At 41.5% G+C, this 72,089-nt stretch overlaps 2 protein-coding genes across 3 annotated transcripts; one reads left to right on the forward strand and one right to left on the reverse strand.

The window, feature by feature from the left end:
• The first annotated feature begins 4,411 nt into the window (after positions 1–4,411).
• On the forward strand, positions 4,412–6,345 carry LOC109900617 (homeobox protein Nkx-2.4-like). Its single transcript, XM_020496316.2, has 2 exons — positions 4,412–4,946; positions 5,112–6,345. The coding sequence occupies exons 1-2, from the start codon at positions 4,580–4,582 to the stop codon at positions 5,777–5,779; spliced, it is 1,035 nt and encodes a 344-aa protein (XP_020351905.1). The 5' UTR covers positions 4,412–4,579; the 3' UTR covers positions 5,780–6,345.
• Positions 6,346–7,581: 1,236 nt separating this feature from the next.
• Positions 7,582–52,431, reverse strand: LOC109900616 (5'-3' exoribonuclease 2). 2 transcript variants are annotated; one of them, XM_020496314.2, is made up of 31 exons: positions 52,153–52,431; positions 51,497–51,624; positions 51,209–51,320; positions 50,976–51,087; positions 50,768–50,826; positions 43,415–43,504; positions 43,112–43,184; positions 42,885–42,935; positions 41,551–41,708; positions 39,522–39,596; positions 38,998–39,131; positions 38,824–38,881; positions 38,430–38,537; positions 38,107–38,151; positions 35,777–35,920; positions 35,489–35,533; positions 34,784–34,872; positions 30,467–30,602; positions 27,917–28,024; positions 27,744–27,833; positions 27,462–27,534; positions 27,170–27,253; positions 25,133–25,230; positions 24,692–24,771; positions 24,528–24,584; positions 22,956–23,024; positions 19,276–19,410; positions 17,987–18,117; positions 13,113–13,176; positions 10,673–10,820; positions 7,582–7,922 (listed from the first exon to the last, which is right to left on the reverse strand). In XM_020496314.2, exons 1-31 carry the CDS (start codon positions 52,225–52,227, stop codon positions 7,860–7,862), a joined length of 2,892 nt encoding a protein of 963 aa, XP_020351903.1. In that variant the 5' UTR covers positions 52,228–52,431; the 3' UTR covers positions 7,582–7,859. The 2 variants fall into 2 exon arrangements, with proteins under 2 accessions (XP_020351903.1, XP_020351904.1); XM_020496315.2 differs by having other exon boundaries at positions 51,746–52,159.
• Between the last annotated feature and the right edge of the window lie 19,658 nt (positions 52,432–72,089).

The raw sequence follows: 72,089 nt of genomic DNA on the forward strand, positions 1-72,089 counted from the left end.
ATTAGCATTTCATTCCCTAAGAAACATGAATTGAAAGACAAAGAATACTGGAGCAGATGACAGGGTCTTGAGTAGGCTCACACTTTTATCACTTGGAAATGTGTACAATGCAGACCCACGTACCTAGACGACTGCATGCGAAAAATGTAACAGTTTGGTGCACTAACCTGCCAAAACAATCAGCAGTTAATAAAAGGGTCAATCCATAAAATACACATTGGGAAAATCAAAATACAGTAAAGCAATAAATTAAAGCCCTCCATGAGCAGAAAGCTTGAGAATAAGCTGTTATTATACTTATACTAATGTCCATATTTCGCTTTAAAGGAGTACGTATAGATGCCGCTTGAATTTCCGAATAGCACATAGTAATCGATTATGTCTAGAATACAACTTTTTCTTAAAATGATCTTTTACACGATACCCAAGTGCTTCCATTAAATCAATTAAACAAATTACAAAATATTTGTGTGGTATCTTATTAAATAGCCTGTTATCATGTTAAAACAATACTCTATTATACATAACTAAATTGAATGTCAATTATAGGTCTATCTTCTTGTGATTTTGGTGCACTGCTGTAAGTAATTCTAACTTGTTTTCTCAGGTAAAGAGGTGGTCTTTGGCGACAGGTCAGGTTACATTTGATTGCAAAGCATAAATGACTAGGCCTGACATCTCATCGTGCCATGATATTTCTCCTGAATGTCAAAATTAAGATTAGTTCAGTAGACTTGACTAATTTGACTAATTTCACAACTGTATCAAGTAAATTCCTTTTCCAATTGTTGATTTATGCATTTAGGCTACTATGCTCTTTAGACCACCAACGAGATTTTGCTCGTGCATGCCCCCAAAATCAATTTTTATAGGGCATAGACTATCTACCTACAAGAGAAGCCACCGTGTGCATGCAGTGGAACCTAATATTTTAATCTGACCTCTCCGCTTGTGAAACATATTGTCATTATTTACAAAATTGTCAGACAGTGTAGTCGGCAAACATAGCCTCTAGGCCCTCCGTTGAGCAAATACCCAGGGGGTTTGGTGTAATTCAAATGAACTAATCGTTCATAAGGGATTGACTAAACAAAGAGAGCAGACATACAGGCTCATCCCGTGCACAAGGAATGACGTCCCAACACGATTCGATAAGATTAGTAGTTTGTAGCACAGCTGTATAACTTTATATAGCTGCCCTTTGTCTTGCAAACAGGACTTCCATTTCTGTAAATGTCTCTTCTGCAGGAAAACGAATAGGCGCCAACTGTCCAGCAACATTCTGAAACCATCGAACCGTGTAGGTTACAAAATATACTTCGGTAAATCATTTCTATCCATCTTGTTTATTTCTTGTTGACCTCGACGTGACATGAAAGTTGAGATCATAGCTTTTCGTTTAGTTGAATTGGGTTAGCTAACAAGCACGGACTCAGCACAAGCTCATTTGCTTCACTTACATCTCCGGTGTATTAGCAGGAACGGTTCAGGACCCGGCCTTCACTCTAAGCGCACAAACCCTTTACTGACCTCTCCAAATCTCTCATGTTATTGAGCCAGTGATGCCGAAATGCATCAAGTGCCCCATTGATGGCAAATATGCCATCCCTCTACTGCAAGACATAGGGGTATTTTCAAATATAACCTCAAACGAATTGCATGCGTTTTTTGTTTATGATCCTAAAATATTTCATATGCACGTATAACCCCATAAATGCACGTATAACCTTTTATATTTCATATGCACGTATAACCCCATAAATGTGTAGGGTGTACTTTTATGGGGGATAGGTGATGCAAAATTATTATATAGAGGTAATATATAGCATAACAATATTTGAACACAATTCAAATATCATTTAGAATTCACAATAACATTGTTCTGCTTAGTGCTAGAGTGTCTCTTACTTTCTTTTTTTTGTGCTATATTAGTTATGATGAAACAGACTATTTACATCCAGTGTCGCTGCATCTAATCAAAAGTGAAATTGAGTTTACTGTTTTGGCCTATAACTAGTATTTACACAATTACCTAAAACAGTTTTTGCATTGTTTAATCATTTGAAATGTCTAGGAGAGTAATAGGCCTATATCGGCCATAGGTAGTCTATGGGCTATATTGTTGTAAACGATTATGTAATAATACCTTTCTATACAATTTTGACCTATTTTGGGTTTAAGCGTTTTGCTTCATAGGATGCTATTACATTATGTCAAGAATATAGCCAATTTGCTACACCATAATCAGCTCAATGTTCTATCGGTGTCTATTAATAATTGCTACACAAACGATTAGGTTACGGAACACCAATCTATCATTATAATTGCAGTCTAATTTGACCGGCTTCATTCATATTGATCAGGTATTCATGATAAAAAGTTACCAGTCAATAGAAACATGATTAAGACAAAAACAATTTACCTGCAATGCAATGGACCCGAGCTGAAAATATCATTTTTCACCTGCTGTAAGCCAGCACATGCGATAGTCTATTCGAATAATATTATGTGAATATGCATATGTATTGATAGCTATCAATGCACGTTTTAATGTAAATACCGAAGTCATTCGTTTTTTTCGTTGTCTATGGAGCCATGATAATAGGAGCGCGTACGTTGGAATGAAAGTAGTGAGCAAAATTAGTAGTGCGGTGGTCCCTAGCCATACCCTCTGCCTGAAAGGTCCACGAGGTTGAGAGGTTTGGTTATTTGCATACAGAAACACACTGCACGGTGATGAGTATCTGCGGTAATAAGGCTACTTCTGGTAGCCATCACAGCACAATTGGTTTATTATTAACTATGATACAACGGGTGCATAGCCTACACATGAAAAGTAGAAGAATTTATCCAATCTGTACATTTTAATTAAATGTATGCTACAATTGTGCGAGGCAAACCTTGACGCAGGCCTGAGCAAAATTAGGAACAATGTTATCGAAATGAAATACTCTGGGCTTATAGCCAAACAAGGGAATAAGAATAGAACAATATGCTATACAGAATAGGTCTGCATTCGACAAGACAGAGAAGAGGACATTTAAAAACGTTTTTTTAATTGGAAAATTAACAAAACTGAAACCATGAGTAAAGAGTAAACAAGAGAATGTTTCAATAGGCCAGTCAGTATCTAGCAAACGTGACTGTTCTTCAGCACTTAACCAGTCTACGGCCTTGCAATCTCTTTCTGCTACAGGGCCTTCACCGCTATGTGCACAGAATTTAGAAATCATCTATGAAGTTTTACTTCACTTTTATAAAGATTGACAAAAGAGAACATTAGGTGAAGATAACAGACGTTGTATTTAACTGAACTAAATTCACCTGTTATTAAGTCAATAGCCTGCACCAAAGACATTCCTGGTAAAAAAAAAAGAATTAGGCAGTTTTATAGTGAGTGACTTGAAAGTCACGAAATCACCATTACATTTGACCCTTTTCAAATGTTCAGATTAGCCTACTCGCATAGCCTACCTCTGAAGCATTCGATGAGTTAAAGCAGGTGAACTCGAAATCGTCTACCTGAGATAAAATTACCATTATAGATCAAAGTCTAAATGACAATGAGTTATTAACAACATTAGCATGCTACTGGTGATCCATCATTTTTGTTTGAGAAAATATAAGGCCTTAATACGCATTTAATTGTCTTAGATGAATCTTGTTTACATCAAGACTGGATTGGCATTGAATCGCTGGCATTTTTTGCGTTCTATGAGGATATTGTGCTATAAATTCTATCCGTGAGCTGTCCAAAATTAAATGTAGGCTAATTGCAAAATATAAAAGTACAAGGATGACTGGAATACAAGTCAACAAGTGGAATTTGTCCGTCTTCCAATGAGTGACTCGTTAACCGCAGTGAACACAATGTCACTGGAAAACATAGGTAGGCTGTTTTTATTTCTTCACATCTACATATTTAAACGTATTAATCCACTGTATTGTCTGAATGCAATGTAGTAAAGAATAAGCAAAAATACATAACATCTCATAAAAACGACATGGTCTAATTTGTCAACATGAGAAATCACACACATAAAAATGCAAAAGTGTCTTCATTTTTGTGCCCGATTCTCCGTCTCGTGTCTGCTCCAAGAGCTCTCGAGTTAATAAAAAGGTTGCCATTTCATTAGGCTATGGCAACAGTTTTACCTAACTTCAACAACACTATAGCTTGAGACCAAATACACTTTTAAAATACGTTTCAAATCAAGTCCATATCCGAGTTATTTGTGAAGTTGACGTGTAAAGTTCAAACCATCTAGACGGCATCTTGCTGATCTGAACTAAAAAGTAGCATTTTCCTCAATTACCCCGGTAAAATGTCAATGGCCATTGTTGGATCGTTTGGCTCGTTGCTCCGCCCCTTGTGTTTGTCGTAAACCTGGCGCCTGGCTAGAGTAAACACAAGATAAGAGCGTCCAAGGCTCCCCTCCTTCTCCAAGGCTATCAATTGGATATCTCAGACGGACCCACAAGTACTCTATTACGTAGGTGTCCTGTGAGCAGTGAGGGGACAACAGCACCACAGTCGGGCTTGTTCCGCGTTCAGCCATATTCACCTGCGGGCTAAACCATGTCCTTGAGCCCAAAGCACTCAACTCCTTTCTCAGTGACAGATATTTTAAGCCCGATCGAGGAGACCTACAGAAAGTTTGGAGGAATGGACTGTACAGGGAGCCTCGCGTCTCCGCTGGGAGCATATCGACAGACTTCGGTGTCTCAACCGGGACTGCAGCAGCACTCCATGGGCCATAACACCGGGGTGGCGAGCGCTTATCACATGCCACACAGCGTCTCCCAATTTTCCAGCGCCATGGGTGGATACTGCAACGGCAGCATCGGTAATATGGGAGACCTCCCGTCGTACCAAGACACCATGAGGAACGGCGCAGCAGCAACTGCATGGTATAGCGCAAACACCGAACCCCGCTATCCAACAAGTAAGTTGAAAAAGCTCAGTCTTGTTTCTTTTCAAATAAATGCCAAAGACAATTCGTTTTCAATAACACATTTTTTTTTTAAATGGAAACTACATTGTAATGGTGCATGATGCATAGCACCTAATATGAATTTATTTAACAGCCTATATCTGTGCGCTATTGCAGTTTCTAGATTCATGGGGGCTTCCAATGGGATGAACATGACCGGGATGGGGACGCTTGCTGGGATGGACGCCACCAAGTCCATGGTGACCCTACACTCAGCGCCCAGGAGAAAACGAAGGGTGCTCTTCTCTCAGGCCCAGGTGTACGAGCTGGAGAGGCGGTTTAAGCAGCAGAAATACCTGTCAGCACCCGAGAGGGAACACCTAGCGAGCATGATCCACCTGTCACCGACACAGGTCAAGATTTGGTTCCAGAACCACCGGTACAAAATGAAACGCCAGGCGAAGGACAAAGCCACACTGCAGATTCAACAGGAGAATGGCAATGTGTGCCCACAGCAGTCACCGAGGCGTGTTGCAGTCCCGGTTCTCGTGAAGGATGGCAAGCCCAGTCAGAACGGATCCAGCACACCGACGTCTGGGCATCAGCAGGTGCAGCAGCAGAACGTCTCTAGTGGAGCGATGACAGCTTCGGGCAGTGCGGTGGTCAATCACCATCAGAATCAGCTGGTGCATCATCCATTATCCACTGCTGAAGAACTGGAGGAAATGTCCCCCAGTCCCCCTATTTTACACAGCCAGATTAACATGGCTCAGACAGAAGCGGCTCTCCTCGAGTACACCAATAACATGGTCAGTTCAAACCTGCTTTATGGCAGAACTTGGTAGAAGGAAGAAATGTACATTTGAATTCGGGAGACAATAACGTCAAGTGGATTTTAAGCCGGAAAGACATTGGTCGTTGATGACATTGAGGACAACAGAAGCACCAGAATTTCTTGACATTTTAGAGGTGCATGGTGCACCTATTATTAATTAAAAGTCGGCCGTGCGTGTATACTTTTGATCAAGAGTATTTGATAAAAATGAGACTCCCAAGCACTCCGTAACGGTATTATTCGGGTGTAAAAGGGAGTGGAGTTATTTGTTGCGATTCAATTCTTTAAGGACACGAGGGTATCAGTCCGAAGTATTGTAATATTTCGATGAATGAACCTTAACTGTATATAGCTAACAAAAATATTTCATGTGACTATGATTTTTGTTTTTAAACGAAGTATTTGTTAAAAAATTGTTTTGGTAAATTACAAAATGTGATTGCTGCTGCATAGCGTAAATATATACAAATCACATTCCTGTTAAACTTTAACAATATATCGCTTAGCATGTAAGCATTACTGCTTATTTATGTTGATAGAATAATTATGAGGCACATTGACTGGAATGCATCGAATTTCACAGGTATAGCCCAATGATTTAAAACAGATCTAATGTAATTTAATTATTCAAATGATATTGTACTTTACATTATAGCAATGTTACAATTTGTGTTGTTTATTTCTTATTACCACCACACAATTATTGAAAGAAAACAGATTCAATAAATGTCAATTCCAATATTTTCTGCCATGACAAGCCATCATGGTTAAGTGGAGATAAACATTTAAGCACCTAGTCTATACAGCATGATAAAGTACTAAAACGCAAGACTACTTGCAGGAGATTAAATTGGACCTGTTAGGCTACTGTTTGGGCGAAAAAGGTATAATATCAGGTGATGAAAGGTTAGAATTTCCAAGCAACTGTAACTGCACTCAATTGTTTCAGATTGTCATTTCCAATAAATATACTTTTTTTTTTTGTTATTCCTGGGTTCTTTGTGACTTTGAAATACAGGCTAGCAAAAATGCTAATTAATGTGAGGCTAAATTAGCCTAGTTGATAATATGACCCAAATTAAATAAAGGAATGGGCACATAATTGAGACAAATTATTATAATAATTTTGGTGGGTGCTTAAATTTGTCCTATTTCACACATGTACAAGTGTATATTATTGCATGTGTGAATTGCATATCCGAACTCCCCATGAGACATCTTCACAGTGGGGTGAAGGCCAGGGTTTGCCATTATCAACGGCGACCCAGGAGTGATTAGGATTAAGTGCCTTGCTCAACGGCTAATAACAGATTTTTTCCCCTTGTTAGCTCGGGGATTCAAACAAGCGACCTTTTCGGTTACTGGCCTAACCACTAGACTACATGCTGCCCTGTACTGCATGATCCCAGCTTCAGCACCAAGACGCCAGCAAGCCGAAAAAGTACATTGTGCTACCTGCCCGCTAAAATACCATTCAGCCATTCATCTACCTATGAAAATGGACCGTGACGATTTAATGAAACAAGACAGGATATAAAATAGGATGCTATTGGTTAATTACATTATTTTGCCTCAAAAACAAAGGCCCGATGCAACTGCCGTCGAGTTCACCGATCTAAATTAATGACTAAAGACTTAAGTTGATAAAAAACCTAAATAAACCCATTATCTACAGTGTTTAACTGCTTAATGATTTAGGTATTTTAATTTTACAAACAAATTAGATTTTTTTTTTTCTACGAATGCTTGACAAAAAAAAAAGAGCTAGAGGTTGACAGAAATCAGCAGAAATGTGATTCTAAAAACCAAAGATGTGATGCAAAAAGTTGAATTTGGTTTTATTTCAGTAAATAGAGTAACTTGTACACTGAAATATGGAGCTAATCTTTCCAAATGAACTGACAATGACAATTGTCTTGACTGACTTGTATTTCACAAGTTTTACAGGTATTCTTAAAAATGCATTACATAAAAGAACATTTTAGGTAGAATTAAAAACAAAAACATCTTATAAGTCAACAGCCTGAAAAAGACGTGTATTGCGAAAAATAAAAAAATTAAAATCGCCTTCAGCACTACTAGGTCTGAATTTAACTCCAATTGTATTTTCCTTCTGGGGGTGGCAAGTGGTAATTCCGTCCAGAGTGGTATCCCTGTAAAACACAGAAAACAAGGGCCAAATCAGTCAGAAATTTGAGTATGAAGATCAAAGATGTCAGACATTTCAACAGTTTGCTTCATACTAGTCTTCTTCTAATGTATATTTTGAGAGGCTGAATTAGTAGTTACCCTCTGTCTCCCTGCCATATACAGTGCCTTGCAAAAGTATTCACCCCCCTTGGCATTTTTCCTATTTTGTTATATTACAACCTGTAATTTAAATTGATTTTTATTTGGATTTAATTTAATGGACATACACAAAATACTTCCAAATTGGTGAAGTGAAAAAAAAAAAATATATATAAAATATATATAAAATATATATATATATTATTTAAAAAAATGAAAAAGAAAAAAGTGGTTTGTGCATATGTATTCACCCCTTTCACTATATATATATATATATGGACAGGTGTGTATATATATATATATATCAAGCAAGCAGCACTATGAACACCAAGGAGCTCTCCAAACAGGTCAGGGACAAAGTTGTGGAGAAGTACAGATCGGGGTTGGGTTATAAAAAACCATTCAGAGACTTTGAACATCACAAAGAGCACCATTGAATCCATTATTAAAAAATGGAAAGAATATGGCACCACAACAAACCTGCCAAGAGAGGGCCACCCACCAAAACTCACAGACCAGGCAAGGAGGGCATTAATCAGAGAGGCAACAAACAGACCAAAGATAACCCTGAAGGAGCTGCAAAGCTCCACAGCGGAGATTGGAGTATCTGTCCACAGGACCACTAAGTCGTACACTCCACAGAGCTGGGCTTTACAGAAGAGTGGGCCAGAAAAAAGCCATCGCTTAAAGAAAAAAATAATAAGCAAACACGTTTGGTGTTTGCCAAAAGCCATGTGGGAGACTCCCCAAACATATGGAAGGCACTCTGGTCAAATGAGACTAAAATTGAGCTTTTAGGCCATCAAGGAAAACGCTATGTCTGGCACAAAACAAACACCTCTCATCATCCTGAGAACGCCATCCCCACAGTGAAGCATGGTGGTGGCAGCATCATGCTGTGGGGATGTTTTTCTACCGACAGGGACTGGGTAACTGGTCAGAATTGAAGGAATGATGATGGCACTAAATACAGGGAAATTATTGAGGGAAACCTGTTTCTGTCTTCCAGAGATTTGAGACTGGGACAGAGGTTCACCTTCCAGCAGGACAATGACCCTAAGCATACCGCTAAAGCAACACTTGAGTGTTTTAACAGGAAACATTAAATGTATTGGAATGGCCTAGTCAAAGCCCAGACCTCAATCCAATTGAGAATCTGTGTTATGACCTAAAGATTGCTGTACACCAGCGGAACCCATCCCACTTGAAGGAGCTGGAGCAGTTCTGCCTTGAAGAGTAGGCAAACATCCCAGTGGCTAGATGTGCCAAGCTTATAGAGACATACCCCAAGAGACTTGCAGCTGTTATTGCTGCAAAATGTGGCTCTATAAAGTATTTTTAATTCCAGGTTTTAAGGCAATAAAATAGGAAACATTCCAAGTAGGGGTAAATACTTTTGCAAGCCACTATCATACGCATGCAAAATAACTGATCACTATCCACATAAACAATGTTCTGACTTAAAGCCATAAACAAACATCAGTAAACAAACATGTGCATAGTATAGGTAAGTGCTCCTAATGCCCTGGAGGCATGCTCCTAATGCTCTGGAGGCGTTCTCCTTGTAAGGTGGACATTGTTGGCGTCAATAATAGTTACTATCCAGGAAAAGTTCCAAAAGGCCTAATTCATGGTAAACAGGAGTTAGTGCACTCAAACAGTCAAAAGTCACTTCGTGCAGGCTTTATTCCATGATCAAATGAACACAGGTAGGGCTGGGCGATATGGCCAAAATATCATATCCCGAAATAGGTCATTTCATATCCAGATAACAATACATTTCACGATATAGACATTTCCTGTAAATTCAATGAATAAATAGTATATATAAAATGACCACATGTAAAGGCCTATTTCTTATTACATTTGGAATTATACTCAACAAATAAAAGGTATTTGCATTTGGTACCTTGGGTCGAGTGTTAGTATCAACTCATGAAACCCCCGTTTCTCAACCATGTAAATTGGGGCCATGTCTTTGCAGATGTAAGTTGTAACGGCAGCGGTTATCTCCTTCCATCTTCGTGATTCTTTGCCATATGGTGTGCCGCGGGCAAAAGCCTCTTAAAGTCTTGAGTCGGGGGTTTGTTTTGAGCACTTGAGTGTACTTTTCTGGGTCTCATCCATAGACTCTCCGTACTGTTTCACATGATTCTTGCGTAGGTGATAAAAGAGGTTAGTGGTGTTCGAGTTTGTTGTCGGGACCGGCCTGCGGCATATTTTGCGGAGGTTGGTTTTCTGGTCCGTGTCAGCGTTTTGATACCCAAACCACGTCTATGCGACCGAAGTTACCCCTCTTTTAGGTACGAGCTCCCTGTCTCCGTGCCACGTTCACTATCCTCCATGTTTGTTTGTGGTGCAAATGTCCTTCCATACAACATGTGTGGAAGAATGCAAAGTGTCGTCCAATTGACAAAAAATATTGCCGTAAAGAGTGCGACTTGCGACACAACGAAATAAACGATAGAGCATAATAGGAAACGATAGATGTTTTTCTTATTATTGTCATATCGCCCAGCCCTAAACACAGGTATATTGACGTTGAGGTCACGTCTTCCTCATTATTGATGTCATATGTTAGTCCTAAATAAAGTCAGCTGAATAATGTAGTTACCGGTTGTCCTCCACGGTCTCCTCTGCGGTCTCCTCTGTGGTCGTCCTGACCACGCTGCTGATGGTAGCCGCCCTGGCCCTGCCCCCCTCCGTGGCCTCCTCTCTGAGTCGACCGGTCCCAGCCATGCCCACCACCACCATACTGCTGCCTGTGTGGGTACAAACATTGTTGTTTTGGACTTTAATGACTTACTTAATTTGTTAATTTCTGGACTGTAGGGTCTACATCACAAAACAACTCTTAACTGCCATGTCATAGAAGATGACTAAACGAAATCACCGCTAACTTGCAATAATTTAGATGTTATCAGAAAGTAAATTAGACAAACCAGAAATTAAAACAGCTAGCCAATGAACCGTTCAAGTCATCATAACAGAATATAATACAATAAAAAAAATAGTTTCATAGTTTGCCGTATTGTACATTGCTCTTCTTAGATGTATTTTTTAAATTGGCATTAGCACAGTTTACATTTATTCCGAGGGACTTACAGGAGCAATTAGGGTTAAGTGCCTTGCCAAAGGGCACAGCTTTTTCACCTGGTTGGCTCAGGATTTGAACCAGCAACCTTTCGGTTACTGACCCAACTTTAACTGCTAGGCTACCTGACGCCCTGTACTGGCATGATCCAAATTTCAGCTCCAAGACACCAGCAAACCGAATAGGTAGATTGTGCCGATTCATATCTAAATTCTGACATCTGTATGTGCCTTAGCCTTTCAGTACGTTTACATGCACAGTAATAACTCAATATTAAAATAGATGGCAGCAGGTTGAGTATGGCAGTCATGTTAACGCCTTTATCTGCTTATTTTAAATCTGCGCATGGTCATATTCGAAGTAAGCAAATGCCAATTAAAACACCTGGTTTCTGAGTAATCTTTCAAATGAGGAGTTCTAGTGGTGGTGTATTTGATCTGCGCATGTGACATCACCGGTAGTGCAAGCTTCCCTCTTATGCATGAGTGAAGTGAGATCGGAAAACTGAAAGCATGCACTTAGTCTTCATATAAACTTTATATGTCCGAATATGCTTCACAAAACAAATTGTTTGCGATTTTATCATTTATCATAGTCCCCTCGCAGCCTGATTTCAGATGTGTCCTTGTGAACAATATTAGGGAAATTGCAAAGCATGTAAACGTTTAAGTCAAACTATTATATTAATCTGACTATCCGCAATTGTTTTGTGTGCATGTTAGCGTCTCATAGACAGCTACAAACACATTAGCCATGCTGGGCAATTTAGGCTTCAGGCCCTCCCTGCTCCAGTCCTACCCATTATTCAGTCTAAATATGTCAAAGCGCCTAATCAGGAGCAAAAAAAAACCCAAACCTTTTCCAGTTCTATTGATGCAGCTTTCAATTGACCATGGTGACCTAGCAACATCCCTGCTAATTAGTATCGACCTGGAGATTTAATTCAGAAGAAAATGGCCACCCATTTCACATGAATAAAAGTATAAGAATATTAAATGTATGCCAAAGTATCTAATAAACCAGACATTTACATGTGACTTGAATCGTGAATTGCACTCATCCCTAAAATGAGGACGCCACATTGCATGTGTGTGACGCCCACACCACCAGTCCAAGACTAATGCCTCAGCAATGTGTCCATCCATAAGCCAAGCCACCATATTAAGTCTCATATTATTCACTACAATGGTTGAAGGAAGAAGGAACCGTCCTAGAAGGGCCCATCCCTCATTATTGAACCATGTCACATTCATCCCCAATGCCAGACTTAGCAGTGCACTGGAATCCGTAATCCCTCCTACAGGTTCCTTATGCATGTAATTTCAGTCCAGCTGGTATAAGTAGTTATAGAAACAGTTTTCAGTTCACCACTAATAACTAGTGACCTAAGGTGACAGAGAGACACAATGGACCTGGAAGGCCTGAAAAGTTGAACCAAAGAAGCTGATTAGTCCTTCAAGAGGTCTGGAGAAAGAATCAATGACGGGTCTGTGCGGACACTGTGGCGCCGAAATGATACTGCCAGAGCAGTATTAGTGATGCCTCATTAAGTTGGCCAAACCTCCTCAAGAGAAATTTGTTTAGCGCTCCCAAATTCTTAATTCATCTCTAAGCCCCCCCATGGTGAAGCCCAGTGGCCTCAACTAATAAAGCAAGATGTTTCATCTACCTGTACATTTAGTGGGACTCAGTGGTCCCCCACTAAAGCATTGGAACAGTTTGTACTAACCACATATTACACTAAACCCCATGTGTAGTAAAAAAACAAATGTGTATCAAGGTTAACTTAATATGCTGCAGCGAGCACCCTTAAAAAAAAAATAAAAAAAGGTACTACATCGGTTTGTAAAGTTTATATAAAATTCTACTGCATCAGTCATGAACTTAGTAGGCCCAGGATGAGGGAATACCGTGTAAATACATGCCTTTGTATAAAAAGCAGACAAAGCCGTAGACTCACCTTGGATATTGCTGTGGAGGGTTGTATGGGGGAGGTGTCCCTAGAAGACCCTGCTGCCTAGAATCTGTGGACGACAAGAGACTTTCAAAAAAGGGCGCCAACACACTACTGAGTGAACATAACGAGCGCAACTCTTAAAGAGCAATACTTTATTTATCTAAGAATTTTGTTCTGATGAGTTGCCATCAGTGTAATTTCTACACACCCACCCACATATTGCATAGATAAAATCAGCTATGAGATTTGTCTCAGTAGAGTGTAAATGTTAGAATGACAAAATGGGACACCACTTAATTTAAAAAATAATAATAAGACAATTCCTTTGAGTGAAAGTTAAAAGTCCTGCACGAAATGTTTGCCAATCAATATGGAAACTCAGATTTGGTATACAACACTGCAACAGCATGTCAAAATGTACAAGTTAATTAACCCAATTAATTTGAGCTTTAACCTCAATATCAAACCCATACATTTCAATCTTAAAACTGATCCAAGAGATAAAACAATCCCAAAGATAAAATGAAGCCCATTGAAGCACTAAATCACAATAAGATTTGAGGTGGGTGGAAAAGAGAAAAAATGCTTCATTTGCATTCCTTCCTTCAGGAAAATGAAATAAGCATTCAGTGGGCAGCATTGTGGATGGCTCAAGTACCCCTGGTTCTAGCGCAGCGAGCCCCTTTGAGAGCCGCTTCTTCTAGATCCGCTGTTGCCAAGGCAATGACCAGCTGCAAGCCTGGGACTTGTTTGTTTATAGGGGCAGGCCTGGTGAGTGGGTGAGACAGGAGGAGAGGGGGCGGGGTGAAGGGTGTGATGAAAAGAACTTCAGCAAAGAAAAGCCAGTCATTTACAAACCTGGATTGGAGGCTGGTGTTAAAAGAAATTTGATAAGAGGCGATGGGATCCCTGGGAAATAAACACGTTTGGCCTGGTGGTACAATACCTAGTGCTCAATGTTATGACATGTAGAGAGTTTAACATGGTCTGAGATGACCAAGAGAGAAGATAGACTGGTTGGTCAGTCTGACTTACGGTGGAGTAAAGTAGACCACAAGCCAACATAACTGAGCAAACTAAGGTTCAGATGTATAATTTTCAGCCACTTGAGAAACAGTTATTTTTTCTATGTATAACCGAAACATACCAACAATGCATAACTGTTTGTCCAGACGAAGTGATTAGGTTGGATCTGTAGATGAGTAAATCTTGACAGTTAATAATCTCTTGGACCAACACAACCTTATTGAGGACCACCCACTCTGGCCTGTGTCTTCTGTCCTACTCTGATGACCTGTCAGGCAGTCACTCAACGGCGGACATTACAATTACACACCTGTCAATCTCCTTAATTAACAATGATCTAAAACTCTAGAGCCCTGGGCCATGTGATACAAAAGACAATGAAGGATTACACCTAAAATCCCCCGGTACAATATACAGTCACTGTATTAACCCAAGGGATTACAACTAGCTCAAACCAACTCACATGTCCCTCAATACACATGTTCTTCCATTACTATAGTAAAACAGTTGGTGAAGTTATAGGTCTAGAACTTCTACGTTTGGAAATAGAATTCCAGGTATAAGACCGTTAAACTGCAACTTTTAAACGGTGCGACAAAAACACAATGTGACTGGACGTCAGAAGACTAATGGCGACCAGCGGTGTCTCCCCGGTGGGTCATTACACAGCAGCCATTTTGAATAGGCACAACAAAACCCCACAGCATGTTTCAGAGACAGTGCGTTGACACATCACCACATGGGGGTAGAGGTGCAGTCAAAGGGGAAGTTAACTTTGGTTTCAACCCTCCCTAGTCTACCACACATCCAATCAAATGGGATCCTCCCAGAAGGCTTTTATCAGAAGGGCCAGTGTGTCCAGAAGCACTTGACAATCTCATTACCACCCCCAGTCTCCCAGAGCAGCTAGCACCACTAATCAGCAAACGGGGACACCGGGAGGGACACAGGAGCCCCCCCAACCCAACACAAAGGACCCAGCCGGACCAGGGTGATTACTGACAACCTAGTGGATCCTCTCAGAGAGAGACAGTTAACAGCAACAAAAGCATGTCTTTGAACTCCGAGCACACTACCGTCCTAGAGTTGTTTTCTAGTCTGGTCTCAATAACTAGTCAGGCTAATTGTGCTGTTGGGACCGATAATGCCAAGTCTGCATGTATACAGTGCCTATAGAAAGTCTACACCGCACTTGAATTTCTACACATTTTGTGTTACAAAGTGGGATTAAAATGGATTTAATTGTGAATTTTGTCAATGATCTACACAACACTCTGTCAAAGTGGAAGAACAATTCTACTATATCTGAAAGACTAATGAAAAATAACACGAATATATCTTCATTAGATAAGAATTCACCCCAGAGTCAATACATGTTAGAAACACCATAGGCAGAGTCTTCTTGGGTAAGTCTCACCTGTATTGTGCTATTCTATTTACAATTATTCACGCTCTGTCAAGATGTTGGTGATCCTGGCTAGACAGCAATTTTAAAGTCTTGCCATAGATTTAAACATATTTAAGTCAAAACCGTAACTTGGCCACTCAGGAACATTTACTGTCTTCTTGGTAGGCAACTCAAGCGTAGATTTTGCTTTGTGTTGTATGTTATTGTCCTGCTGAAAGGTGAATTCCTCTCCCAGTGTCTGGTGTAAGACAGACTGAAGCAGGTTTTACTTTAGGATTTTGACTGCGCTTAGCTCCATTTCTTTTCATCCTGAAAAACTCACTAGTCTTTGCCGATGTCAAGCATACCCATAATATGATGCAGCCACCACCATGCTTGAAAATGAGGCAGTTAAGTTACTCAATTATGTCTTTGAACCCACCCCCCCAACATGAGGTTTGCATTTATGCCCAAAAGTGTATTACTTAGCTATGTTTTTTTGCAGTATTACTTTAGTGGCTGGCTGTATATTTTTATTCTATAGATTTGCACTCTTCTTTTCACTCTCATTGAAGTCATTACTGTGGAGTCACTGCACTATCATTGAAGTCATTACTGTGGAGTCACTGCAATGTTGTTAATCCAGCCTCAGTTTTCTACCATCACAGTCAATGAACTCTGTAGCTGTTTTTATAAAATCCCTAATGGTCTCATGGTGACATCCCTAAGCTATTTCCTTCCTGTCCTGCAGCTCAGTTCAGATGGACGGCTGCATCTTTGATTTGTCTGGGTGGTTTAATACATCAGCATCATTTCCATGCTTAAAGACATATTCAATGTCTGATTTATTGTTACCCATCTACCAATCACAGCAGTTTCTTTATGAGGCTTTGTGAGCTCCCTGGTCTTTGTAGACGAATCTGTGCTTGAAATTCAATACTTGACTGGGGAACCTTACAGATGTATGGGGAAAGAGGAAGGGGGTAGTCATTAAAAATAATGTCAAGCCCCATTATTTCACACAGAGTGAATTCATAACTTGTGATTTGTTAAGCCAGATTTTACTTCTGAACTATCTTAGTTTTGCCTAAACAAAAGGGGGTGAATACTAACAATTTTTTAATAAATAAAAATATATATATTTTCACTTGACATGTTAATTTTGTGTAGATCAATGACCCCAAAAAATTACATTTACATCTATTTAAATCCCACTTTGTAACACAACAAAATGTGAAAAGTTCAACGGGGTGTAGACTTTCCATAGGGAATGTGGTTATTAATCTCATTAAATATAACAATTCATAATCATGAAACCTGTACATAAATGAGTTGACCAAAATGGCTAGATCCTCTTATTACGGATAGGCATGGGAATAAATACTACAATTATTTCTACAATTATTTCATGTAAATTGCTCTTACTGACTTAATGTGTAGGCCATCTGGTTATTCAAGGAAAGTGTCAAAGGTACAGTAGTTGGTGAAATTAAGCAGTTACAATTCACATCAACTAAATGTTAATATCAAGCCGCCAGAAGTGTAGGAATAATTACATCTCTTCAGGAGGACTAGAAGAACATGAATAAAAAAATCCCACCGTCACGTAAAGTGACAATTTGAAGAGAAACAGGCCCACAATCAGATGGGCCAGAGTATTAACCCTGATTGCCTTAATCAAAATAACGCTCATATAGAAAAAGAGAGGATGAAGTTCGGTCCTACGCTGCTAATTGGCAAGTTTACCATCAGGAATAAACAGCATAGGCCAGGGGAGGCACTGGCTGCCACAATCCGAAGGAGCCAAGGCTTATTTGCATCAAGTGCCACCATAATAGTCTCGACTCCCCCACAAGCTATCAGCAGACAGATGAGATTATTCATCCATTTGCAAATTAGCACATCAAAGTCAAATTGGAGAACCGAGTCTGCTTCCCAAATGACAAACTATTCCCTATATAGTGCACTACTTTTGACTGGAGCTCTACGGGCACGATATAGGTCAAAAGTAGTGCACTATGTAGGGAATAGGGTGCTATTTGTAACACACACCTGCTGTCAGAGGAGCATGAGGCAAGGGCCCAACCAGGAGCCTCTGATTAGGGGCAGGGAAACAGAGAGAGAGAATGTCCCCCCTCCATATGTAGGTTATACCATTCTAACTTCCCAGTGTTGAACAAAGGGCCATTTAATTGTATAATATAGTTATTTGTCTTTTCAGAAGAGGTATGATATCTCAGCCAAGGAGAAAGGAAGTGAAATGTTCCCGCAAGTAAGGAATTGTGAAACAAAAGGCCTTATCGGAACGGAGATTACTGGCCGTCTGACAGCCTTTCTATTGCCCATTTTCGATAGAGAGAGTTACTACTTGACACAATGTAAAGGCTATATTTTAGTTGATCAGAAATCCAGTAAACGTGTGTTTGTCTGAGGCCTGCCCTGCCTGTGTGGGGGTAGGTCTTACGTTGGAAGGGTGGGAGGTGACCACCACTGCCGCTGTGGGGGGGCCTGTTGTAGTTCCCCTGGTGGTAGTTGCCAGGGGGCGGAGCGTTGCTGTACTGCCCACCTCCCTGCTGCTGTCTGTTCATGCTGTGACTGAAAACAACAGAACACGCAGAGTAAGTCACAGACGTTAAACATCAGTTAACGGCTGTTCCATATACACTTCTATAAGTGCCAGCTGCCAGCCAAATAGCTGACTACTAACCCTTGTGGCCGGGTACTTAATTGAGGAAGACATTTGGGTCCGGATGCCACGCCAAGCGCACCCAATACGGTGGCTACATTAGATTCAGGAACACACCAAGTCTGAGGCATTAAACATCAGCTAACGGCAGAAATCCTACACATACAGAACACATTTCATAAAACATTCCTACTGAGATGTAGTATATTATAGACATGACTGCTAATACTAACCATTTCCTGTCACAGCTACACAGACTAACGAGTTTCAGAAGAACGTTTTTTGTTTCTAGCCATTTTGAGCCTGTAATCGAACCCACAAATGCTGATGCTCCAGATACTCAACTTGTCTAATGAAGGCCAGTTTATGGCTTCTTTCATCAGCACAACAGTTTTCAGCTGTGCTAACAATTTCAAAAGGGTTTTCTAATGATCAATTAACCTTTTAAAATTATAAACTTGGATTAGCTAACACAACGTGCCATTGGAACACAGGTGTGAAGGTTGCTGATAATGGGCCTCTGTACTTCTATGTAGATATTCCATGAAAAATCTGCCGTTTCCAGCTACAATAGTCCATTACAACATTAACAATGTCTACACTGTATTTCTGATCAATTTGATGTTATTTCAAAAACAAGGACATTTCTAAGTGACCCAATACTTTTGAACGGTATGTGTGTATGTGCGTGCACACACAAGTTCAGAATCAGCCAGATGTTCAATTGCCCAGGTTCCTTAAAGGGGCAATCCGGGATAGGTACATTCATTTTTAGACTTCATGAACTTTGAACTTGGTTTAACTATTTACTTTGTTAATGTAACAGTGAACACTGTATAGTTTAAAACATTCCTCAGCTGTTCATCAAACAACGCATGGTGGGGGTGAGCATTGTTTGAATTAGACTGCAGATTTAAATGATAATTAAGCCTTCTGAGAACGTCTGACTAAGTAAAATAAAAGAGCTTAGATGGCATAAATCAAAAGGTGGGTATTTAATGGCGACTGTTGAAGGGACGTCATAAAGGTCGGTCAATGCTATCTAGTTTGAAGTGGTGTACACGTACCCCAGGGCCCTGAAGGCTGACTGGTCAAGGTGGACCTGCTGCCTGTTGGAGTTGAAACCCAGTTGGGGCCTCCAGTTACCCCTGCCACGGTTACCTCTCTCCCAGTCCCCAGGCTTCAGAACCTTCTCAGGCATCCTGAGGAAAGATTGTGGTAAGTACAATTTTTAGATTTTACAAACAAATGAACAGTAACAAACAATCAACACCATACAATGTCAGAGCTCCATGATCAAACAAAAAAATAAAGACAACACACATTAAAGACAACAATAAAGACAACACACATGGGAAAATACAGGGCATTCGGAAAGTATTCAGACCCTTTCCCCTTTTCTACAATTTGTTACGTTACAGCCTTATTCTAAAAAGTATTAAATTAATTTCCCCCCTCAATCTACACACAATACCCCATAACGACAAAGTGAAAATAGGTTTATAAATGTTAGCACATGAACTTAAAATAAAAAACAGAAATAACTTATTACATAAGTATTCAGACCCTTTGCTACGAGACAAAAAAATAAAAAAATCAGCTTGGTTGCATCCCGTTTCCATTGATCATCCTTGAGAAGTTTCTACAAGTTGGGGTTCATCTGTGGTAAATTAAATTGACTGGACATGATTTGGAATGGCACACACCTGTCTATATAAGGCCCCATAGTAGACAGTGCATGTCAGAGTAAAAACCAAGCCATGAGGTCGAAGGATTTGTCTATAGAGCTCCGAGACAGGATTGTGTCGAGGCACAGATCTGGGGAAGGGTACTAAAACATTTCTGCAGCATTGAAGGTCCCCAAGAACACGGTGGCCTCCATCATTCTTGAATGGAAGAAACTTCTAACCACCAAGACTCTTCCTCAAGCTGGCTGATCGGCAAAACTGTGCAATCGGGGGAGAAGTGCCTTGGTCAGGGAGGTGATCAAGAACCCGATGGTCAATCTGACAGAGCTCCAGAATTCCTCTGTGGAGATGGGAGAACCTTTCAGAAGGACAACCATCTCTGCAGCATTCCACCAATCAGGTATTTTATGGTAGAGTGGCCAGATGGAAGCCACTCTTCTGAAAAAGGCACATGACAGCACACTAGGAGTTTGCCAAAAGGAACCTAAAGGACTCTGACCATGACAAACAAGATTCCCTGGTCTGATAAAACAAGGATTAAACTCTTTGGCCTGAAAGCCAAGCGTCTCATCTTGAGGAAACCAGGCATCAGCTGGCCAATACAATGACGCATGGTGGTAGCATCATGCTGTGGGGACGTTTTTCAGCATCAGGGACTAGGAGGCTAGTCAGGATGGAGGGAAAGATGAACGGCGCAAAGTACAGAGAGATCCTTGATGAAATCCTCCAGAGCGCTCAGGACCTCAGACTGGGGTGAAGGTTCACCTAACAGGACAGCGACCCTAAGCACACAGCCAAGACAACGCAGGAGTGGCGTCGGGACAAGTCTCTGAATGGTCCTTGAGTGGCCCCAGCCAGAGCCCGAACTTGAGAGACCTGGAGAGACCTGAAAATAGCTGTGCAGCGATGCACCCCATCCAACCTGACAGAGCTTGAGAGGATCTGCAGAGAAGAATGGGAGAAACTCCCCAAATACAGGTGTGCCAAGCTTGTAGCGTCATACCCAAGAAGACTTGAAGCTGTAATCGCTGCTAAAGGTGCTTCAAAGTAGTACTGAGTAAATGGTCTGAATGCTTACGGTTATGTGATGTTTTAGATTTTCAATACATTTGCAAATTGTCTAAAAATTAGTTGTTGCCTTGTCATTATGGGGTATTGTGTGTAGATTGATGAGCCAATAAAACAATTTTATACATTTTAGAATAAGGCTGTAATGTAACAAAATGTGGAAAAAGTGAAGGTGATCTGAATACTTTCCAAATGCGCTGTATGTCCATGGTATCACATCAGGACAAGTAAAGATTGTTTTTCTTTGAAGTCCATCAGGCCTTGCCAGACAGTGACGTTAAAGTGAGTGACTCGTCAGTAGCCTACCAAATTGCATCGGTAAGAGAGCCATTCACTTAGCTCCCTAATATGCTTACTGGTAGACTTTTGAGATTATCTACAAATAAATTATTAAAACATTCAATGAATATGGTGAATCATTCTCACCGCAAGAACAATAGGTAGGCTAGTGGAGAGATATCATATTTTGCACCAGAGTGAGGCTAAAAGAAAACAGCTTGAATTGTTTTAAGCCAATGATACTTATATGGAATATTCAACGATATTGACATATGTCTAGTGATTTAATCAAAGTGTTCACAACGGACTAGTCAACTGCTGCTTTCTGTGTAGCAAAGCCCCTGTCAAACGCCTGCTTCATTCATGCCTGTATTGCAGATGGCTGAGAAAATGCCTCAAAAGGAAGCTTGAAGCCTGTGGAAGTCAGCAGACTGCTACAGGATTCTTTAAAGGCCCAACGCAGTCAAAATATATTTCTTTCTTGTGTTTTATATCATATTGTATAACAGCTGATGAAACACTTTTGCACCCCTAGGGCGGTGGAGATCTTCAGGGTAGTAAGTTGGTCTGTTGATATCCCTCTAGTGGTGTAGGGGCTGTGCTTGGACAAAGTGGGTGGGCTAATATCCTGCCAGGTTGGCCCTCCGGGGCTATTGTCGGACGGGGCCACAGAGTCCCCCGTCCCAACCAGTCTCAACTATCTATGCTGTAATAGTCTATGTGCCAGGGGTCTAGGGTGAGTCTGTTATATCTCGTGTAATTCTCCTGTGTGAATTTAATTATTCTCTCTCTCTCTCTCTCTCTCTCTCTCTCCCTCTCCCTCTCCCTCTCCCTCCCGGAGGACCTGAGCCCTAGGATCATGCCTCAGGACTACCTGGCCTGATGACTCCTTGCTGTCCCCAGTCCAACTGGTCATGCTGCTGCTCCAGTTCTGCCTGCGGCTAAGGAACCCTGAACTGTTCACCGGACGTGCTACCTTGTCCCAGACCTGCTGTTTTCCACTCTCTCTCCCTACCACACCTGCTGTCTTGACCTTTGAACGATCGGCTATGAAAAGTAAACTGAAATTTACTCCTGATGTACTGACCTGTTGTACCCTCTAAAACCACTGTGATTATTATTTGACCCTGCCGGTCATCTATGAACGTTTGAACATCTTGAAGAACAATCTGTCCTTAAATGACCACGTACTCTCAATCTCCACCCGGCACAGCCAGAAGTGGACTGGCCACCCCTCAGAGCCTGGTTCCTCTCTAGGTTTCTTCCCAGGTTCCTGCCTTCCTAGGGAGTTTTTCCTAGCCACTGTGTTTCCACATTTGCGTTGCTTGCTGATTGAGGTTTTAGGCTGGGTTTCTATATAGCACTTTGTGCCCTCTGCTGATCTAAAAAGGGCTTTATAAATACATTTGATTGATTAAACATTTTTTATTATTTATAAATCATATTTTTCCCCCGGCTGAAAACACAATATAGCATTAGAATGTACTAGACGGCCACCAAAATAGAATAGAGCTCGTTTGGCAAAAATGTCAACCTGGGGGGAGCCTGGCTGGCTACATGTGTTTGTGGAAAATACTGAGAATATACACCAGGTGTTATACACACAGTAAGATTATATACAACACCCATGAAATGGGAACATGTTAATTATAAAAACTAAGTATTAAAATAGCTATATTTATATATATATATAAAATAAACAATTAACTTACTTAGCTCCAGGAAGAATGACAGCCTTGAACACAAAGGTCTCTCCGTACTGTGGGTCCTTATATTTCACTCTGCCAAGATAAAAAGGAACAATTTACACATTTATAAAACATAATTTTTGCTACAATTGATTTTATGAATTATTAATGTGTTAGTTTATATTGGAACTTAACCTGTATTTCGCCTAAGTGAAAACAGAAAAATTGTTTCCAAGAACATGGATCCCCCCTAAGAGTACAGGCAAAGCTGACCCCAAACCTTGCATTGGCAATATATTCAATAACCATCCTGCCCCAAGGAGAAATGCAGTGATCCCTGGTATTATCATCCTTCGATACTCCAGCGCTGGTCATAGAAAACGCTATCAATTCAAGTTTGGCATGAGTCTTGTTCCAGCTCAGTGTGAATGAGGGACACGTCTTCAAAATGGCCCCCTATAGCTGGTCAAAAGTAATGAACTATATAGGGAGCCATTTGGGACGCAGGCCCGGTGTGAATGAAAGAGTCTCAGCTTCTCTTAGACCTGACCCCGCAGAGGGCCCAGCAGGTCATTTCATCTAAGGACCCAGTGACAGTTGCAGTCCTCTTGTGGTAAATATGAGAGTCTGAATTCGACCATTGTAGCAACAAAAAAAAGAATTTAGTTTCACACAGAAGTTGACCTTCGACATCGCCTCCTGGTCGAGATCAATCACGAAGTTAGGCAGGAATGTGAATTTGCGACTTACCACTAAGGATTGTCAACTTGCCCTTCTGGTGAAAATTCTTACGGAATTCAGTCTGTGTACAGCCAGATATGGTAAAACATTCAAGTATGAATAAATTGTAGCTTCTATCAAATTGAATTGTTGCAGATAAAAGGCTCTGCCTGATGACATAGGGCACATTAAAAAAATCACTTTTGTGGTTATAGTCCCATGTACCGAATACAAAATACAAGTTAAATGGGTTTTCATCACATTTTCAACACTACTGATGGTTCTCACAAAAAAAGGCTTGCGTTGTATAGCGAGTGTACCCACTCTGGTATTGGCATGTGCGCTCGAGCCAACAGCATGCAGGGCAGATGCAGTACTCTATCTACGCCGCTGTTGGCTACAGCATATGTATAGCCTACATGAGATTATTATGGACAAAAGAGCAAGATTATTTTTGTCAAAAACGGCAGCCAAGCGTTGATGAACATGTCAGCAGAATAAGACCCTCAATATTCATTGAAAAAGAGCATCAAGCTCATCACCTTGCACTTTCTCGACCCTGTGAAGTTCATAATTTATTTAATTTGTAGCCTAATAAACTGCATACTTTCCCTAGTGGGAGGACCACACATCTGACTCCAAATTTACTTTGTCGACATTTGGAAAATGTACATAAAAACGTTCTGTTTCCATCAAGCCTGTCAATGACATTTTTTTATCCTACATGTACTTAACTCACATAAAAAGGTTGGATGGAAACCTGGTTAATGGGACTATGGAAGAACAAATATTGGGCAGCAGACCAGACAACACCATTTTGGTTACGTATACCCCCCTGGGAACCAGAGGTTGTGAGGGTCAAATATGAATCCTTACCCAATGGCGGTGTTCTGTGCAATGTCCCGCAGCATGGGGATGGGAGACTGCACTGGCCTAACAAATGATGTTTCACAGTCATAGGTTAGCCAGGATTCTCTCCACAGAAGGATGGATAAATGGTAACTTCTAAAATGTATGATAATAAAATAGATATTCCTTACTTATCTGGTAGGATAGGGTCTTCGTCAAGATTTAATGCACCTTGAATTCCATGGCATAGTTCTGCTGGCATCTCAGTGCCCTGAGGAAAACACACACAGCACTGTTAATATCATACTATATTTAAGCAATAAGCCCAAGGAGGTGTGGTATATGGCCCATATACCACGGCTAAGGGCTGTTTTTAAGCACTGGACACAGCCCGTAGTCGTGGTATATTGGCCATATATCACAAACCAAGGTTTATTGCTATTGCTATTATAAACTGGTTACCAACGTAATTAGAGCAGTAAAAATAAAATGTTTTGTCATACCCATGGTATACGGTCTGATATTCCACAGCTGTCAGCCAATCAGCATTCAGGACTCTAACCACCCAGTTTACAATACACTATACAATAAACTATTAGTTGATCAGGCTGCAGGGACATGGCTTTACATACCTCATGAGATTCTCCACGGTACAGTTCCTGGATGAAGTCACAGCAAGGATGAGACTTCCCAACAAACAGCATATCACTGCCAAGGCTGTTCCTCTTGTCTGAAAGAAAGAGAGAAATCATCAGCTGGAGTGACACAGTCAATATTCTAAACGATTTCTAAAAGGGAGTTCTTTACACAATAAACCTATTGATTAGCACTAACACCACGGTCATTCAAGATACACATGGCTATGCGAGTTCAAGTAGTAATTTCACGGGTGGAGTACTTCAGTGATAATGTTATACAGGTCATTCAGAAAGTATTTGACCTTTTCTCCACATTTTGTTCAGTTCGAGCCTTATTCTCAGATGGATTAATAAAATATCTACACACAATAACACATAATGACAAAGCAAAAACAGGTTTTTAGAAGGTAGGAAAATTAAGAAGAACAGAAATACCTTATTTACATAAGCATTCAGACCCTTTGTTATGAGACTCGAAATTGAGCTCAGGTGCATCCTTAAGATATTTCTACAACTTGATTAGAGTACACCTGTGGTAAATTCAATTGATTGGACATGATTTGGAAAGGCACACACCGGTCTATACAAGGTCCCACAGTTGACAGTGCAAAAAACAAGCCATGAGGTTAAAGGAATTGACCATTGAGCTCCGAAACAGGATTGTGTCGAGGCACAGATCTGGGGAAGGGTACCGAAAAATTTCTGCAGTATTGAAGTTCCCCAAAACAGTGGCCCCAATCATTCTTAAATGGAAGAAATTTGGAACCACCTAGACTCTTCCAAGAGCTGTCTGCCTGACCAAACTGAGCAATCGGGGGGAGAAGGGCCTTGGTCAGGGGGGTGACCAAGAACCCGATGGAGCTCCAGAAGAAACATCTCTGCAGTACCCCACCAAATCAGGCCTTTATGGTAGAGTGGCCAGACGGAAGTCACTCCTCAGTAAAAAGGCCCGCTTGGAGTTTGCCAAAAGGCATCTAAAGGACTCTCAGACCATGACAAACAAGATTCTCTGGTCTGATCAAAAGATTGAACGGTTTTGCCTGAATGCCAAGTGTCATGTCTGGAGGAAACCTGGCACCATCCCTACAGTGAAGAATGGTGGTGGCAGCATGCTGTGGGGATATTTTTCAGCAGCAGGGACTGGGAGACTAGTCTGGATCGAGGGAAAGATTGTACTAGGCAAGTCAGTTAAGAACAAATTCTTATTCACAATGATGACCTACACCAGCCAAACCCGGACAACACTAGGCCAATTGTGCACCGCCCTATGGCACTCCCAATTACGGACGGTTGTGATACAGCCTGGATTCGAACCAGGGTGTCTGCAGTGACGCCTCTAGCACTGACCGCTGTGCCACTCGGGAGCCCCTTGATGAGAACCTGCTCCAGAGTGCTCAGGACCTCAGACTGGGACGAAAGTTCACTGAAAAGAACAACGACCCTAAGCACACAGCCAAGACAAAGCAGGAGTGGCTTCGGTACAAGTTTCAATGTCCTTGAGCGGTCCAGCCAGAGCCCAGACTTGAACATCTCTGGAGAGACCTGAAAATTGCTGTGCAGTGATGCTCCCTATCCAACCTGAAACTGAAGAGAAGAATGGGAGAAACTCCCCAAATACAGGTGTGCCAAGCTTGTAGCATCATACCCAAGAAGACTTGAGGCTGCTTCAACAAAGTACTGAGTAAAAGGTCTGAATAGTTATGGAAATGTGATCATTTTATTTGTAATACATTAGCTCAAATTTCTAAAAAGCTGTTTTCGCTTTGACATTAAGGGGTATTATGTGTAGATTGATGAGGGATTATTACATTAATTATTCAATTTTAGAATAAGGCTGTAACGTAACAAAATGTGGAAAAAGTCAAGGGGCCTGAATACTTTCCAAATGCATTGTACATTCATCTTCTATAGGTGTGTTCGTCACACTTGAAATATTTAATTAATAAAGTACTGTAACTGTACTACTGTGATACATATTCCGAAGGAGTGGTTTACAATGGTGGATTGAAGTTGAAGAATCCCATTACTCACTTTCCTCTGGAGAAAGGTTTGGGTAGACTTCAGCCAGGGCTGCCCTCAGCCTGCGCTCATCCACGAAGGGAAGCAATGCAACACCTACACACGGAGGGGAAAACGCATTCAATCAAATGTATTATATAAAGCCCTTTTTAAAATCAGCAGTAATGCTTTACAGTTACCAGGCCTGGACCCCAAAGAGCAAGCAATGCAGTGAGTATATCATTCAGGACATACAAACTAACCACCTGCATTTCACTGCCATGTCAAGGTGTCCGTTGAATAGTCCATTATTCTGTTGACTTACCCTGCCAAGCGTATTTCTTTCCATTCAAGTCAATGGCAAAGTCATCAGGGTAGAAGTCAATGATGGAGGATTCCTGTTGGAGACGAAGCGACAGGTTAGGAAAACATGGGTGACAAAGCAGTTAAATCAACTTCTATGATCATAACATTGGTCACACTTTATTTGGATGGTCCCCTACATAGATTTTCTATCAGTTCCACATCTATTGCCCCTTAATAGATTAGCTACATATGCTTGGACTATGCTGAAATAGTTAACATTTAAAAATTAAGCGAAAATTACTGGGTTGCTCATGAGTGACCGCCATGTTTGGGGCAGGAAGTTTCCACTGGCGGCAGGGAAGACACCCATCAGCTGTTCCAGGGGCTTGAACTGAAACGCAGGAACATTAGACCACACAAAACAGACAGGCCTAACAATGGGAGAGAGAGAAGCCTGACGTCCTCCATTCTTACCGGCTTGGTCCCAAGCTCAAAGTCGGTGAACATGCCTTTGATGTCTTTGAAGTCCGAGGCAAATGGGGCGTAGTGGAACGGGAAGTACCACTTCCAGGACGCGCACCCCTGTCAATCAACAGACAGTTAATGAGAGGAACAGGAGAAATGATCCTCCAATAACGGAATTTCCACTAAGCGTGATTAAATTACATTGCTTCTACACCTGCATTGCTTGCTGTTTGGGGTTTTAGGCTGGGTTTCTGTATAGCACTTTGAGATATCAGCTGATGTAAAAAGGGCTATATAAATAAATTTGATTTGATTAAATGACTAGCTAGCTAGGGGTCCATTTACTCCAGATTTGACTTTACTTTTCAGTTATTGACATAAGACTGAATTCAACATCAGGAAAATAGTAAATCGTTACTTTGATTCATTTGCGTAAATAACTGACAATTCAACAGGAAACATTTGAATACATAGCCTACTAAATAAGAACGCCCAGGGATGAATAAATACCCCTGGACTAGGCCTACAGATGCGGTCAAATATATTGCACCCTTGCAATCTACAATGTAGTGCATTGAGGGCAAAGAAACACTTGCTCAAACCACATTCATTCAAATTTGGAATAATTGAGTTCAGGCCATTTATGAATTTGAAGTAAAAAAAAAAAAAAATCTCAATATCAGTTTAGATGTTTTCTTCTTGGTCCTGTGCAGTTGTAAATCAAACAAATACACGTGTGAACACCAAACGTTTTCTCAATTTCAATTCATTTTGAGAAAATGGGGAGTTTATATGACCCTCTAATCTAGGTGACACTTGCCTGTGACTGACATTTAATTATCTTAAGATTGCATACTTGGAAAAACTGGTAGGCGAAATAGAGGTCGTTACACCATAAAAGTTGAATCATTGGAAGGAATGGTGTAAATGGCTTGGAATTGGGTTTGGGAAGTCCGCCAACTGGCAAACGTACATGTCCCAAAACACTTTCCAATACCAGAGTTGATCAGGCTGTTGAGTGTGTCTAGTTGTCCCACTCCTCTTCAATGGCTGTGCAAAGTTGCTAGATATTGGCGGAAACTGGAACACAGTGCCGTACACGTCAATACAGGGCATCCCACACATGCTCAATGGGTGACATGTCTGGTGAGTATGCAGGTCATTCTGAAACATCAGGTGATGGCGGTGGATGAATGGCATGACAATGGGTGTCTGGATCTCGTCACGCTCTCTCTGCATTCCAATTGCCATCGATAAAATGCAATTGTGTTCGTAACTTTTGTCTGCCCATACCATAACCATAACCCCACCACCACGGGGAATGTCAGAAAACCTCTTGCCACTCAACTTCATACACCCTGTCAGCCAGCTGCCCGGTACAATTGAAACCGGGATTCATTCGTGAAGAGCACACTTCTCTAGTGTGCCAGTGGCCATCAAAGGTGAGCATTTGCCCACTGAAGTCAGCTACGATGCCAAACTGCAGTCAAGTTAAGACCCTGGTGAGCAGGACGAGCATTCAGAAGCTTCTCTGAGACTTTCAGTTTGCACAGAAATTCTTTGGTTGTGCAAACCCACAGTTTCATCATCTGTCTGGGTGGCTGGTATCAGACGATCCCACAGGTGAAGAAGCCGGATGTGGAGGTCCTGGGCTGGGGTGGTTAGACGTGGTCTGCAGTTGTGAGACCAGTTGGACGTACTGGCAAATTCTCTAAAACGAAGGTGGCTTATGGTAAAGAAATGTACATTAAATTCTCTGGCAACAACTCTGGTGGACATTCTGCCAGTCGGCATGCCAATTGCACACTCTCTCAAAACTTGAGACATTTCTGGCATTGTGTGACAAAACTGGCCTTTTGTCCCCAGCACAAGGTGTACATGTGTAGTGATCATGCTGTTTAATCAGCTTCTTGATATGCCACACCTGTCAGGTGGATGCTTATCATGGCAAATTAGAAATGCTAACTAACAGGGATGTAGTGCTTTTCGGGGATCATTTATTTTAACCCATGAAACATGGGACCCACACTTTACATTTTTGTTCAGTGTATATTCAAATTATATTTGTGCAGGGGCAGATATTTTACTTTAAAAAATTCAACCAAAGAATACAGGCTTGAAACACTTATCCGTGGCTAGTGATATACAATTTCAAAGTCACACCAATGGTTGACTGTTGGCTGGATGGAATGCTCTTCTGCAGGGCTTTCATAACTCAATCTTGTTGGTATATTAATACATTTACTGCATGGTGATGTCACCATGGAAGGCCCAAACTCCATCCCACCAAAAAAGGGTTAAAGAACTCAAACAGCTCTTACACTAAAAGGAGCATTATCATAATTTTCACAATTTCACAGTATTATTCCAACCTCAGTGTGGGAATATTTATTTTTTACTGCACTGGGCAATTTTGTGGTGGCCATTATGCTAATTCTCCACTGTGCTCGTTAACTTTTTCAAATAAGACCTTGCAAGTAAGCATTTCATTTTACTGTGTACACTACATTGTATCCTGTGCATTTGAAAAACAAAAGTTTATTTGAATCAGTGTCATACCTGGTAGTAGTATCGGAGTACCCAGCAGAGACCCTCCACGTAGGACTTCACCACCTTTTTGCGGAAGTCATCGTCAGTCGCGTCAACATCAAACTTGGTTTTGTAGTATCTTTGCTTCCAGCCGTCCTCCCACAACCTAACACACATGGACAGTCATGTTCTATTGTAAGGTTGGGATGACAAAGCCATCTAAACAGCCAGCAAGGACAAAAGACTTGGGCCTCCTAATCAATAGAACTCTGTGAGAAGGCCATACTCAGTCTTGCATGTCTATCACAATTCCGTGTAACATATACTATATGCAGTGCATTCTGAAAGTATTCAGACCGTGACTTTCTCCACTTAAGTTACGGCTTCATAAAAAAAATGTATCAATTGTTTCCCCTCCATCTACAAACAACAACCCACAATGAAAAAGCAAAAACAGGTTGAGAAATATTTGCAAATGTATAAAAAAAAGAAACTGAAATATCACATTTACATATAGTTGAAGTCGGAAGTTTACATACACTTAGGTTGGAGTCATTAAAACTCATTTTTCAACCACTCCACACATTTCTTGTTAACAAACTATAGTTTTAGCAAGTCGGTTAGGACCTCTACTTTGTACATGACAAGTCATTTTTCCAACAATTGTTTACAGACTATTTTACTGTATCACAATTCCAGTGGGTCAGAAGTTTACATACACTAAGTTGACTGTGCCTTTAAGCAGCTTGGAAAATTCCAGAAAATTATGGAATGGATTTAGAAGCGTCTGATAGGCTAATTGACATAATTTGAGTCAATTGGAAGTGTACCTATGAATGTATTTCAAGGCCTACCTTCAAACTCAGTGCCTCTGCTTGACATCATGCGAAAATCAAAACAGATCAGCCAAGACCTCAGAAGAAAAATTGTAGACCTCCACAAGTCTGGGTCATCCTTGGGAAAAATGTCTAAACACCTGAAGGTACCACGTTCATCTGTACAAACAATAGTATGCAAGAATAAACACCATGGAACCATGCAGCCGTCATACCGCTCAGCAAGGAGACGCGTTCTGTCTCCTAGAGATGAACGTACTTTGGTGAGAAAAGTGCAAATCAATCCCTGAACAACAGCCTTGTGAAGAAGCTGGAGGAAACAGGTACAAAAGTATCTATATCCACAGTAAAACTAGTCCGATATAGACATAACCTGAAAGGCCGCTCAGCAAGGAAGAAGCCACTGCTCCAAAACTGCCTTAAAAAAGCCAGACTACGGTTGCAACTGCACATGGGGACAAAGATCGTACTTTTTGGAGAAATGTCCTCTGGTCTGATTAAACAAAAATAGAACTGTTTGGACATAATGACCATCGTTATTTTTGGAGGAAAAAGGGGGCGGCTTGCAAGCCGAAGAACACCACCCCAAACGTCATGCATCATGTTGTGGGGGTGCTTTGCTGCAGGAAGGACTTTTGCACTTCACAAAATAGATGGCATCATGAGGTAGGAACATTATGTGGATAAATTGAAGCAACATCTCAAGACATCAGTCAAGAAGTTAAAGCTTGGTCGCAAATGGGTCTTCCAAATGGACAATGACCCCAAGCATACTTCCAAAGTTGTGGCAAAATGGCTTAAGGACAACAAAGCCAAGGTATTGGAGTGGCCATCACAAAGCCCTGAACTCAATCCCATAGAAAATTTGTGGGCAGAACTGAAAAAGCTTGTTTACAAACCTGACTCAGTTACACCAGCTCAGGGTTAAATGTCAGGAATTGTGAAAAACTGAGTTTAAATGTACTTGGCTAAGGTGTATGTAAACGTCTGACTTCAACTGTAAGTATTTAGATCCTTTACTCAGTACTTTGTTGAAGCACCTTTGGCAGAAATTACAGCCTTGAGTATTCTTGGGTATAAACAATACAAGCTTTGCACACCTGTATTTAGAGTTCCTCCCATTCTTCTCTGCAGTTCCTCTCAAGCTGTCAAATTGGATGGGGCGTGTTGCTGCACAGCTATTTTCAGGTCACCCCAGAGATATTAGATCGGGTTCAAGTCCAGGCTCTGGCTGGGCCACTCAAGAACATTCAGAGACTTGTCTCGAAGACACTCCTGCGTCATCTTGGCTGTATGCTTAGGGTCATTGTCTTGTTGGAAGGTGAACCTTCACCCCAGTCTGAGGTTCTGAGTGCTCTGGAGCAGGTTTTCATCAAGGATCTCTGTACTTTTCTCCGTTCATCTTTCCCTCAATCCAAAATAGTCTCCCAGTCCCTGCCGCTGATAAACATCTCCACAGCATGCTGCCACCACCATGCTTCACCGTAGGGATGGTGCCAGGTTTACGCCAGACATGACGCTTGGCATTCAGGCCAAAGACTTCAATCTCGAATTTCATATGACCAGTGAATCTTGTTTCTCATGGTCCGAGAGTCCTTTAGGTGCCTTTTGGCACACTCCAAGTGTGCTGTCATGTGCCTTTTACTGAGGAGTGGCATCTGTCTGGCCACTGTACCGTAAATGCTTGGTGTGGTGCTGCAGAGATGGTTGTCCTTCTGGAAGGTTCTCCCATCTCCACAGAGATACTCTGGAGGTCTGTCAGAGTAACCATCAGGTTCTTTGTCACCTCCCTGACCAAGGCCCTTCTCCCCCGATTGCTCAGTTTGGCAGAGCGGCCAGCTCTAGGAAGTCTTGGTGGTTCCAAACTTCTTCCATTTAAGAATTATGGGAGGCCACTGTGCTCTTGGAGACCTTCAATGCTACAGAAATGTTTTGGTGCCCTTCCCCAGATATGCGCCTCGACACAATCCTGTCTCGACGCTCTACGGACAATTCCTTCGATCTCATGGCTTGGTTTTTGCTGTGACATGCACTGTCAACTGTGAGACCTTCACGTCTTTCCAAATCATGTCAATCAATTGAATTTACCAAAGGTGGACTTCATTTCAATTGTAGAAACATCTCCAAGATGATCAATGGAAACAGGATGCACCCAAGCTTGATTTTGAGTCTCATAGTAGAGGGTCTGAATACTTATGTAAATACACTTTTTAAAATCTGTAATACATTCGCAAAAAAATCTAAAAACCTGTTTTCGGATTTGTAATTATAGGGTATTGTGTGTAGATAGATTACTTTTTTATTTAATACATTTTAGAACAAGGCTGGAATATAACAAAACATGGAAAAAGTCTAGGGTTCTGAATACTTAATAAAATCTCCATAGACAAACATTGGCTGTAAAATGGTCCATTCTGAATTAGTCTGGCACTGTCACAAGATGCCACCTTTCCAACAAGTCAGTTCTTCACATTTCTGCCCTGCTAGAGCTGCCCCAGTCAATTGGAAGTGCTTTTATTGTAAAGCGGAAATGTCTAGGAGCAACAATAGCGTAGCCACGAAGTGGTGGGCCACACAAGCTCACAGAATGGGACCGCAGAATGCTGAAGCGCGTAAACATAGTCTGCCCTCGGTTTCAACACTCACTAGAGTTCCAAACTGCCTCAGAAAGAAACGTCAGCACAATAACTGTTCGTCTGGAGCCTCATGAAATGGGTTTCCATGGCCGAGCAGCAGCACACAAGCATAAGATCTCCATAAACAATGCCAAGTGTTGGCTGGAGTGTGTAAAGCTCACCGACATTTGACTCTGGAGCTGTGGAAACACGTTCTCTGACGTGATGATTCACCATCTGGCAGTCCGACGGACACATCTGGGTTTGGTGGATGCTACTTGCCCCAATGCATAGCACCAACTGTAAAGTTTGTTGGAGGAGGAATAATGGTCTGGGGATGTTTTTCATGGTTTGGGCTAGGCATACTTTCGGTCATATAGTGCATTATAGCCAGTAAGAGACCATTTCCTCATCTTCCATACAGGATTTGGGAATTACAATAGTCCATTGAAGAGTAACTAGTTTACTGCTTTAGGAAGCAGCTGAAAGGTTTCGCCATATTAGTGGATTGGCGATGCACTGCACACATAATGAAAGATAAGCAGCATCTGTCTAGCCAATCCTTCACACTGGCCCACAGGGAGAGCAGCCTTGTAACAGCAAAGCCTCCATGAATACCAATTTAGCCCAATGGATTCAACAGCCTTCACGAGTACATCACAGAGGAATTTATGAGAATATGCCTCCTTTCCATATTAATAACTTGCAGGCAGGAGGAGCTCCCAACCACAGAGGAGCTCCTAAGGGAACCATGCTGAACTGGAGAGGCATAAATCAGACCATCACACCCTTGCTGAGAGGCCTGCCTGGTTGGTTGACTGACTGACTGGCTACTTGGATGAGACTGTCCTGGTTGGTTTACTCCCTAGTTGACTGACTGTAGCGTAGCCATTTACCTGACGTTATCCTCAGGCTCTGGCTCGCTGTCACTGTCCTCGGCTTTCCGCTTCACACCCCGGCCATCCTGCCCATCACTGCTTCCTGCCTGGACAAAACACACATCCTTACAAATAATTATACCTAAACCATCTGGCAGCAGATCGGTTTCTACCAATTGGTGACAGATTTTCATTCAAATATTCTAAAATCCACATAGAACAAATATGCACATGTCCCTCCAGAGGTGTTCCCATTAGACTATTGTGCATAAATTACTTTGGCGCTTAAGTTAATGTACTGAATAAAAACAGCTTAATGCATTTCCATCTCTACCTATGTGTTTGTCAAAAACTTGCGATAAATAACATACTTGCTCAATTATAAGAAAAAAAACATTCAGTTAATGTGTGCAGACCTTCACCTTTGCCACACTTCATTCACGCGCAAATATCTCAGGCTATTTTTCTCATACATTTAAGTAACAAAGGCAGATTGAATAGAGGCATTAAGAGCTTCAGAACATACATTAATAAAAAATATAAACTAGCCCAGACCAGCATCAAAAAAACATGGAAATGTGTACTGCGCTCACACTTTAGGTACATATAAACGCTTGAACATGGACAAAAGTCCTCCACCACATTTGATCAATAAAAGACATGTAAAATTCTAGACCAGTTTACAAATCACTATAAAACAGAAGGTTCTCAGTGGAGGCATACCTGGCCACCATTCTTCATCATGGCTTTTAGGGATTGCGCAGCATCCTGAAATAAAAATACATCTTTAAATACCTATAAATTGTATAAGTGTCCTATATCGCCCTAACACCTCAACATTCATATAGATGTTCACTGTGATGAGAGCTTGCGAGGAAGCATCTCATTGTACTGGGTACACTACACTGTATCCTGTGCATATGGCAACGTTGGATTTTAGTGGATAATAGGTGTTTTTTCTTGCACCGTTGACCAGAAGCAAAATCACCCTGATAAGCCCCCCTATCATACCTTGTTGTGCTGGTCCCTGCCCTGCATCCTCATGTCGAAGGCTTGGTGTCGGGCGTTCTGGACAACCCCAGGTCTGCCTCTGCCGCCAAGGGCCTGGGGGGCGAACTGACCAGCGGTCATGTAGGCTGGGCCCTGCTGCTGAGCCTAGGAAACACAGAACTTATCATTTAGTTTAACAATTTGGGATACCTAGTCAGTTGTACAACTGAAATGCGTCATTCGCATTTAACCCTGATTCAGAGAGGTGGGAGGGCTGCCTTAATCGATATCCACGTCATTGGCGCAGTTGTTGTCCGGTATTAACTGCCTTGTTCAGAGGCAGAATGACAAGATTATTACCGTGTCGGTTCAGGGTCTTCATCGACCTTGCCAAGGCTTTCGACTCTGTCAATCACCATATTCTTATCGGCAGACTCAGTAGCCTCGGTTTTTCTGATGACTGCCTTGCCTGGTTCACCAACTACTTTGCAGACAGAGTTCAGTGTGTCAAATTGGAGGCCATGCTGTCCGGTCCTCTGGCAGTCTCTATGGGGGTGCCACAGGGTTCAATTCTCTGTATATATCAATGATGTTGCTCTTGCTGCGGGCGATTCCCTAATCCACCCCTACGCAGACGACACCATTCTGTATACTTCCGGCCCGTCCTTGGACACTGTGCTATCGAACCTCCAAACAAGCTTCAATGCCATACAACACTCCTTCCGTGGCCTCCAACTGCTCTTAAACGCTAGTAAAACCAAATGCATGCTTTTCAACCGTTCGCTGCCTGCACCCGCATGCCAGACTAGCATCACCAGCCTGGATGGTTCCGACCTAGAATATGTGGACATCTATAAGTACCTAGGTGTCTGGCTAGACTGTAAACTCTCCTTCCAGACTCATATCAAACATCTCTAATCTAAAATCAAATCTAGTCGGCTTTCTATTCCGCAACAAAGCCTCCTTCACACACACCGCCAAACTTACCTTAGTAAAACTGACTATCCTACCGATCCTCGACTTCGGCGATGTCATCTACAAAATAGCTTCCAATACTCTACTCAGCAAACTGGATGCAGTTTATCACAGTGCCATCCGTTTTGTTACTAAAGCACCTTATACAAACCACCACTGCGACCTGTATGTTCTAGTCGGCTGGCCCTCGCTACATATTCGTCGCCAGACCCACTGGCTCCAGGTCATCTACAAGTCCATGCTAGGTAAAGCTCCGCCTTATCTCAGTTCACTGGTCACGATGGCAACACCCACCCGTAGCACGCGCTCCAGCAGGTGTATCTCACTGATCATCCCTAAAGCAAACACCTCATTTGACTGCCTTTCGTTCCAGTTCTCTGCTGCCTGTGACTGGAACGAATTGCAAAAATCGCTGAAGTTGGAGACTTTGATCTCCCTCACCAACTTCAAACATCTGCTATCTGAGCAGCTGACCGATCGCTGCAGCTGTACATAGTCTATCGGTAAATAGCCCACCCAATTTTACCTACCTCATCCCCAAACTGTTTATATTCATTTACTTTTCTGCTCTTTTGCACACCAATATCTCTACCTGTACATGACCATCTGATCATTTATCACTCCAGTGTTAATCTGCAAAATTGTAATTATTCGCCTACCTCCTCATGCCTTTTGCACACAATGTATATAGACTCTTTTTTTCTACTGTGTTATTGACTTGTTAATGGTTTACTCCATGTGTAACTCTGTTGTCTGTTCACACTGCTATGATTTATCTTGGCCAGGTCACAGTTGCAAATGAGAACTTGTTCTCAACTAGCCTACCTGGTTAAATAAAAGGTTGAAAATAATAATAATAATAAATAAATTAAGGGATTCAATCCAGCAAACGTTTACTGGTTACTGGCTTAACACTCCTACCCCCCCCCCCCCCCCAGGCTACCTGCTGGCCCCAGGCTTAAGAGTCTGTGAAATTGGCCTATAAAGTCACTGGTTTCACAAATCTTGCACACACACGTTTGGTTTCCGAGATCTAAAAATCTGCCATTGTCCAAAAAAGCAAATAAGACTACTGGCATACAATACAGCAGATCTCAAGGGCCACAGTTGTGCACCCCTGATTTAAAACATCTATTAAGGGAAGGTTTCGAACAATACACAGCGCTACCACATTGACAATATAAATCAGAACAAATGAAAAATAGTTTAATTGCCCATTGAAATAAATGGCCTTGCATGCATACTCATAATTCTAGGAAAACATGAAGGTAAGGGGTTAAGTTCATCCAAAACATATTGTCAAGGAAATGAGAATGCATTCAACCACACAGTACAAAGTCAAGCTACAATAAAATAGCCCAATCCACTTCACTTACCTTCATTCTCTTCTTTTTGTCCTTATTCCTTCGCTTGAATCCCTCCTACAAGAAAAACCTCATTTACACAAACAGTCAACTGGAAAAGTTACAGAACAGTGATTAACCGCAACTAAAATTGGCATCAGCTAAATTATCTTAAAATGACAGCTGAGTGTCTGACAAATACCCGCTCGAAAAGAGAATTTATGAAACACCCAAGTCATGATTAATGTAAAGCCTATGGAAAATCTCCCACCCCTCAGTTTAACAAAGGAAGAAAATGATCTATTGTAGAGGAATAATTCCCTGCTGAAAGCTACTGCTTCCAGCTTCCATCTTACATCGTCCTCTTTGCGCTTCTTGAAGATGTTGTCCTCAGCCACGCCGATGGCCTGCATGATCAACTCAACACTCTCCAATTTGACAAAACCATTCTCTGTGATGTAGCCCTGTGAGCAGAGAAAGACCACGTTAAGGCTATGAACAGATACCTGGGCAAGGAAGAAAGTCAGGACAGCTTTAAGGGCCAGTTTCCCAGACACAGTTTAAGCCTAGTCCTGGACTAAACAACTATTCCAATAGAGAAATTACACAGAACATGTATTTTCATCCAGGACTAGGCTTAATCTGTGTTTGGCAAACTGACCCAACGGCTTCTGGGGTGGGGGATTCTAAGTAACGTCTCCTAAGAAACCATGTGAGAGTCATAACCAAGCCTACACAGAGAACACTTACTCCAGTCTTGTGCACGACGTCTTTGTAGATGCCCACCAGTCGATCAATCGCACCCTCTCTGAAGGACACATGGAACATACCATCAACAATTGAAAAGTATGGAAACAGCAAGAATGTATTTTTGTCAAGGTGTTTTCAAGACGATAAGCTTCATCTCGGTTCCGTCAGGTTTACCTAATCTCTAAGGACGGTAAGTGAGGCAGGAAATCATTGCCAACAAAGAAGCACATGAAGACCCAGTCGTCGACAGTCCTCTCAAAGTCAAAGGGAAAGGGCAGACTGGCCATTGTCAGCTCTCTCTCCAGGTACTATAGGAAAAGGAAGCATGCCGTGATAAACGGATTTTTAAAAAACTAAAAAAAGAGAGATGTCTCATTTCGATCTGAAATGTAATGTTCATTTCTCTACCATAAGCCGCCTGTCAGTAATAAAGCACTTTTGTGGAGAAAACTCATTCTGATTGGCTGGGCCTGGCTGCCAAGTGGGTGGGCCTATTGCTGCACCCCCTGCCCAGTCATTTGAAATCCATAAATTAGGGCCTGATGAATTAATTTCAATAGACTGATCCCCTTATATGAACTGTAACTCAGCAAAATCTTTGAAATTGTTGCATTCATATTTTTGTTCAATATAGTTACATGACCATAAATATAATTAATAGGCTTTTTGGAAATTCTAAGACGTCAGACAGAACGTACCTCGCGCAAAACGCACAGCCTGATGAATATGAACTCCTGTTCAGAAGCCGGCATAGTGTCTGCAAACTCATCATGCTGCAATAAGAACACATTATTAGTCATAATTGCTCATAAAATGGAGAGAAAATGTAATGTACACTTTTTGGGGGCGGTTTACTGAGCACAGATTAAGCGTAGGCTTGAAAGGTAAACGAAACTCAATGGAGAATCTCCATTGAAAATGCTTTTTAGTTTAAAACCTTTAGTAACTAGGGGGCAGTCTTTTCATTTTTGGATAAAAAACGTTCCCGTTTTAAACGGGATATTTTGTCACGACAAGATGCTCGACTATGCATATAATTGACAGCTTTGGATAGAAAACACTGATGTTTCCAAAACTGCAAAGATATTGTCTGTGAGTGCAACAGAACTGATGTTACAGGCGAAACCCAGATAAAAATCCAACCAGGAAGTGCCCCATGTTTTGAAAGCCCTTCATGCCAATGACTCCTTATATGGCTGTGAATGGGCTACGAATGAGCTACGAATGAGCTTACGCTTTCTACGTATTCCCCAAGGTGTCTACAGCATTGTGACGTCTTTTTAAGCATTTATGTTGAAGAATAGCCGTAAGGGACCACATTGAGCAAGTGGTCACATGATGGCTCCCACAGAAAATCTTGCGTAAAGTACTGAGGTTAGCCATTATTCCAATCGCTTCTAATGAGAAACCAATTGTCCCGACGGATATATTATCGAATAGATATGTGAAAAACACCTTGAGGATTGATTCTAAACAACGTTTGCCATGTTTCTGTCGATATTATGGAGCTCATTTGGGAAAAAGTTCGGCGTTGTAGTGACCGCATTTTCCGGTCGATTTCTCAGCCAAACGTGAAGAACAAATGGGAGCTATTTCGCCTACAAAAATAATATTTTGGGAAAAAAGGAACATTTGCTATCTAACTGAGGGTCTCCTGAGTGAAAACATCCGAAGTTCTTCAAAGGTAAATTATTTAATTTGATTGCTTTTCTTATTTTCGTGGAAATGTTGCCTGATGCTAGCAGAGCCTAGCATAGCATTATGCCAATTTACACAAATGCTTGTCTAGCGTTGGCTGTAAAGCATATTTTGAAAATCTGAGACGACAGTGTGATTAACAAAAGGCTAAGCTGTGTCTCAATATATTTCATTTGTGATTTTCATGAATAGGAACATTTTCTAGGGGTATTTATGTCCGCTGCATTATGCTAATTAGTTTGAGGCTATGATTACGCTCCCGCATGCGGGGTGGGTAGTATCAAGAAGTTAAGACTAGGCTTAGTCTGCCTGTGAAAATGGCCCTTAGAAGGATACTTTAGGATTTTATCTACTTCCTCAGTCAGATGAACTCGTGATAATTCAATTTTTGTGTCCGTGTCCAGTATGAAGGAAGTTAGAGGTAGTTTAGCAAGCCAATGCTAAGTAGCATTAGCACAATGACTGGAAGTCTATGGGTATGTGGTAGATTCTCCATTGAGATGGGGTCAATTCCAAATTTAATTTGAAAATCCAATTAAATTCTTGATTTCCCCCATGAAGTGGAGAACTTAAGTGGAATTAAATTAGAATTTACAGAATGAAAAGTTACAGAATTGGAATGGACTTTTACATTTTTTAATTTTTTAAATCAGAATTATAAAAACACTTAATCTTTGGAATTTAAATAAAATATTTGTACATTTCCCAGTTAATGGTATGAATGCACATGGTATAAAACATTCACTGTAGGATTTGATTTGAATAATTTCAACCTGCATTCCTATATTTCCAGCATAGCTAGGCTGTCTCTAGAGTAACATGCTCAGACCGAAGGAAATGAATTCCAATTTGTGTAATTGTTAGGGGTAATATTGAATTGAGAATGTAAATATTGGAATTTACCCAACATTGGAATTGGATTCACAGAATGCAAAGACTGACCAGGAATTTGAATTTAATAAAATTTACAGGGAGAGAGAATTGAATGAGGAATTGACCCCAACCTTAATGTCTATAAAGTAAATTTACCTCTCCCTGTTTCTCCCTGGCCACTCCCTGGCAGTCCTTGATCTCATGGCCTTTCTGTCCACACATAGCACAGGGCCTAGGCTGGTTGGGCTTGAACTCTTCTCTGATGATGGTGAAATTGGGCTCGTGAGTGGCAAGACCCAGCATGATCAGGTCAGCTAGGGAAATGAACAGAAGATGACATCCAAATTCAAAAAAATACAATTGGAAGTGAAGAGGAAATTCAGTAACTCTGTTTGGACAGTGGTAGTTGATGAAAAAGCTTCTTTGTTGTTCAAATGTAAAACCAACGATTTTCAGCCCTAGACCTTGATCAGGGTTTTTGTGGAAACAGAAAATCTTGAAATACAGTGGAAGGCAGAAAACAGCTCTGAAGTACTGCATTTTATACATGTACTGTCATCAGGAACAATGAACTCAGGTTTCTAAGGCTTTATGTTAATTAAATTACCTAGTCCACATGAGCCATGCATGCATTATTATCTACATGTGTCATTAATATACACGTACAATAGCATGATTTATCCATTTGAGGGGAGTGAAGCTACACCCAAAATGGCACCCTATTCCCAGCATAGTGCACTACTTTTGACCAGAGCCTTATGTGCCCTGGTCAAAAATAGTGCACTATATATAGGGAATAGGATGTCATTTGGGACAGGCTGAATGCATCAGGCTCCTCTTCAAGCTAATTACATGCAATATTTTCCCTCTTTTGTCTACCAAGGGCATCATGAACCATTGAATGACTGAAGCTTTTATCTATCATGTCCTGCATAATTTCACCCATTTAAAACTAACTGGCCATTAATATAGCAGGACAATAAGGCCGGCAGAAAACAGAGAAGCCCTATCCTCTAACAAAATCCAAGGTTGGAGAGTTGTAACTAATGTTGCCAAACTTTTAAACAAGTGTAAGAACATTTTTATATTCACTATATCGATAACCATTTAGCAAAGCATCGCCTGCAGTTAAGGTGCATAACTAAATCCTTTGCTGTCGTTTTAGAAAAACAAACATACGTTATCACCGTCACCCACAGGTCTTTTGCCCATCTGGCTCAATAAGGTAACATTGTGTGCCCTACAAATCCTGAATAGGTATCATTGTTCATTTAGAAGCCTTCTAGCTGGTTTGACAAGTCTTTCCTACAGTAAATGTGAGATCTAATTTGCATCATGTCTGCATTTATCATGCACTCTCATAATTCATCAATACTATGAAGGATACACGAAGCACAGCTTTTTGGAAGAGTTCTTGCCATTAATGCTCAATTTTCTCCCATTGTGTTGGTTACTCATTACTACAGAGACCATTGTGGTGCAAAGCTTACCGTCAGCTCCACAAAGACAGTGGTGTGTGTTGGGGTCATGGTGGGGTTGAGCTGTATATAAAAAAAAAAAGATAAACGCATCATTACATACACACGATTGCAGAGCTTGTACTAAGATGGAAGGCCATTTGTGACTTTGTAATATGCCTGTGATTTCAGCCAAGTATGTCAGAAATGACCTTCAAAATGGTCAACAATTTCATATTGAAAACTATCTTGACTCCTACCTCTCTGCCGTCTAATATAGTCCATGATCTTATGCTCCCCCTCACCAGGGACACTGGCATCAGACAAGATTACCTAGAATGAACAAAGAAAGCTGTCATTTGAGCAATATTGAATGCATATGACAGTGTCAGACATGACCTTTGCTTAATTTCCAAGAAAATATGTACTTCTTGACTGAGTAGAACAGACCAACACATAAAAAAGCAAGCTTTGACATGGTAAAAATTAAAGAGCACCAATGCATTAGAAATTGTTGTGGTCTTTTTCCACAGATGCGATCACCTTTTCGGAATAACACCTACTGTAATGTTACGCCATCCAGGGTCATTACTGAGTCTGTCTGCAACGTAGTAACGGAGACACTTTGCAAGGTTGTCCATGAACTCTGTGCCCTAGAGATGATTTTCAAATGAACAATAATTAATTTTCAGACAGTATTCACAACTTTGCAGGTTCACAAAAAGAGCTGGTCCAAAAGTACCAGGGGCAAGTTCTTCTGCACTGTTAAAGTAACTGTCCAGTGTTTCCAGATTTCTAGGAAATACTACCTATAGCCAAATAATTCATACACACACATATACATACATATATATATATATATATATATATATATATACTGCTCAAAAAAATAAAGGGAACACTTAAACAACACAATGTAACTCCAAGTCAATCACACTTCTGTGAAATCAAACTGTCCACTTAGGAAGCAACACTGATTGACAATACATTTCACATGCTGTTGTGCAAATGGTATAGACAACAGGTGGAAATTATAGGCAATTAGCAAGATACCCCCAATAAAGGAGTGGTTCTGCAGGTGGTAACCACAGACCACTTCTCAGTTCCTATGCTTCCTGGCTGATGTTTTGGTCACTTTTGAATGCTGGCGGTGCTTTCACTCTAGTGGTAGCATGAGACGGAGTCTACAACCCACACAAGTGGCTCAGGTAGTGCAGCTCATCCAAGATGGCACACCAATGCGAGCTGTGGCAAGAAGGTTTGCAGTGTCTGTCAGCGTAGTGTCCAGAGCATGGAGGCGCTACCAGGAGACAGGCCAGTACATCAGGAGATGTGGAGGAGGCCGTAGGAGGGCAACAACCCAGCAGCAGGACCGCTACCTCCGCCTTTGTGCAAGGAGGAGCAGGAGGAGCACTGCCAGAACCCTGTAAAATGACCTCCAGCAGGCCACAAATGTGCATGTGTCTGCTCAAACAGTCAGAGACAGACTCCATGAGGGTGGTATGAGGGCCCGACGTCCACAGGTGGGGGTTGTGCCCAACACCGTGCAGGACGTTTTTAATTTGCCAGAGAACACCAAGATTGGCAAATTCACCACTGGCGCACTGTGCTCTTCACAGATGAAAGCAGGTTCACACTGAGCACGTGACAGACGTGACAGTCTGGAGACGCCGTGGAGAACGTTCTGCTGCCTGCAACATCCTCCAGCATGACCGGTTTGGCGGTGGGTCAGTAATGTTGTCGGGTGGCATTTCTTTGGGGGGCCACACAGCCCTCCATGTGCTCGCCAGAGGTAGCCTGTCTGCCATTAGGTACCGAGATGAGATCCTCAGACCCCTTGTGAGACCATATGCTGGTGCGGTTGGCCCTGGGTTCCTCCTAATGCAAGACAATGCTAGACCACATGTGGCTGGAGTGTGTCAGCAGTTCCTGCAAGAGGAAGGCATTGATGCTATGGACAGGCCCGCCCGTTCCCCAGACCTGAATCCAATTGAGCACATCTGGGACATCATGTCTCGCTCCATCCACCAACGCCACGTTGCACCACAGACTGTCCAGGAGTTGGCGGATGCTTTAGTCCAGGTCTGGGAGGAGATCCCTCAGGAGACCATCCGCCACCTCATCAGGAGCATGCCAGGCGTTGTAGGGAGGTCATACAGGCACGTGGAGGCCACACACACTACTGAGCCCCATTTTGACTTGTTTTAAGGACATTACATCAAAGTTGGATCAGCCTGTAGTGTGGTTTTCCACTTTAATTTTGAGTGTGACTCCAAATCCAGACCTCCATGGGTTGATAAATTTGATTTCCATTGATAATTTGTGTGTGATTTTGTTGTCAGCACATTCAACTATGTAAAGAAAAAAGTATTTAATAAGAATATTTCATTCATTCAGATCTAGCATGTGTTATTTTAGTGTTCCCTTTATTTTTTTGAGCAGTGTGTGTGTATATATATATATATATATATATATATATATATATATATATATATATATATATATATATATATATATATATATATATATAGTAATTCATTAGCTAGCTAGATATATATTTTACACATATACACACAGTACCAGTCAAAAGTTAGGACACACCTACTCATTCAAGGGTTTCTCTTACTTTTTACTATATCGTAGAATAATAGTGAAGACATCAAAACTGTGAAATAACACATACAGAATCATGTAGTAACCAAATAAATGTTAAACAAATCTAAATATATTTTATATTTGAGATTCTTCAAAGTAGCCACCCTTTGCCTTGATGACAGCTTTGCACACTTGGCATTCTCTCAACCAGCTTCAAGAGGTAGTCAAATGGAATACATTTCAATTAACAGGTGTGCCTTGTTAAACATTCATTTGTGGAATTTCTTTCCTTCTTAATGCGTTTGAGCCAATCAGTTGTGTTGTGACAAGGTAGGGTGGTATACAGAAGATAGCCCTATTTGGGAGAAGTCCATATTATGGTAAGAACAGTTCAAATAAGCAAAGAGAAACGACAGTCCATCATTACTTTAAGACATGGTCAGTCAATACAAAAAATGTCAAACGTTGAAAGTTTCTTCAAGTGCAGTCGCAGAAACGATCAAGCGCTATGATGAAACTGTCTCTCAATGAGGCCCGCCACAGGAAAGGAAGACCCAGATACCTTTGCTGCAGAGGATAAGTTCATTAGAGTTACCAGACTCAAATTGCAATCCAAATAAATGCTTCACAGAGTTCATGTAACGACACATCAACTGTTCAGAGGAGACTGTGTGAATCAGGCCTTCATGGTCGAATTGCTGCAAAGAAACCACAACTAAAGGACACCAACAAGAAGAAGAGACTTGCATGGACCAAGAAACATGAGCAATGGACATTAGACCGGTGGAACTCTGTCCTTTGGTCTGATAAATCCAAATTTGAGAATTTTGGTTCCAACCGCTTTGTCTTCGTGAGACGCAGAGTAGGTGAACGGATGATCTTTGCATGTGGTTCCCACCGTGAAGCATGGAGGTGGCGGTGTGATGGTGCTTTGCTGGTGACACTGTGTGCAATTTATTTAGTATTTAAGGCACTCTTAAACAGAAAGCTATGACAGCATTCTTCAGCGATACGCCATCCCATCTCTGGTTTGCGCTTAATGGGACTATTATTTTTTTCAACAGGACAATGACCCAACACCTCCAGGCTGTGTAAGGGCTATTTGACCAAGAAGGAGAGTGATGCAGTGCTGAATCAGATGACCTGGCCTACACAATCACCCTACCTCTACCCAACTGAGACAGTTTGGGTTGAGTTGGACCGCAGAGTGAAGGAAAAGCAGCAAACAAGTGCTCAGCATATGTGGGAACTCCTTCAATGACTGTCGGAAAATCTTTTGAGAACGCAAAGCTGTCATCAAAGCAAAGGGTGGCTACTTTGAAGAATATCAAATATAAAACATATTTTGATTTGTTTAACACTTTTTTGTTTACTACATGATTCCATGTGTTATTTAATAATTTGTCTTCACTATTATTCTACAATGTAGAAAACAGTAAAAATAAAAACACTTCAATGAGTAAATGTGTCCAAAAATACATAGATACACATATAGTGGGGCAAAAAAGTATTTAGTCAGCCACCAATTGTGCAAGTTCTCCCACTTAAAAAGATGAGGCCTGTAATTTTCATCATAGGTACACTTCAACTATGACAGACAAAATGAGAAAGAAAATCCAGAAAATCACATTGTAGGATTTTTAATGAATTTATTTGCAAATTATGGTGGAAAATAAGTATTTGGTCAATAACAAAAGTTTCTCAATACTTTGTTATATACCCTTTGTTGGCAATGACAGAGGTCAAACGTTTTCTGTAAGTCTTCACAAGGTTTTCACACACTGTTGCTGGTATTTTGGCCCATTCCTCCATGCAGATCTCCTCTAGAGCAGTGATGTTTTGGGGCTGTTGCTGGGCAACAGACTTTCAACTCCCTCCAAAGATTTTCTATGGGGTTTAAGATCTGGAGACTGGCTAGGCCACTCCAGGACCTTGAAATGCTTCTTACGAAGCCACTCCTACGTTGCCGGGGCGGTGTGTTTGGGATCATTGTCATGCTGAAAGACCCAGCCCATGCCCTTGCTGATGAAAGGAGGTTTTCACTCAAAATCTCACGATACATGGCCCCATTCATTCTTTCCTTTACACGGATCAGTCGTCCTGGTCCCTTTGCAGAAAAACAGCCCCAAAGCATGATGTTTCCACCCCCATGCTTCACAGTAGGTATGCAACTCAGCATTCGTTGTCCTCCAAACACGACGAGTTGAGTTTTTACCAAAAAGTTCTATTTTGGTTTCATCTGACCATATGACATTCTCCCAATCTTCTTCTGGATCATCAAAATGCTCTCTAGCAAACTTCAGACGGGCCTGGACATGTACTGGCTTAAGCAGGGGGACACGTCTGGCACTGCAGGATTTGAGTCCCTGGCGGCGTGGTGTGTTACTGATGGCAGGCTTTGTTACTTTGGTCCCAGCTCTCTGCAGGTCATTCACTAAGTCCCCCCGTGTGGTTCTGGGATTTTTGCTCACCGTTCTTGTGATCATTTTGACCCCACGGGGTGAGATCTTGCGTGGAGCCCCAGATCGAGGGAGATTATCAGTGGTCTTGTATGTCTTCCATTTCCTAATAATTGCTCCCACAGTTGATTTCTTCAAACCAAGCTGCTTACCTATTGCAGATTCAGTCTTCCCAGCCTGGTGCAGGTCTACAATTTTGTTTCTGGTGTCCTTTGACAGCTCTTTGGTCTTGGCCATAGTGGAGTTTGGAGTGTGACTGTTTGAGGTTGTGGACAGGTGTCTTTTATACTGATAACAAGTTCAAACAGGTGCCATTAATACAGGTAACAAGTGGAGGACAGAGGAGCCTCTGAAAGAAGAAGTTACAGGTCTGTGAGAGCCAGAAATCTTGCTTGTTTGTAGGTGACCAAATACTTATTTTCCACCATAATTTGATAATAAATTCATAAAAAATCCTACAATGTGATTTTCTGGATTTTTTCTCTCTCATTTTGTCTGTCATAGTTGAAGTGTACCTATGATGAAAATTACAGGCCTCATCTTTTTAAGTGGGAGAACTTGCACAATTGGTAGCTGACTAAATACTTTTTTGCCCCACTGTATATGCGAAATAATTACGTTAAAAGCAACTTTTCTGCATTGGAATTGTCTGGACATGCTAGAGGTCGACCGATTAATTAGGGGCCATTTCAAGTTTTCATAACAATTGGAAATCGGTATTTCCAATTTGGCCATTATTTTTTTTATTTTTTTACACCTTTATTTAACTAGGCAAGTCAGTTAATTAAGAACACATTCTTATTTTCAATGACGGCCTAGGAACGGTGGGTTAACTGCCTTGTTCAGGGGCAGAACGACAGATTTTTACCTTGTCAGCTCCGGGATTCAATCTTGCAACCTTACGGTTAACTAGTCCAACACTAACCACCTGCCTCTCATTGCACTCCACAAGGAGCCTGCCTGTTACGTGAATGCAGCAGAAGCCAAGGGAAGTTGCTAGCTAGCATTAAACTTACCTTATAAAAAAAAAATCTATCAATCATAATCACTAGTTAACTACACATGGTTGATGATATTACTAGTTTATCTAGGGTGTCCTGTGTTGCATATAATCGATGCAACGCAAGGGGATGATTTAACAAAAGCGCATTCGCGAAAAAAAGCACAATCGTTGCACGACTGTACCTAACCATAAACACCAATACCTTTCTTAAAATCAATACACAGAAGTATATATTTTTTAAACCTGCATATTTAGCTAAAAGAAATCCAGGTTAGCAGGCAATATTAATCAGGTGAAATTGTGTCACTTCACTTGCGTTCATTGCACGCAGAGTCAGGGTATATGCAACAGTTTGGGCAGCCTGGCTCATTGCGAACTAATTTGCCAGAATTTTACATAATTATGACATAACATTGAAGGTTGTACAATGTAACAGGAATATTTAGACTTAGGGATGCCACCCGTTAGATAAAATACCAAGCGGTTCCGTATTTCACTGAAATAAAAAATGTTTTGTTCTTGAAATGATAGTTTCCAGATTCGACCATATTAATGACCTAAGGCTCGTATGTGTGTGTGTTATGTTATAATTAAGTTTATGATTTGATAGAGCAGTCTGACTGAGCGATGGTAGGCACCAGCAGGCTCGTAAGCATTCATTCAAACAGCACTTTCGTGCGTTTTGCCAGCAGCTCTTCGCAAGCACAGCGCTGTTTAGGACTTCAAGCCTATCAACTCCCGAGATTAGGCTGGTGTAACCGATGTGAAATGGCTAGCTAGTTAGCGGGTGCGCGCTAATAGCATTTCAAACGTCACTCGCTCTGAGACTTGGAGTGGCTGTTCCCCTTGCCCTATAAGGGCTGCGGCTTTTGTGGAGCGATGGGTAACGCTGCTTCGAGGGTGGCTGTTGTCGTTGTGTTCCTGGCGTGAGCCCAGGTAGGGGCGACGAGATGGATGGAAGCTATACTGTTACACTGTCAATACTAAAGTGCCTATGAGAACATCCAATAGTCAAAGGTATATGAAATACAAATGGTATAGAGAGAAATAGTCTTATAAATACTATATTAACTACAACCTAAAACCTCTTACCTTGGGATATTGATGTCTCATGTTAAAAGGAACCACCAACTTTCATATGTTCTCATGTTCTGAGCAAGGAACTTAAACGTTAGCTTTTTTACATGGCACATATTGCACTTTACCTTCTCCAACACTTTGTTTTTGCATTATTTAAACCAAATTGAACATGTTTCATTATTTATTTGAGGCTAAATGGATTTTTATTGATGTATTATATTAAGTCAAAATAAGTCATAATTCAGTATTGTTGTAATTGTCATTATTACATTATTGCTTTTTTTGGTCCTCCAACAATCGGTATCGATGTAGAAAAATTATAAATCGGTTGACCTCTAGGACATACCCCAACAGAATGGTGTGGGCGTGTACCGTATATTCGTGCAAGAAGACCACTGATTGGTCAGGTCATCCTCAGGAGGGTGACATCATCCTCTATTTTTTTTAAACTAGGCATGTCAGTTAAGAACAAATTCTTATTTTCAATGACAGCCTAGGAACAGTGGGTTCAGGGGCAGAACGACAGATTTGTACCATGTCAGCTCGGGGGTTTGAACTTGCAGCCTTCCGGTTCCTAGTCCAACACTCTAACCACTAGGCCACCCTGCCACCCCATAGTTTATGCTTTGGCCACAAATACGAGTGTATGATGACTCAACAACATTATCTGAGTAGGAGTTAATAGATTATTACATTTTTTAAAGTAAGACTTTCACTGAACAGTTACTTTAAGATATTGGTGACAGAAACACAGCCTTAAAAAAAAGCCTCATACTTACTGGGGTGATACAGTTGCTGTCAAATCTCTCCTTGATTTCAACCGGTGGAAGATACCCTCCTAAAATGTGAAGATGGGCAGAAAAAAAGTTGTATATATTTAGTATGCAATTCTGTTATGGAAAATATTTGTAATTAAATAAGTGTTTAACAAAGACTCCCATCTAAAGACTATTGGAAGGGTAAGAAACCCTCTGAAAATATATGCACCTTTCCCGAGGATCTCCTCTCGGATGCGGGATTTCTCCTCAACCAGTTCCACTCCTTCCTTAGAAGCACGGAATCGCCTGGAGCGCTGCTGGTTCATTTTGGCGCGAGGGGCCTGTTCAGAGATAAACAAGGTCATATGTATAACAAATTGCTTTGTACAGAACTGTAGAAAATCTAAATAGGGATTCATAGAAAATGTTATTCTCTCATGAAAAAAAAGCAGCAGAATTTACCACTCCATCAATAGCCATGTAGAGAACCCTTCTGGGTCGCACAATATTGAAGAGCCGATCCATGTATTCAAAGATGGCAACCATCATTTCATCTTCATTTTTGGGTGCAGCCCTGTGAAAGTGAAGTAGAGTTTGAGGGTTTATACTACATTATCATCACAATTCATGGTAATGTACAAGAGTACCACCAATACCATGGGCCCTGGTCAAAAGTAATGCACTATAAAGGGAATAGGGTGTCATTTAGGACAAAGTCACATTCTATTTAATTATGTTAGTAAGACTAACTTGTCTTCAGGATGTGTACAGGGGTGAATGATCCCATTCATGTCCAAGTACAAATTGTCAAACTCCACTTCATTTGGATTCGGTTTGCTGGTATCAACAGGAATTCGTACCCCATTACATTCCTTGGACTAGGAGTAAAAGGGAAAAAATTATTAAACATTATTCCTATTATCAAATGCATGTCTGTTTATGTACTGTTGCAATGACGCAACTAATATAAATTAAGTGGTTAGCGAGATTTAACGTTACTTGGTTATGCATTAGATTCCGTAACACGCCAAGTCAAAACATTGGCGGGCTGTCTCGCTTCTGCTTGTTCGCAAACCAATGGAATACCAACTCGACACTTGCGCAACACAGGCAGCAAGGCTCTGCACACGAGTTTCTGTGTCAATCACTGCAAGTAGCATAGCTAACGTTAGCTATCTAACTGCGTGCATCCCATACATTGTTTGTTCATTCAATCGACAAATGATATAATATGCTCTGCTAGCTATGTCGTTGAAAAGAGAAAATTATGAAAACTAACTATTTTAATATCTAAAGTGCAATAAGGTTAGTACATGCTAGATGTACTAAGAAATAAAGGGCACAATTATTACACGGTCTTAAATACGCAACACACTAGCTAACGTTAGCTGCCTACAAACACGTACCCTCTCCTCAGTACAATGGACAACAATTGTAGAATATTTCCGACTCAACCAACGAAAAAATGCGGGGACTCCCATCTCCCGTAGTTTTACAATACGCTACACACAGCTATAAATTATTATATAGATTTACAATTATTTTGTTTAAAAAAACGGCTGTAGAAATAGCCGTTTTGCTAGCTACGCGTTAACAAATAAGCTCATGTCAACGGTTGATTTCCGGGTAATGCTGTTTTCATCTTCCGGGAGCAATTGTGTACAGGACAGGAGTCGAACAGCGCCCCATCGCGAATTCAAACAACGAGAAGGCCGATGAGGTATTCAATTCTGAAACATTCAAATTCTGCGATCATAACCAAGTGAGAAGGTAGTATTTATTTACAACATATTATTGAGAAATATCCACTTGGATGACCCTCCAACTGGTAATTACTAGTGGTAAACTCATCTATCATGCTGACTTCTGATGCTCGTGGGAAATGGGAAACTGGGAAGTGGTAAGTCCAACATGATTGTGGTCAAGTACTTTTAAAGTCAGAACAATTATTCAACCAATAAGATTTTAGTTAGCTTGATTATCCATAGTTTGGTTGTAATTGTCAAAAACGTATTTGTCAAATCCAAAACTTTTTTTGACCAATGGGTCAAATAATGCTAATTGTTTAAATAACCTCTAAGAAAACCAATATTCCAAACCTCATGCCTCTTATAATCCGTTCAAACGTTGTTTTTATCCTTGTAGGATGGCCAAAATTAGGGTGTTAAAATATTTTTTTATTTCAATGGAGGCCAGAGAAAATAAGTGGTCAAAAATAATGAAAATTGTGCAGCATCCGGTCAGCTAAACTGGATGCTGTGTGAGAATGAAGGCTGCCTGACAGGCTCACTTTCCCATTGAACCCCTGGTCGAATCCGCTGGACAGAAAACAATATAGAGGTAAGATAGATATGGATTGAGACAAAACCTTTTACATTGAATTCAGTTCTTGTCATGCAAATTTTTCTTTTTGCAACCCACAGAAACAACTTCAAAGACGACCACCACAAAATGTAAAATTCTCAAAAGTTGTGGGTGAGAAAGCTGTACCTCTCAGTCAACATTGCTCGGTGCTTATTATCGGATGTATGACATGCAGACCGGACTCGCAAAATAAATTTAGAAATCCATGTTATTCAATTATTGCACCCATACTGCTCACGCGCGCCAACGAGCGTCGGCGTTGCCAAGGGCTAAAATTGAACTCATTCCTATTTCTGACGCAGATCGCACTGCAAGTCCTGCCTCTCCCATCTCCTCATTTGTTTATAGAAGCAGGTACCCACGTGCCATCTCCTCATTGGTTATACCCATGTGGGTGATTGAAAGATGAACTGTTGCCGGTAGTCGTGGTAATACAATGAAAGTTTAGATGCGATCACCATATAAGTTAAACGATTAAAAAGCCTGGAAGGAGGAGAGATGACTAGAAACGATTCGGTTGGCCGTTTTATGTGTGGATTAATTGTCGGAGTAGAGGTCCTTGTGCATTTCAGGTAAAATAACAACTCAATGTTTATATCCCAGGACAAATTAGCAAGCAACAGCAAGTTAGCTAAATAGGACAAATTAACGTTAGCTAGCAAGTGCCAGCTAACTAGCTAAATTGAAATACATGTTTAATGCTTTTTGACCTGTCCCCAAATTAATGTAATTGGTTCAGAGTTTCTTTGGATATTTTAACCTGCGTGTCGTGATCGCGTTTGGTGTTGGGGGGGGGGGGGGGGAAATCTGACTTTAATTAAATGTTAGCGAGAGGCCCCACTGAATGATTCAGAACCTGAATAATCATTTGTCTTGGTAAAATTGGGGAAAAGGAAATAGGAAACTGGGAAGTGGTAAGTCCGACATGATTGTGTTCAAGTACTTTTGAAGTAGATGGCGCCGGAGGGTAGGGCTGCCGTCTTATCGGCTCTTAACCAACCATACCATTTTTTTTTTTTGCATTGTTCTTAACTTGTTTTGTACATAATGTTGCTGCTACCGTCTCTTACAACCGAAAATATCTTCTGGACATCAGAACTGGGATAACTCACCTCAAATTGGACGAGGAGTTCTTCAATGAGTCAGACGCGAGGGATATACTACGGACACCCGACCAGGCTCAGATCTACTAGCTAACGTTCAATTGCTGAAAATAAATGGGACGACCTGAAAGCACGTATATCCTACCAATGGGACATTAAAAACTGGAATATCTTATGTTTCACCGAGTCATGGCTGAACGACGACATTAAGAACATACAGCTGGTGGGGTAAACACTCTATCGGCAGGACAGGACAGCAGCCTCTTGTAAGACACGGGGCGGGGGCCTATGCATATTTGTAAACAATAGCTGGTGCACGATATCTAAGGAAGTCTCATGGTTTTGCTCGCCTGATGTAGAGTGTCTCATGATAAGCTGCAGACCACATTATCTACTGAGAGAGTTTTCATCTGTATTTTTGGAGCTGTCTACATAAAACCATAGACCGATCTGGCACTAAAACCGCACTCAATGAGCTGTATTCCGCCATAAGCAAACAGGAAAAGGCTCATCCAGAGACGGCGGTCCTAGTGGCCGGGGACTTTAATGCAGGGAAACTGAAATCCGTTTTACCTCATTTCAATCAGCATTTTAAATATGCATCCAGAGGGAAAAGAATGCTAGACCACATTTGCTCCACACACAGAGACGCGTACAAAGCTCTCCCTTTCCCTCCATTTGGCAAATATGACCATAAATATGACCTATCCTCCTGATTCCTGCTTACAAGCAAAAATGAAAGCAGGAAGCACCAGTGACTCGGTCTATAAAAAAGTGTTCAGATGAAGCAGATGCTAAGCTACAGGACTGTTTTGCTATCACAGACTGGAATATGTTCTGGGATTCTTCCGATGGCATTGAGGAGTACCACACATCAGTCACTGACTTTATCAATAAGTGCATTGAGGAAGTCGGATGTGGCAGGGTTTGCAAACTATTACAGACTACAAAGAGAAGCACAGCTGAGAGCTGCCCAGTGATACGAGCCTACCAGACAAGCTAAATAACTTCTATGCTCAGTTCGAGGCAAGTAACACTGAAACATGCGTGAGAGCATCAGCTGTTCCGGACGACTGTGTGATCACATTCTCCGCAGCCAATGTGAGTAAGACATTTAAACAGGTCAGGATTCACAAGGCCGCTGGGCCAAACGGATTACCAGGATGTGTACTTTGAGCTTGCGCTCTGGCAAGTGTTTTCACTGACATTTTCAATCTCTCCCTGTCTGAGTCTGTAATACCAACATGTTTCAAGCAGACCACCGTAGTCCCCATGCCAAAGACCACTAAGGTAACCTACCTAAATGATTACCGACCGGTGCACTCACATCTGTAGCCCTGAAATGCTTTGAAAGGATGGTGATGTCTCATATCATCACCATTATCCCAGAAACCCTAGACCCACTCCAATTTGCATACTGCACCAACAGATCCACAGATGATGCAATCTCTATTGCACTCCACACTGCCCTTTCCCACCTGGACATAAGGAACACCTATGTGAGAATGCTATTAATTGACTAGAGCTCAGCGTTCAACACCATAGTGCCCTCAAAGCTCATCACTAAGCTAAGGACCCTGGGACTAAACACCTCCCTCTGCAACTGGATCCTGGACTTCCTGACGGGCCACCCCCAGGTGTTAAGGTTAGGCAACAACAAATCCGCCACGCTGATCCTCAACACAGGGGCCCCTCAGGGGTGCGTGCTCAGTCCCCTCCTGTACTCCCTGTTCACTCATGACTGAACGGCCAGGCACGACTCCAACACCATCAATAGGTTTGCTGATGATACAACAGTGGTAGGCCTGATCACAGACAGCGATGAGACAGCCTATAGGGAGGAGGTCAGAGACCTGACCATGTGGTGCAAGGACAACAACCTCTCCCTCAACGTGATCTTGACAAAGGAGATGATTGTGGACTACAGGAAAAGGAGGACCGAGCACGTCCCCATTCTCATCGACGGGGCCGTTGTGGAGCAGGTTGAGAGCTTCCTTGGCGTCCACATCACCAACAAACTAAAATGGTCTAAGCACACCAAGACAGTCGTGAAGAGGGCACGACACAACCTATTCCCCGTCAGGAGACTGAAAAGATGTGGCATGGGTCCTCAGATCCTCAAAAGGTCTTACAGCTCCACCATTGAGAGCACCCTGACGGCTTTTATCACCGCCTGGTATGGCAACTGCTCGGCCTCCGACCGCATGTCACTACAGAGGGTAGTGCGTACAGCCCAGTACATCACCGGGGCCAAGCTTCCTGCCATCCAGGACCTCTATACCAGGCGGTGTCAGAGGAAGGCCTTAAAAATTGTCAAAGACTCCAGCCACCCTAGTCATAGACTGTTCTCTCTGCTACCGTACGGCAAGCGGTACCGGAGTGCCAAGTCTAGGTCCAAGAGGCTCCTAAACAGCTTCTACCCCCAAGCCATAAGACTCCTGAACAACTCCTTCTACCCCCCCCCCCCCCCCCCCCTCACACACACACACACACGCTGCTGCTACTCTCTGTTATTAGCTATGCATAGCCACTTTAATAACTCTACCTACATGTACATAATTAACTCGGCCCCCCGCACATTGAGACATTGACCCACATATAGACCAGACCGACCCACTATTGTTATTTACTGCTGCTCTTTTATTATTTGTTATTCTAATCTCTTACTTTTTGGGGGGGATTTTCTTAAAACTGCATTGCTGTTTAACCCTCCTGTTGTGTTTGTTTCATGTTTATTAATTCTGTGTTCCTGCTCCAAAATGACTGCCCCATTGTTGCTGATTATAAATCCATAATAATACATATATTTTCATCTAATGTTGTGTTTTTAAATCTTTTTATCAACTGAAGTTATTGTGAACATTACAAGTTTTGAACTTCTATTTGCTATTCATGGCCTGTAGGCCTCATAACCTGAGATCACTGACCTGAGCTCATACAACTAGTTTTTTAGTACAAAAAGCATAATGTATGGATTATTTTGACTATAACAAATACTCAGATGAAACATATTGTGCTATTTATCACTGACTACTTTGTGTCAAAGTTTAACAAGGACTCTCTCCTCCTCATCAGTGTCATGATCAAAGATATGATCAAGAGCCTCACATACACTATATCATTTGGTCATTGTGCTGCCACAGAAGGAATTGTGTGCAAGGCCTCAAAAAAGCTTCATATACCAGAGCTGTGAGAAAAGTTCTATATATTATTGAAACAATGTTGTGATTGTTTGTGAGAATGCCAACAGGTGTGGTTCCCACTGGGGAAAGATTATATTGGGGAAAGGTTCCAGGGGGGTTGCCATGGAAGCCATGAAGGGGAGTGAGGTGTGTGTGTGCTCAAACATACATTCATGTGGGGGTCTGGGAGAGGAAGTGTGTCCATCTGATGAATGGGCATGTGCCTGAACTCAATTTTATACACTCATTTTAGTCTCACCCATTAATTTCTAATGACCAGTCATTTTTGACCTAGAACACCACAGGTGTACAAAAGTTAAATAAAACACCCAAAATGTGATAAAAATCATCAATTTGTATTTTGTGTGTTCAAATGCCCTGTATGGACTAAGTCGTGGAACCTTATGACAATCAGATTAAATTAACTACGTTTTTCAGAGAAATCTTGCAAATCGGTCCAATTGGACCATTGGACTCTTCACCATCTGGCAGTCTGACGGGCGAATCTGGGTTTGGCGGATGCCAGGAGAACGCTACCTGCCCACATACATAGTGCCAATTGTAAACTTTGGTGGAGGAGGAATAATATTCCGAGGCTGTTTTTCATGGTTCGGGCTTGGCCCGTTAGTTCCAGTGAATGGAAATCTTAATGCTTCCGCATACTTGTGGTAACAGTTTGGGGAAGGCTCTTTCCTGTTTCAGCATGACAATGCCCCTGTGCACAAAGCAAGGTCCATACAGAAATGGTTTGTCGAGATCGGTGTGGAAGACCTTGACTGGCCTGCACAGAGCCCTGACCTCTACCCATCGAACACCTTTGGGATGAATTGGAACACCGACTGCCAGCCAGGCATAATCGCCCAACATTAGTGCCCTACCTCATTAATGCTCTTTTGAGGGGGGTGTAGATATGACAATGAGTTATATGGAGAGGTGCGTGAGTTGGGCCATATAGGGCCCCACAGTGGAGGTGTAATAATACCCATAAAGTCTAGCTGTCAAACAGGAAAATGGTTCCAATCGTATGTCCACCATCCTTTTTCCCCACACGGAATTTTAGAAACACTTAAAATAAGGGCTGTGCTTCATGTAGGCTTACAAGTGTGGTTCCCATTGGGGAAAGATTATATTGGGGAAAGGTTCCCGTGACGTTTTGATAACCATTTAAATCTAGTTTTATAAATATAAAAGGAAAACGATTGAAACCATTTCCATGTTTGATGGCTAGGTTTTATGGATATTATGACTCATACTGTGGTACTCTTGCTGTCCTGCCTGAGCATTTCAAAATGTAATGAGTACTTTCGGATGTCATGGAAAATGTATGGGGGTAAAAAGTGCATATTGTCTTTAGGAATGTAGTGGAGTAAAAGTTGTCAAAAATATAAATAGTAAAGTAAGGTACTGATACCCCCCAAAACAACTTAATATTTTTACTTAGTTACTTTACACCACTGCTATACCCTGTCTTAACCGGTTTTAACACAATTGCAGGCAACAGTACTTTTCCGTAACTACACGTTTGTGGCAACTTTTCTTCCGTTACACGCACTTGTTCGGAGACGCAGATAGATAATTAGCACAGGTAGTCGCCTCTATCTTCTGTCTGTCTTCTATAAACAAGCGCTGTAACATGGTAATATGGCATTGTGGAAACCGTAACCCTTTAAAAGGTGTGTAGTAATTTAGCCTATTGTTTTTATTGAAATTGTATTATGGCTGATATGAAAGTCAAGTTCCATAATGTTTCCAAAAACTGTATCGCTTGCCGGGAGTATTTGCGTTTAAAAATAGCTTCAGTGCTCCCTTCTTGAATAGACCGTATGAATATACCGTCTATGAATGGATAGATATCCGTAGGACATCCACAATGTGAGGATTCCTTATTTTGTCTAGTAATTGAGCACCCACTCTCAACTTTGGTTTGTGGGCTAGGTCAGGCATTTTGCAATATTTCCTTTGGTCCCTTTTCATTCAGGTTTGAGAAACGTTGTCCTATAGATTTTGAACATATTTAGCATTAATATTATTCAGAGAACAAAAAAATAACGTATACCATGATTATAATAGTGCTTCTCATCTCTATTCTGAATGGTATTCTGAATGGAAATGCATCTGTGGGTTATAATAATAACGTGTTGCACCAGGATAATAGCTGCAATAGCAACACATTTTAAATAGAAAATGGGGGCTCCTCTATTCTGCATGGCCTCCTTCAGAAGAAAAAGTCCATCAGCTGTTCTACTTCAGACAGCACTGGGCTGATTTCAAGACAGTGCTATTACCACAAAGAGCTACTGATGGAAAACACTTGCCTACTCCAATTTTCCATTTCCATAAACATTCATTTTGTAGGGAATTTGATTGAGTAAGATTTAGCCAATGATCTGAGTGTCTGAGACGGACACACACTGAGAGGAATGGGGGAATGTGATGCAAATCACTGCAGGCATTTCAGACTCCGTGTTCTCTAACAGGTCATGTATATTTCATCGGGCCAGGCTTGGTTGGTCCAGCTTTTTAGATGTTCAAACTAACATGGATAACTGTTAGTGACAGATAGTATTAGGTTGTGTTTACACAAGTAGCCCAATTCTGATATTATTTTACTAATTGATCTTTTGACCAATCAGATCAACTATTTTGCTAATAATTGGGCAAAAGACCAGAATTGGGATACCTGTGTAAACACAGCCTTAGGGGGCAACAAAGGTTTTCTCACATATATGCTCAAAAAAAAGAAATGTGATAATGGGGAATAGTAGATAAAAAAAGTAGATAAATATATATAAATATATATATATACATACATATATATATATATATATATATACACATACATACACATACATACATGTGTGTGTATATATATACATACATATACAATGGGGCAAAAAAGTATTTAGGCAGCCACCAATTGTGCAAGTTCTCCCACTTAAAATTTTCATCATAGGTACACTTCAACTATGACAGGCAAAATGAGAAAAGAAATCCAGAAAATCACATTGTAGGATTTTTAATGAATTTATTTGCAAATTATGGTGGAAAATAAGTATTTGGTCAATAACAAAAGTTTATCTCAATACTTTGTTATATACCGTTTGTTGGCAATGACAGAGGTCAAATGTTTTCTGTAAGTCTTCACAAGTGTTGCTGGTATTTTGGCCCATTCCTCCATGCAGATCTCCTCTAGAGCAGTGATGTTTTGGGGCTGTTGCTGGGCAACACGGACTTTCAACTCCCTCCAAAGATTTTCTATGGGGTTGAGATCTGGAGACTGGCTAGGCCACTCCAGGACCTTGAAATGCTTCTTACGAAGCCACTCTTTCGTTGCCCGGGCGGTGTGTTTGGGATCATTGTCATGCTGAAAGACCCAGCCACGTTTCATCTTCAATGCCCTTGCTGATGGAAGGAGGTTTTCACTCAAAATCTCACGATACATGGCCCCATTCATTCTTTCCTTTACACGGATCAGTCATCCTGGTCCCTTTGCAGAAAAACAGCCCCAAAGCATGATGTTTCCACCACCATGCTTCACAGTAGGTATGGTGTTCTTTGGATGCAACTCAGCATTCGCTGTCCTCCAAACACGACGAGTTGAGTTTTTACCAAAAAGTTCTATTTTGGTTTCATCTGACCATATGACATTCTCCCAATCTTCTTCTGGATCATCCAAATGCTCTCTAGCAAACTTCAGACGGGCCTGGACATGTACTGGCTTAAGCAGGGGGACACGTCTGGCACTGCAGGATTTGAGTCCCTGGCGGCGTAGTGTGTTACTGATGGTAGGCTTTGTTACTTTGGTCCCAGCTCTCTGCAGGTCATTCACTAGGTCCCCCCGTGTGGTTCTGGGATTTTTGCTCACCGTTCTTGTGATCATTTTGACCCCACGGGGTGAGATCTTGCGTGGAGCCCCAGATTGAGGGAGATTATCAGTGGTCTTGTATGTCTTCCATTTCTTAATAATTCCTCCCACAGTTGATTTCTTCAAACCAAGCTGCTTACCTATTGCAGATTCAGTCTTCCCAGCCTGGTGCAGGTCTACAATTTTGTTTCTGGTGTCCTTTGACAGCTCTTTGGTCTTGGCCATAGTGGAGTTTGGAGTGTGACTGTTTGAGGTTGTGGACAGGTGTCTTTTATACTGATAACAAGTTCAAACAGGTGCCATTTAATACAGGTAACAAGTGGAGGACAGAGGAGCCTCTTAAAGAAGAAGTTACAGGTCTGTGAGAGCCAGAAATCTTGCTTGTTTGTAGGTGACCAAATACTTATTTTCCATCACAATTTGCTAATAAATTCATTAAAAATCCTACAATGTGATTTTCTGGATTTTCTTTCTCATTTTGTCTGTCATAGTTGAAGTGTACCTATGATGAAAATTACAGGCCTCATCTTTTTAAGCGGGAGAACTTGCATAATTGGTGGCTGACTAAATACTTTTTTGCCCCACTGTATATATATATAAAAATAGATCGATTTTAAAATACACATTTCTTCCCTGGGATAAAACAAAGTCTGGGACCAAAATGCTCTCGAACAGCTTCTACCCCCAAGCATAAGACTTGACCAGTTAATCAAATGCCTACTTGGACAATTTGTATTGTGCCCCTTTTTTTGTTTTTGCACTGACTCTCTTGCACTGTTTATATGCACATCCACTGCACTCTACCCACACACTCACAAATACTACATTCACACATACAGTCGTGGCCAAAAGTTTTGAGAATGACACAAATATAAATTTTCACAAAGTTTGCTGCCTCAGTTTGTATGATGGCAATTTGCATATACTCCAGAATGTTATGAAGAGTGATCAGATGAATTGCAAATAATTGCAAAGACCCTCTTTGCCATGCAAATGTACTGAATCCCAAAAAACTTTTCCACTGCATTTCAGCCCTGCCACAAAAGGACCAGCTGACATCAGATCAGTGATTCTCTCGCTAATACAGGGATGAGTGTTGACGAGGACAAGGCTGGAGATCACTCTGTCATGCTGATTGAGTTCAAATAACAGACTGGAAGCTTCAAAAGGAGGGTGGTGCTTGGAATCATTGTTCTTCCTCTGTCAGTCATGGTTAACTACAAGGAAACACGTGCCGTCATCATTGCTTTGCACAAAAAGGGCTTGACAGGCAAGGATATTGCTGCCAGTAAGATTGCACCTAAATCAACTATTGGATCATCAAGAACTTCAAGGAGAGCGGTTCAATTGTTGTGAAGAAGGCTTCAGGGCGCCCAAGAAAGTCCAACAAGCGCCAGGACCGTCTCCTAAAGTTCATTCAGTTGCGGGATCGGGGCACCACCAGGTACAGGGATTGGACTGCTGAGGACTGGGGTAAAGTCATTTTCTCTGATGAATCCCCTTTCTGATTGTTTGGGGCATCCGGAAAAAAGCTTGTCCGGAGAAGACGAGGTGAGTGCTACCATCAATCCTGCCATGCCAACAGTAAAGCATCATGAGACCATTAATGTGTGGGGTTGCTTCTCAGCCAAGGAAGTGGACTCACTCACAATTTTGCCTAAGAACACAGCCATGAATAAATAATGGTAAAAACACATCCTCTTAGAGAAACTTCTCCCAACCATCCAGGAACAGTTTGGTGATGAACAATGCCTTTTCCAGCATGATGGAGCACCTTGCCATAAGGCAAAAGTGATAACTAAGTGGCTCGGGGAACAAAACATCAACATTTTGGGTCCATGGCAAGGAAACTCCCTAGACCTTTATCCCATTGGGAACTTGTGGTCAATCCTCAAGAGGCAGGTGGACAAACAAAAACCTACAAACTCCAAGCATTGATTATGCAAGAATGGGCTGCCATCATGTGGCCCAGAAGTTAATTGACAGCATGCCATGGCGGATTGCAGAGGTCTTGAAAAAGAAGGGTCAACACAGCAAATATTGACTCTTTGCATCAACTTCATATAATTGTCAATAAAAGCCTTATTGTCAATAAAAGCACTTATGAAATGCTTTTAATTGTACTTCAGTATTCCATAGTAACATCTGACAAAAATATCTAAAGACACTGAAGCAGCAAACTTTGTGAAAATTAATTTCAAAACTTTTGGCCACGACTGTACACACGCTCGCACACACAACACACACGCACACATGCATATTGATACCACACACACACTCACACATAGACACATTTTCAAACTCTTCACATACACTGCTTTATTCTGTTTATTATCTATCCTGATTGCCTAGTCACTTTTACCCCAACCTAAATGTACATATTACCTCAACTACCTCGTACCCCTGCACATTGAATCGGTACTGGTACTCTGTGTATATAGCCTCGTTACTGTTATTTTATTGTGTTATTATGTTCTTTTTTTATTCATCAAATCTGTCATACTTTTTAACTCTAAATTGTTGGGAAAGGGCTCGTAAGTAAGCACTTCACAGTAAAGTCTACACCTGTTGTATTCGGTGCATGTGACAAATACAATTTCATTTGCGGTGATCAATTTATATCAACAATTGTTAAAGGCAGTTGTTGCAAAAGAATCATAAAGATGTTTGTACTTTCAACAAAACACTTGATAATGCACTTTACAGAGGGCAGAGATACTTGTACTTCACAGATTACCTTATTATGAGCAAAATATCACAGTCAAAATACAAAGGCAAAAAGTAACATGTCCATGACGAAGTTCTAGAGAAATTTGATGATTTCCATTAGATAATAACACAGTGGTGTTGCTCTCAGTGACCCAACTGGTTTGGATTGCCATGGAGACCGTTTCCAAACTGATGTCAGACAGAGGGAGAGGGCCCTCCTCTGGTTCTTCTCAGTCATTGTAACCAGTGGAATGTCAATCCTATAGTTTAGAACCATGTCCACCTTCGCCTCCTCTGTGATTTGGCCTTTCCCTTCTAATTTCTAGAGACCCAAAACACTTGGAGGAGAGAAGTCCAGGCAGAAATGACTGCGAGCGGCTTTAACTGGTAAGACCTGGAAAAACTTGCCCTCGAACTGAGTGAGATGGAGGACATTTGTCAATGGCCTACGCTCCTTGTAGGAGCTACGGGCTTAAAGGGCGACTGCACTTTCTGATCTGGCCTCATTTTTAAGATTGCCCATTAAGAAATGATAGTGGCCTTGACTGAAGCCAAACCAGAGTTGTTTTGGAGGTGTGGTTTGTTGCATAGAAATAGAATGACTAGAATGGGCATCCCCATTCAATTCAATGATGGCATAATGGTTGTACAGGCGACCATTGTGAGTGTACCCATAGGAGCAAAGCAGGAAGTAAAACCAGGCAGTTTACCCATCAATCTTGAGCTTAATTTTTTTTTTCAAACTCTACACCAGTGTTATTAAAAGTCGGTACAGTGTGGTCAGCAAAAAAAGAATACTTTTTTGGGGGGGCGGGGTCAACATAAAGAGTACAGATTATTGTATGGGACAGTATAAACACATTTGTTTTAAAGATAATTAGAAAAATACAATTTTATTGAGTAAATGTATTTATTGGTTTGTTTTAATTTTGACTTGAGATGAAAATGCAATGAATTGAAGGTTGTTTGTTGATGTAAACATTTTGGGGTGGGGTTGCATTAAATACTTGGGGTAAAAATGGGGTCCCCAGACATTCTGGCAGGAAAAATGGTTCCCCCGCTGAAAATGTTTGAGTACAACTGTGTAAAGTACACAAATATAAAGAGAACTAGATAAACAATTATTCCTCAAATTGTACAAAACAACAATAGCAATACACTTTTAACTAAATCAACACAAACTATTTTTATGAAGGAATTAAGATTTAGTTTCGTAAGCCAATAGTATTAGGGCAGTGACTGGAAGTCTATGGGTATCTGCATAGTAGAGACAAAAGAATGCTATCCACGAGTTCCTCTGACTTTGGGGAAGTAGATAATCCTTTAGTATCCCTTTAGTCATAAATGAAAGATGAAGATTCAGTTCTCACCATACTATGAGTTATAGGAAAATGAGCACATATAAATATTTTGAATCCACAAAGCATGTAACACTAGATTCAATGAAATGCAATGCAGTGCCCATGCCTGGAATCAGTCGAGTGCAGTGTTTTGCCAATAAGGCTTCACTTTGCCCCCTGAACTCATTCTATATTCATAACAAGAGACATTTGGACAATACACCTCTCAAAGGCTGCTGAATAGGTTTAATACTCATGTAAACAACTCGAAACCAATTACTTAATGAATCGGACCCTCCCAGAGTGAGCAGCCTCACAAAGAACGGTACATGCATTGTATTTGGCATTGAGTCCTCAAATTTAGGCCATGATCTCACAGTTTCAGTCCTGGTAAAAACAACAACAAATAATAATATCCCTGATTCTTAACACGTTGGCAACACAAATACACAGGACTGGCATTTTCAAGCATCTCTCAACATGACTTTTGATAACCCATGAACTTGCTAATAGTATACCGAAGTGATCACACACACACATTATACCTTTTTCTTATACAGTACTTGTTATTCAACACAGAACACACAAACCAAGTCAACGCATAACCAAAGTAACAAGGACAATTCAGTGAACCTTTGTATAATCTGTATTTGAAGTGTGGGAAATACAATACAGTCTATTCTACTATGTTATTCCAAGCTGTTTTTCATCCAACTATTAATCGCTTCTTTTGATTAACATATCTGCGAGCCGGGATGCCTGCCCTTGAAAAGGTCCGTGTGAATTCAGATATTATAATAGATCAGTTTATGTGTCCAAGGTTCCGATGGGGCCTTGAGCCCTGAGCCCCTTTGAGGGTGTCTACACACATCTGTTTCTGCTCATTGTTCCGCCTAGATAAAGAGAACCATAGGCAATGTTTCATTGTGACACACACCAGAACCATGTTTCATTGTGACACACCAGAACCATGTTTCATTGTGACACGTACCAGAACCATGTTTCATTGTGACACACACCAGAACCATGTTTCATTGTGACACACACCAGAACCATGTTTCATTGTGACACACACCAGAACCATGTTTCATTGTGACACGTACCAGAACCGTGTTTCATGGTGACACGTACCAGAACCATGTTTCATTGTGACACGTACCAGAACCGTGTTTCATGGTGACACGTACCAGAACCATGTTTCATGGTGACACACCAGAACCATGATTCATTGTGACACGTACCAGAACCATGTTTCATTGTGACACACACCAGAACCATGTTTTGTTGTGACACACACCAGAACCATGTTTTGTTGTGACACACACCAGAACCATGTTTCGTTGTGACACACACCAGAACCATGTTTTGTTGTGACACACACCAGAACCATGTTTCATTGTGACACACACCAGAACCATGTTTCATTGTGACACACACCAGAACCATGTTTCATTGTGACACACACCAGAACCATGTTTCATTGTGACACACACCAGAACCATGTTTCATTGTGACACACACCGCAGTTGTAGTCTGCTAACACAAAACAACTTTTTAAAAATGTTTTCTGTTTTAAGGAACTGGTGAAAGTTAACTTTGATCATCGTCTGTACCTGCACAGTCTTTTTAATACATCACATTCTACATTTCATTACCATGGCAACAAGATATACATTACTGTACGGGTTAGACATGCTAAACTGTTGCATATGACATTCTGAAATACAGTGCTTGGATTCCAACATTTCTTGACGTTATCACGTGGAGTGATCAGAAGAAGATCCATAAAAAGGAAGTATGTGTTAATAGAAGAAATTATGGTCTTTTCACAAATGACCCATTCTAGCCACAGTTACCTGTACTATAGGTCTGTAGGAGGAGAGGACGGTGTAGGTCTGTAGGAGGAGAGGACGGTGTAGGTCTGTAGGAGGAGAGGACGGTGTAGGTCTGTAGGAGGAGAGGGCGGTGTAGGTCTGTAGGAGGAGAGGACGGTGTAGGTCTGTAGGAGGAGAGGACGGTGTAGGTCTGTAGGAGGAGAGGACGGTGTAGGTCTGTAGCAGGAGAGGACGGTGTAGGTCTGTAGGAGGAGAGGACGGTGTAGGTCTGTAGGAGGAGAGGACGGTGTAGGTCTGTAGGAGGAGAGGACGGTGTAGGTCTGTAGGAGGAGAGGACGGTGTAGGTCTGTAGGAGGAGAGGACGGTGTAGGTCTGTAGGAGGAGAGGACGGTGTAGGTCTGTAGGAGGAGAGGACGGTGTAGGTCTGTAGGAGGAGAGGACGGTGTAGGTCTGTAGGAGGAGAGGACGGTGTAGGTCTGTAGCAGGAGAGGACGGTGTAGGTCTGTAGGAGGAGAGGACGGTGTAGGTCTGTAGGAGGAGAGGACGGTGTAGGTCTGTAGGAGGAGAGGACGGTGTAGGTCTGTAGGAGGAGAGGACGGTGTAGGTCTGTAGGAGGAGAGGACGGTGTAGGTCTGTAGGAGGAGAGGACGGTGTAGGTCTGTAGGAGGAGAGGACGGTGTAGGTCTGTAGGAGGAGAGGACGGTGTAGGTCTGTATGGGGAGAGGACGGTGTAGGTCTGTAGGAGGAGAGGACGGTGTAGGTCTGCAGGAGGAGAGGACGGTGTAGGTCTGTAGGAGGAGAGGACGGTGTAGGTCTGCAGGAGGAGAGGACGGTGTAGGTCTGCAGGAGGAGAGGACGGTGTAGGTCTGCAGGAGGAGCATTTCCGATTCTGAAGAAAATAACATCATTGCAACGGTCTACTTGGAGTTGAACGACGGACTTTTAAAACCAGAGAGGGACTGTAGCAAATTAGCACCTTGGCCTCAACGTGTAGCAGTTTTGAAGGTGTAGCCAGAGTCTATTATGAAAGAAATTGTGGCATGTCAAGGAAGCCAAAGCTAGCATGCCAGGGTTAAGTTTTAAGTTGATGCAGTAAGTGAAAGGACATAGCCTTTTGTGCAGGTGGTATTAAAAAGTAATTGTGTTTGGTCAATTCACCTTGTGCTGCAATACAATCTTTACATCACAGCTAGCCTTGCCCCTCAGTTCTGTTTTCCATTTTCAGCTTTTGATGGAGACAGTTTAACCAAACACAGGATTCCAAACACAGGATTCCATCCACGAGTTGTTTTGATTGTATATACGGAGTTGTCCAACGTGTATGTTGCATCTGAATCATATCAATGCTGTTGTCAAATGGCAGTTCTACTTACCAGTGTGACTATGAAGGTTAAAGTGTAGCAACCGTGTGAATGGAATTTACAGTACATAATGTGATTTGTGATGCCATTGTCATTCACCGCTGTCTCTTCAACAGGAAACACTCAAGGTGTTACTGTTCACGAATCATGTTTATTTTTCATCTATTTATTTGAAGGTTGGGAAGATTTCTATAACAGGAATACAATTTCTGGGCTGGCAAAGCCCTGATGGAAATGAGTGCTTTTGAGTGGCTCCATGGGTTACTGCTGCTGAACCATAACAATTATTTGCTAGAAAATTGCTGCAAATTCCTCTTTTAATATCGGAATAAAAACGTAAAAAATGTCTCAATACCTTGTCAACTGTACATGATATATTCCCCCATCAATCATCTCTGTCATAACAAAAGGAAGCCCAACTAAGTGAAATAATGATCTGCTTTCAATGCTGAGCAGTACAGTTGTGAAAAGGCTCAAGGTTTCTTGTGTTGGTACATTGATTGTACTCCAAAGCGTTGTTTGCTTTTTTTTAGTCAGTTAAAAGGTATTAAATATTGTTTCATATCCACCACTATCCTGATGATATTAACATGAAGTGACTGGTGGAATTATGGCACTTGTGCTGTATTAAAAGATGCCCATATCTGGTCAAAGTCAATACTACTCCCAAATGCAAAAGTGAAGATTTCCAGTGAGCCACACTTACACTGCATAGCAGATCAGGCTCTATCTCAAATTTGCACAGAACTCAATCGGTACATTTTTCTGCATCCACCCAGCCAGCTCTGTTATGCTGGTCCTCTATGGAGACCAGTGAGCAAAGACAAATACTGATCTGTCACAAACATATAGAGAACTCTTTTCAGAGGCACCAAGAGGCAGCTGCTTGTACATAGTATGAGGGGTTACATTCAAGTGAGACTAAATAACTGTTACATTCAACATGTAGTGAGACTAGTAAATTAAGAGTCCTTAAATAACGGTTTCATTGTTGTGCAGAACGAGATCCTCAAGCACATGCACCAAACGGCATATATTTCAGTATATTCACGGCATAAATGAGTTACCACTGTAGCTAGCTTTATGAATTCACAACGGACTATTAGGATGGTTATCGACCAAGAGACCCATGATGCGACCCAAAGATGATGACCTCAGATACTGATAACAAAATGGGAGTTAACAGAGATATCAAAGGGCACCCAGGACATCCATGGTATATATTCAGATATTAAAACATGAAAAAATGGGATCTGTCATGGATATTTTCATCATGCCTAATTGAAAAGGATGGTTTGTAATGTCGCTCTAAAACACTCTCTGTGGGATGTAAAGCAGTTTAATTGGGCTAAATTGATCTGAATTGAAAGCACTCTGTTAAAAGGAAGGGATGCCACTGGCAGTGGGCCTAGTGTGGCCAGTAATCCGAGAGCGCTAGGGCCCTTACCTGCCCATTAGCATGGAAATGCAGAGGATGAGCTTTGAGGATAAAGTGTTTTAATAACAAACATGTTCCCCCGGTTAGCCTTTAACTGGAGTGTGATTCAATTATTTTCAAAGGAGAGTTTGGCATGCATTTGCAGTGCACATCGGTCCCCAGCATATATATGAGTGTACAAAACATTAGGAACACCTGCTCTTTCCATGACATAGACTGACCATGTGAATCCAGGTGAAAGCTATGATCCCTTATTGATGTCACCACTTCAATCAGTGTTAATGAAGGGGAGGAGACAGGTTAAAGAAAGATGTTTAAGCCTTAACACAATTGAGCCCTGGATTGTGTATGTGTGCCATTCACAGAGGATGAATGGGCAAGACAAGATATTTAATTGCCTTTGGACGGGGTATGGTAGAAGGTGTCAAGGCGCACTAGTTTGAGTGTGTCAACAACTGCAACATTGCTGGGTTTTTTACGCTCAACAGTTTCCCGTGTGTATCAAGAATGTTCCACCACCCAAAGGACATCCAGCCAACTTGACACAATTGTGGGAAGCATTAGAGTTAACATGGGCCAGCATCCCTGTGGAACGCTTTCTACACCTTGAAGAGCCCATGCCCTGACGATATATATATATATTGAAGGGAAATGGGCACCGCTCACATCAATCAGATAAGTTGATGTATATGTGTGTGAAAAGGCAGACGTGACGGGACGGGTCGCCCCTCCCGCCCAAACAGCAGTGTTTTATTGGCAGTGCCCAGCACCTCTGAGACAATAGGACCTGTGTGACTGTCTGGAGGGGTGTCTGGAGCACAGAGGATGGTGTCTCACTGTTTGACCTGCACGAAGAGGAGCCCTGCTTGTTCCTCTCTCTCTCGTATGCATTGATAGAGGATCTGATGGGCCGTTCCACCAACTGAGTACGTTTTGAGTAGTGTAAAAATATATATTTCACCTAATAGCCTACTGTTATTGTCAATGTAAGCATATAAGCTATATGCTTAGTATCTGGAAAGTTGCTAAATAATGACAAACACACATTATTTCCAACCACTGTGTTCTAACTTTGAAGAACATATGTATAAACCAGTGGAGGCTGCTGAGAAAAGGACGGCTCATAATAATGGCTGGAATGGAGTAAATGGAATGCTATCAAAAACATGGAAACCACGTGTTTGATGCCATTCCATTGACTCCATTCCAGCCATTTTTATGAACCGTCCTCCCCTCAGCAGCCGCCACCGGTAAAAAAACTATTTGTAAACTAATGGGCAGTTAGCACATTAATTATCATAAATTCCTTCCTTGATAACAGCTTAATGTAATGTGTTATCACCATACTATCATCTTTGCTTTCTGGCTGCTGCTTCCAGAGCACTTTCCCGACCAGTTCCTAACCTTGGTCAAGACTGCCCCCACCTGGTAGAGTGTTGAACCAGCAGAGGCTTGTCACATGCTCTCTGAGCTGAGGGCAGGCAGATTTGATTTGTCAAAGGTGATGAATTTAAATCCCCTATGTGAAGGAGGTGGATATAGTGTTGATGACTTGTTAAAACAGCATCATAATGAATCAGTCAGTATACGGCATTGAGTCAACAGGTCTGGGGCTGACCAGCTGTCCTCTCTCAGTCCTTTCTATGAAGTGTTTGTGGATGAGCTTAGGGCCCAAACTGTGAAATCACATAGAAGTGGATTAAAAGCAACAACCCCACTCGATTGGGGCCACACTCCTAAATTGATAAGAGTCCTCCGGTTCCTGCCTTAGGAATCCACATCAGAAATAGAAAATGCATTGTATTCCCCCATACTACGTATAAAGTATTGTATGAATGAAACAGAATAGGGACAGGGTTACTATGATAAAAATAGTAAGTCCTAGTGATCACGATACATGGAGAGAGTTCTTGTGTGTGATCTGCTTGCGCATGTATGTCCTACTTTCTGTCTCATTGTGTGTGTATCTCTTTCCACCGGTCTCTGTGTAGTGGCGAGATGATCTTTATTCATTACATGCAAGGCTTCCCTTTTGCATAGCTGTCTTTCTTACAGCGGTCAGCGGGATCCATTCAGCCCTCAGATAACACAGCTCTCTCTGTAACAATAACGTCCCTTTTCTGCCCTGTCTGTATGTCCTGGATCT

Source organism: Oncorhynchus kisutch, linkage group LG12, assembly GCF_002021735.2.
Source record: "Oncorhynchus kisutch isolate 150728-3 linkage group LG12, Okis_V2, whole genome shotgun sequence".
In the NCBI taxonomy this organism is placed as follows: Eukaryota; Metazoa; Chordata; class Actinopteri; order Salmoniformes; family Salmonidae; genus Oncorhynchus; species Oncorhynchus kisutch.

What these genes read in the sequence shown, in the direction of transcription:
- LOC109900616 (XM_020496314.2), bottom strand. Translation starts at nt 52,227, where the DNA reads ATGGGAGTCCCCGCATTTTTTCGTTGGTTGAGTCGGAAATATTCTACA. An exon ending in TCCATTGTACTGAGGAGAGG is followed by an intron (nt 51,625 to 52,152) that starts GTACGTGTTTGT and finishes TTTTACTCCTAG; the next exon opens with TCCAAGGAATGTAATGGGGT. An exon ending in CCTCCACAGCAATATCCAAG is followed by an intron (nt 10,821 to 13,112) that starts GTGAGTCTACGG and finishes GTACCCACACAG; the next exon opens with GCAGCAGTATGGTGGTGGTG.
- LOC109900617 (XM_020496316.2), top strand. Translation starts at nt 4,580, where the DNA reads ATGTCCTTGAGCCCAAAGCACTCAACTCCTTTCTCAGTGACAGATATT. An exon ending in CGAACCCCGCTATCCAACAA is followed by an intron (nt 4,947 to 5,111) that starts GTAAGTTGAAAA and finishes GCGCTATTGCAG; the next exon opens with TTTCTAGATTCATGGGGGCT.